The sequence below is a fragment of the Ambystoma mexicanum genome, chromosome 10, assembly GCF_040938575.1.
Source record: "Ambystoma mexicanum isolate Mex_15411 chromosome 10, UKY_AmexF1_1, whole genome shotgun sequence".
In the NCBI taxonomy this organism is placed as follows: Eukaryota; Metazoa; Chordata; class Amphibia; order Caudata; family Ambystomatidae; genus Ambystoma; species Ambystoma mexicanum.
Window position 1 is genome coordinate 1,156,414,160 of NC_090932.1, and position 72,089 is coordinate 1,156,486,248.

The following is a 72,089-nucleotide window of genomic DNA, read 5'->3' on the forward strand; positions in this document are numbered from 1 at the left end:
CTAGTGTGTCAGTATTAAAGACAGACAGGCGAGTATTATACACAAATCTTCCCTATCTACTGATCCAGCAGAACATGAAAACTTTACAATTATTTAAAAGAAGCATTATTTGATTAAAGACAAATCCTAAGTGAGTTGCAGTCATGACCTAGAGAGCACCCAAACAACACCATTACACATGTCAGATAAATGACCGTGCAATTAGTCTCTTGTTTTTTTTCTTTTGTGCTTCGAAAATGGAATCATTCTCCAACAAATGCCAGAGCAGTAAGACAATCTCTCCAGAACCTTCAGATCCTGAGTAAGTGGGTGTTAAGAAAACACCTCCACCATCTTGTCAGCCATTGTCAACTGAGAAAATAAAATGGTGGGTGGGTGGATAAATAATCACATAGTTGTCTTCATTGGAATCTAAACCTTCTTGGACACTATTCGTGGAGATTTGGTATTCTATTGCAAGACCGTAGGTTTCCTATTGTACACACTTAAAGTATTTTTAAAAACATAGCTAGCAATATGCTGGATAGGTTTTGAGCAGAATGTCCTAAAAGTGGATTCCTGATAGCACTCCACTGTCTTCATAATATCTTCAATTCTCCAACCTGAAGAAAATGCCTTAGATGGCACTGTTGCCAGGTTGGAATGTGCTCTGTGGGAGGTAATATCAATCCCAGATGTCTTCATCATCCCACACAACCAACATGCCAGGATAGATGGATAGGACTAGGATATTAGGCTTGTTGTAAGAAGCTGGGAGGCAGAAGTTAGTCTAAGGGATGCACATTTTTGCTCATAACTTAGAATTCCTTCAACAACATATCATTTGCTTTCCCCTGGATCAGAGGGCTACAGAAAATAGAGGTTTACATACATTTGGTACATTTGGGGCACGCTTTTTCAGCGAAGAGCTTTTTCTAACAAGAGCTGTTGTGGCTGCACAGCTCCCCGACTTACGCTTCGTGTGTGGATTTACTGAAGGACTTGTGAAAGAAGCGCTGGTAGAGAGGAAGAAACACTGGACTTGTATACGTTTCTTTAAGCCCCTCCTTCATTACCCACAACCCAATATTATTACGGAACATGTGCTTTTGCGCGCGCGCTTTTTCAGCGAAGAGCTTTTTCTGACAAGAGCTGTTGTGGCTGCACAGCTCTCCGACCTATGCTTCGTGTGTGGATTTACTGAAGGACTTGGTACGTTGGCTGACTCTCCAAGTGGATTGAGGACATTTGTTTCCAAGTACTTATCTCTGCTTTTCTTTGTCAATAGGTGAAAGAAACGCTGGACTTGTATACGTTTCTTTAAGCCTCTCCTTCATTACCCACAACCCAATATTATTACGGAACCTGCGCTTTTACGCGTGCGCTTTTTCAGCAAAGAGCTGTTGTGGCTGTTTGGGCTGTACAGGGCCCTACCCGCCGCACTACGTACACTGTCTCCTTAGCCCTAGGATTCATTTTCTCCACTACTTCCAGGTAATCACCTAATTTTGAAAGCACGGTATTCATTACCATTGAGTATTGCATTTAAGCATTTAATACTATGGAACCATACAGGCTAACTAGTGATATGCCGCCTAAGCGCCAAATTCTGAAATGAGTGCAACGTCTTAAGAACATGCCGGCGAAAACAAATCACTCATTACCTTATCACAAAATTGTGTCAGTATCTGAACACCCCTCTGTTCACCCTCGTCCTGCTGACATTAGAACATCCTATGCTCCCGTAGCAGTTGCAATACCAATCAATGAAGCCAGTGCTACGACTACGGCATCTTGCCAAGCTGATCTGGCTGTATCTCTTACTCCCTTTGTCAGCAATACTACTATGGCAACTGTCCCTACTATCAGGCTTTCTTTGACAGCAATTCACAGTGCTGCACAATTAAACAAATTAGAAGATATTCATTGCCCTAAAAACACTGTACCTCAAGTTCCCGTTTGCATTGACATTGATTTGCAAAGTAATTCTATTTCTGCACAAATAAACATTGACCCTCCGACGGAAGTAAAATGTTTTGACGCCCTAGCTGAGGATGTACACTTTGCTAACATCTCTATGCAGGCGGGACACTCTTTCCAAGCCTCTACACAGAGCAATCCCCAGAGAAGAAGCTTTAAAAATCAAGAACCCCCTCATTTCAACCTATCCCAATCCCCTGTGATATTTTCGAGCCTAACTCAACCTCTCTCGCCATCCTGCCCCGGCTCTCCCAGTTCTTTGAATTTACAGAAGTCTTGTACACAGAATTCAACCTTATCACCTTTAACTGTGCCAGTAGCTCCAACACTGGTAATACCTCCCTTACTACAAACCACGTTGGACGCTTTAAATTTGGTCCCCACAATGCTACTGAAGCTATATGAATCATTGGATGCGTGCTTAAAATGTCAAAATGACTTGATAAGTAATCTACTGCATCAACAATCATTGACTTCTGACTTGTTAGCTTTACTCGTATTAAATAAACATCAGCTTCCTCCGAAACAAATAGCGATGATGCCTAAAAACTCTTCGCACTCATCTTTAGTTCAAACCTGTGTGTCTGAGATCATAACTGAACTAAAATTACATTTGCAGGCCCTACCAGCCCCAGCCTTACCATGCCCCTTGATATGCTAAAAAATGCTACCTTGCATCAAATTCCTGTGACTGATGGTCCTTTGACCGAAAAAGTTGTTATCGATCTCACTGTGCCCGAAAAAGGGGAAAAAAAACCTCAGCAAACCCAAAGTAAAAGGAAGAAAAAAAACCACTGATAAGACAATTTTGGTGCAGGATATTGCTAAATTCTGTAAGCCTGTGGTCAAAAAAACAGTATCTTTTGCTCTGCCTATACAACAAAAAATACGACAAAAAAAGTCTAAGAACTTGAAAAATAACAAACCAATTGAGCAGGCTGCCACGAAAATATTTCTGAAAAAATTAACTAAACCAAACAAAGGCCTACAAGAAATATCGGCTGCTATCTCTAAAAAATATGCCAAACTAACCAAATGACCTGTTTATATGAGAGGTTTAACCCAGAAAGCCCAAAGTGTATTTAATCATCAACCATTAGATGATCTTGTGAATGAAATCGATGCACAAACTATACCATCTAAATCTCCTGTATTTGCCTCTCAGGCTCTACCTCAAATACTAACAAATGGAACATCAAATAACGTACCGTCTGACATAGAAAGACGTCTCATACAGTTAGAAAAATCGACGAACTTGCAAATCTCAAAACCAATTCCACCCTCATCTTTTGTACCTCAAGATTCTGATCGGTTAGCCTGTATATCAGGCCTTCATCAGACCGATTCAAGGGCTGCATATATAAGACCTCCTGAGCCACTACCCAAATAATGCCCGATGGCCTGAATGCACATGCATTGCCACTTCTGTCTTTAGTTTTGCCAGAGGTTCAGTCTTTACACATTAGACTATTGCAGATAGAGAATCGATTAAAATCTCAAACTATCTCGACCCACCAGCCCCAAATAAAACCACCTCCTCAGAATGAAATACCTGCTCAATCTGTTTCAAATGCACATGGTAAGTTTATAAACTCTACAAAGGGCAAGGTCGTAGCCAGTGGACCCAGCTACCACACCCTGATTATAAATTGTAGACCTGGCCCTTATGGCATATTTGATTTAAACCGCTCATCTGTTTTGAATATCTTTGCGGATATTCCCTCACTTGAGGACCTGACCTCACCTGATGTTGATAGGGTGGCATTCTTAGATGATTCAACCCTCACTTGCGCAAGGCTGTGGATTAAATCAGGGGTCATTTTAAACCTGATTTGGCAAGCTAGACAGGACATTATTCAGCTGGGCTTTACAATCTCGTATGAAACATTTCAGAAAGAATCGGTAAATCAGAAAATACAATCAAATCTGTATCAAAGAAACCCCAAACTTTTGGGTTCCAATCTCACGATTTCTGGAAAATTTCATAATGAGTCATGATTATGATTACCATACCCTGAAATAACACCTCAACTAACACTACTTAGTTGGAATTCACGAGGTTATGCCTCCCTTCTAAATAACGAGCAATCCTGTCTGCAGCTCTACGATATCATAGCCATTCAAGAGACTTGGCTAACAGATAACCCCACTTGGGATAATTTTTTACTTGTAACTCTGAAGGCAACAAAACAAGCCAAAGGTAAACCTAAGGCAGGATTGCTCACAGCAGTAAGGAAGTCGTCAGGCCTCCTAACGATTGCATGCATTTAGTAAAAATACATACCAACTTACATATCATTGCACTTATAAATGTATACTGGAACCGGGCTGCACTGCCGACTCTTGACTTCCTGGCTGACATTGAGCTCCTTATTAATTTAATCGCCTTAGATAATACATCATCTTCGACCTTTGTTGTGGGAGTTTTAAACTTACACTGCTTTCAGGAAAACTCCCAACAAGAAACAAATGTCATTCAGAGATGGTCGGCCATTATGGCTAATAATGATCTGCTTATGACGAATGGCTCAATAGAAGGGGACATTCCGCATCGACCAACATGGCATCGTCAAAATGAAAAATCCACTATCGATTACATATATATTGATTCTAGGACGTTTTTGCTAGCAAAAAAGCTTCAAGTACAAGCACAAACCCTAAGTGACCATGACCAACTGATTTTTACATGGTCTCATGATATTCCTACCATCCAATCTGAACACTTAAAAACGTCATATGCGATAAATAGTGGATGGAATAGGCTACTTCTAAAAGAAGACTCCTTACACAGTCTCTTTTATTGCTTGAAATTCAAGGTTGGCCAATCCCGCCCCATAATGGCAGTGGAGAGGTCTTATGTTGATGCCCTCCAACTATTCTCAGAAATTGACAACGGGCAAAAAAAACATTCTTTATACGCAAACATGTCTTTGACCCTGAACTGAAACTCCGAAAGTCCATTCTGCGGAAGGAAATAAGAATTCATCAAAAGTCTAAACAACCTGGTTACCAGAATAGGATCACACACCTAAAAACAACTTATAGAAATTGGATAACAGAGAGGAAATCTCTCCTATTCCAAAACAACAGTGAAGATATGCTGAGAGCACTCTCTGTCAAAAATTCACGGGGAATATGGTTGCTACTAAACAAATCTACTCATCCTACGCAGCTCGCTTTACAAATTAACCCTGTAAGCGAGAAAAAACGGATAACTCACTTTCTGAAACTATACGCGCCTCCTAATATTACCTTAGCATCAATAAAGGAGAAGTGGATTCCTACACCTAGTTTAGATTTAAAATTTGACTTAGAAGATATTGAATTCTATATCTCCAAGCTAAATCATCAAGCGCCCCGGGCCGCGATTGCTTGTCAAATGTAATAATTAAATCAAACCCCAAGCTGTGGGCTCCCGATCATGACGATTATCTTTAATGATGTTCTTAATTCCGGGAAAATTCCCCCCTCTTGGCGAAAATCTGTGATAGTCCCCATTTTCAAGAAAGGGGACCGCAAACAGCCTCAGAGTTACCGCCCAATTACGCTGTTGGACGTCCCAGGGAAGTTATTCTCTAGACTTAACTTGCATGACTTCACTCAGTGGTTAGTGCAAAAAGACCTAAATGATCCACATCAAACAGGGTTTATTCCCGGTGTTGGGACTGCTATAAATCTGACAACAATAATTGCAATAAAACAGCATGCTCAGTCCTCGAAAAAGAGCATATATCTTGCTTTTGTGGACTTCAAGTCTGCGTTTGATTCAGTCAGTCGCAAACTTTTGTTACATAAGTTAATAGCTGCTCGATGCCCGGCAACCTTGGTGGATTTGATTTCTCAACTCCACTTTGATACGTCAATCTGCGTAAGATTAAACATGCAAGGACCCTTGTCTGCCCCAATTTGGACGTTTCGCGGTCTCAAACAAGGCTGCGTCCTAGCGGCAATTTTATTTCATTTTTTCATTCATGATTTACGAATGAATTTCCTACATTTAACACCTGATACTCTGCATTTAGGTAATGATGGAGTTTCCTGGCTCCTTTACGCAGACAATTTTGTCTTGTTATCCAAGACACCTGCTGGCCTTCAAAAACTACTGTCTGCTGTAGAGAAATATGCCCATACAAATGGCTTGGAAATAAACACAAATAAAACTAAGGTACTGCGCTCGCAAAATAAAAAGAACATCCACATCTAATACTTATAAATGGCACCTAGACTAGTGCACTAGAAACTGTAAATGAGTATAGATACCTAGGTGTCAGTATCAACAACGATTTGACTGATGACCCATATGTCACTGAGTTAAAAAGAAGAACATCTTCCTGTGCTTTGCAAGCGATTCATATACAAGGAAAATACGGCAAGTTCTCTTACCAACCGGCTATCACTTTTTACATACAGAAGGTGTCAGCTATAATCCTGTATGGAAGTGAAACCAAACCAATAAGGAACCTCACTTTCTGGACCAAACTTGAAGGACTATATTGGAAGAGAGTATTAAATCTCCCGACGAGTCAATCAATGTGTCTCTTAAAACACGAATGAGGCCTCCCGTCACTACACCTTATGGCTAATTGGAAAGTACTTGCATTATATCGCAAGTTTATTCTCATACCTGATTCTAACCCTGTTTCTATAAAATCGAAGCTGGCTAAGTACATGCTGGAGTCTTCTCATGTATATCCACGATCATGGCGTAATCTTATAAAATCACTGATGGGTTCAGCAAGTATCTCAGAAATTCTCTTAAAACAAAACCCTACTCGTGCAAAACTAAAGCTATGGTGGTTAGATTGGAGTACCACCATGGCGCATTGTAAAAATTACAAACATTTTAGGGAAAATCCGTTTGAAGGAAAGGAATTCAAAACAACTGAAACATATGTATTAGAATTTCCTCAGCAAAAGTTACAAAATGTATTTCTACAATTTCGTTTAAATTTGTGTCTAACTAGAGATCTACGCGCCTATAGAAAACAGTTAGACAGGCAAGAGAATTTCTGTAGATTCTGTGGTAACCGATTGATTAATGAAACGTTGCAACATCTTGTGAGAGAGTGCCCTGCTTTGTTAAACCAACAAATTCTCCTATTTCAACCGCATTTCCAAGGATAATCCTTACTTCTGAGGAATTATGGAAGAGACTTTTTCATGCAAACTCTGTCCGCTTGCAAATAGCAATTGTAAAATATATACTTTTACTTGACCTAGAGGCATGATTACCCTTATAAAAATGCAAGGAGTGCTAAACCGTACCTATCGATAGTGGTGTTTAACATATGACCTCTAATGGTCACTATAACTTCTGAGTTAACTTCCAATAAGCACAGCATTTTTCGTTGAGTAATTTGTAATACTGTTTGTAATACTTTTGAGGGATCTATAATACCGCAATTTTTACTTGTCTCAAAATTGGTTTGTTATATTTAGGGAACAGTTGTAATATGAGTTTCTTTGAATCAAAATGATATCTTTTTTTATTTATCTTAACTAAATTTCATATAATGATTTGTTTAACAATAACTATATTGAAAAGTTGTGCAACAACTATATAAAAAAAAATGAAAATCTAACACCCTGTGGTAAAAAAAGCACTTTATCAACAAAGTCGAAGCCTTGACATCTGAATCTCTACAGATGGAAATTCACCAAAGTAACATAGAGAGTTTGGCAAACAGTTGTTGGAAAGAGAGCAAATGGTTGTGTGGCCAGGGCCTGAAAAAGGGTAGAACCTGGTTGACATCCCATAATGTAGAACATTTGGGTTAAGGAGGAACTTGTAATTTGATGAAATGTAGAGTTCTGTGAACTAAGAAATGCTTAGCAACTGGTTCACCCTTTACTAAAATGTGACAGGCAGAACTGGTTTTACTGAAGCTGTGAATGGTCTTTTAAGTCCCTTGAATAAGGAAGAAGTTAACTATATGCCAAAATGGTATACATTTGCCCATCCACGCACCAGCCAATGCAAGAAGACCAAGCTTCCCCATAACAAGTTAGGGTAGACTTTGCCTATGAATCCTTTATGGCTCTGAAAGCATTTGCCAAAAGGCCTGGCGGTGAACATAGTGCACTGAAGCCATCTGTGCCATCAGCTTGAAGCACCAGTTCATGTGGATTGCAGAGAGGTCAGGTGGGATACAAAATCATCAAGAGCGTAATCTGGGGCAATCCAGTTGAATATCCAGGAGGGGTGGCTACAATTTTATACCATATTCGAGAGGGCCAAAACAGGATCACCAGAAGTGAGGTTGTTTGTAGTTTGTGGTCTTGAAAGAAAACCCTGAAAATCATAGAGAACAGAGGAAAGGTATTCTGGGAACGTGCTACCAGCCCTGAAGAAATGCATCTAGTGCTAGAGCTTCCAGATACAGACACCAGCCAGAACACTGCGGAAGTTTATAATTTGCCCATCATGTAAATAGATCTATGTGGAGGGAGCCCAAAATGTTCTTCTAGACTCTTTGATTTTGCGACTCCTGGTTGATTACTGCTTAGATGTTATCTATGTGAAGGAGGACACAGCAATTCAGTTGCTCCTTCACTAGACTTTTAAGTGCAACATACCCTGTAAATAACCCTAGGGATAGGATGTGAAAAACCCTTTCCTACTCTGTTCATTCCCCGCCTATGGACGCCTCCCTCCCTGCTTGCTCACCCGCCCAGAGATTGCCGTCATTTGACTCAATGACAATGTCTGGAGAGGTAACACACATTGTCCTGCGTTTCCATGCTCCCATGTGTTTTCGCCACCAGAGCAGATCCTCTATTGCACCTGTAGATGGTCTGGCATAGGAAGCATCTTTGCAAAGAGGACAAGTGTTTAGTCTTTGTACAGCTATGTAATGCAGGAGGGTGGGAATATTGCTTGAATACCAGATTTACGGCACCCTTACTACTCTGGCCAGAAGCTTTTTGGGAGAAAAGATTTGCTTTTTAATAGCAGCCTTATTCCTTTTCGAATCCTCTTTAGCCTGTCTTGATGAAGAATAGCACCCTGAATAGATAGAATCCATATCGAAGCACAGAAATGTCATGAACTGTATATGAGATCATATCTGATTTTGCTTTGAGTATTACAGATCCTAGATTGTTAAGAAGGGAAACTGTACAGTGATTTATGGTTGGTGGTTGACATTTAAATGATGCAATAGCATGTGTGTAAGAGGCTGCTATTCCTGACCAAGTGAAAGAGGATTATGGTGGAACTAATTTTTAAGCAGAGCAGTAAAACTCTACTTTATAGCTGGAATTTTTTCAAGTGTCCCTGGATCTGATATATATTCTTTCCATCTGGGAAATATTATCCGGGCAGAATCAGGTCGACCTCCCTCAGGCAACCTCGGGGGCAAATACCTGTTTAATATTTGCCTAGACTTTATCCAAGACAGTGGAGGTGTGCACATTCCATGCAAGGTCTTTGATGAACTCCTCTCAAACCTGGGCTTTGGGACCAGGCTCTTTGTGAGCTATATCAATGAGCAGCGGATCAATTCACATCAGGTGGGTTTTATGTCACTTGCTAGAGAAGTCAGTGTTAGCATTACCAAGTAGGGAAAGGATTCTTTCAATCCTGCCTCTGAGGGAGGATATGACCAGTGGCTTGTTACTATGCTACGATTCCTTCGTCAGCTCAAAAAGTTGTGTTAAGTGGTCAATAATTTGTAATAGTTTGTCTTAGCAGGGTTGAAGTGTCCTATCTATGCCCTCTTCTGGGTCCTGTAGGGAAGGCATGGTATCACAAGTATTGACACTGACACAATGGATACAATTTGTAAAACCTTTATTGAAAATGTTGGTGTTGGAGAAACTCCTATTTTGCCCTATAACTAAGATTGTATCAACCATCAAACGATAAATAAAACAGTCCTAGTGGAGTCTGTCAAATCAAAATGGCCTATACTAACAAAAACCTAATGCTTGCCCTATCTCTTGTACAAAAAGTGTAAAAAGGGGAAAATGTATGCAAAAGGAAAAGTCAGTGTTCAAACGATAATGTGGCTGAACCAGCTCTCCTCCCCACGTTAGGCCTCACGGGCTAAGGCGATCCTTGTAGGCAGGATGACACACTCTGGCTCGGCTTCCAACACAGTACACAGTTCAAAACCGTGGATTGAGACCCGCCTGGTCTTCCACGTTTAAATTTCCTTTCTTTGACTTCCAAAATAATGTTTCAACCAAACCGTTCACAAAGGTCCCACTCTGCGGGGCTCAGACCTTTCACCACACAGTTTTCAAAGGTCCCCCTCTGCCGGGTTCAGACCTCTTGCGATACAGTTCACACAAAGTTGCAAGGTGGCTCCCATCCCCAAGCCTAATACACTTCGTGTCTCCCTCAATCAGGCTCGGACCAATTTCGGATGTCGAAGTCTTTCGAAAGTGCGTGAGTTTTGTAACTGACCACCTCAGGACCACTTCAACTCAACGTTCACTATTTACTTTCACTCTTGCTGTTCATTCACCCGTTAGCTTCAAACAACGCACTTTTCACACAAACTTTCGAATGGGCTACTTCCTTTCACTGGACCACTCCGTTAATTAGTATTGCTGATCTTGTAGATGTATTTTACTTTAAAGTTAATTCATGGTTCTGCCTTTCTTCGCATCTCATCCACACGCGTGCAGTCTTCACTTGTCATATGATATTGCTACCTCATTCACTTTGACAGACACCCGTCCCTCAGATCACTTGCCAATTCAACAGCTTTGTGCGCTTCTTTCTTGTTTTGCAGTTTTTAAATTCATTTTTGAGTCAAGGTTATTTACCACAGGCTTGGCCTTGCCTCCGCAACTCTGCCGTTCACATGGGAGGGTCGCAGGCGTCTTTGAAACACAATGCAATCTTCACTTATGGGATCTGGCCTTCCCCACGTGTCTTTCGCAGTCTGTCGGAGGCAACGACCTCCAGTAGGGAAGTCTTGAAGTTCTCGGCCTGCTGCTCTCGTCCCTTGGTCTGTCGCTCTGCTTCAGCAGGTATGCCTTCATCCCGGAAGTTCTGCTCGTTCTTGTGTTCCGCCTTGCTCAGAGTGTGCCTTTAGGTGTTGCCTTTTATTCATGTGAGGAGAGCTAATTGGTATCAGGTGTATGCACTTAGGGTAAAGTGCCTGACCCGATTAATGGGACATGTTGTTACGCTCACCTGACTCCCACGGAGGCGCTGGCCTGGTTCGCGCTGCTGTGACCTCTTCTAAGGTGATGCGCAGGGTTCGGAAGACGGACTGGACCGGGCCCCCAAATCTGGCTTGTCTGTCTCGCAGAAGTATCCTTCTGTAGGCGAAAATAGGGGATTAACTGTCTGCGGGGTAATGCAATCGGCCTCCCACTTTCCCTCTCACCCTCCTTGAAACCCTTCTGTGATTTCTCATAGCGTCTCACCTTAGGGTCTGGAAGGACGAGCTCTCCATCCTGCTTCTGATGCAGGGGCGCGTTGGTATCCAGTTACTTCACTGGATTTTCAGATTGGTGAGAACCAAACTTGCTTGGCTTCCAGGTAAGTTTTTTTGATAAGAGGTTCCCCTTGTGTCCATGCATTAATGTACTAATGCTAGTGTCTTTTTCCCCATAGGGGCCGGGGTACGGAATGCCGGGGAACAGGCACTGACCCGAGATGAGAGGTGAAATCCTTGTAGAAATCAGGTAAGTCTTTAATGAGCGTTTTTTGGTAATGTCTTTTCATTCGCTCATTAACGCTGATGTCTTTTTTTCCCCATAGGGGCCGGGGTCCGGAAATGCCAGGATGCGGCGCGGACCCGAAATGAAGAGGGAATGAATCAACAGGTAAGGCTTAACATGGAGATTTAGCTTTCCTTATTCCCCTCTCTCTCTCACCTTTTGTTCTGGTCTTTTTCTCCCTAGGCACTGGGGCGTGACTGCGAATCCGGATGATCGCTGCTGAACATGGAGGCGCCCTGTAAAGGTGAGTGGAATGCGGCGCTGCAGCGATCGACGCGATGAGCTTTTAAATTAAAGTCTTCCTTTTCAGGATTGTCGGCGAGATGTCTCCGGGATACGGATTTAGCAGGTAAGGACTTTTCCTTCTTCTGTTCACTTCTTCTCTTCCTTTGCAGGTGATCCAGGATGCTGGCAGGCGAGGCAGAAGTCAGGATTCAGGAGCAGACACGGTGAGCGTCCAGCTGCTAGATGCAGAACAACGCAAAGCAGGTGTGGCTGTTCGGGTGGGGTTTAAATAGCCTTGGAAGAAGTTCCAGGTATGTATCCTTCCTCCAATCAGGTATGTATCCTTCCCCGACCACGCCCGGATGGTAAATTAGTCCCACAGGTAAAGTAGTTCCTTTCAGGCCTCAAGGAGGCCGGGATCCTGCAGCATGGTCTGCATCAGGTAAGTGCACCCAAGTATTCCCATAATGAGCCTGGCGCCTACGGCGCCAGGACTGATGTCTTTTATGAGCCTGGCGCCATAGGCGCCAGGACACTGTCCAAAGGGCCCCTATATGGGGTTGCTGGGTCCTTCCTTGGGGACTGGATGTTCGCTTTCGGGGACGCCGGGCTTGAACCGGCTCCCCGGGAGCGGGCATCATGACACATGTCCAGTACGATGTGAGAGAGTTAGTCTGGATACTCTACGTCACCCTCTTCCTCGGCCCAGTGTTTGTGCAAAAAGGGGGGGTTGGGACTTCTGTAAATCCTAAAAAATAGGATGGGGTAGATGAACAAAAGAGGGGAGGAATGCCGCATCTCACCATCGGCTATCTCAACCCCACCCCCCGAAGACCTCTCACTCTGGTGATCCTCCCGCACTGGTCCACCCCCAGGTACTGGATCCAAAAGCAATGGCCGTGTCCTGGACACCCGGATGACAAGTCCCTGAGGACTAGCAGGTAGGATACCCTTTGGCCGTCTCTTATAAGGAAGATACAATGTGTTGCTCAAGTCCTGAAATCTCAGTCTCTTTATTTGGGAGAATTGGCCTCTGGCATTCCACCCTTAACTTATTCCTTACTTCTTTATCCAAAGAATTGCAAGTCCAGTAACACAGGTGTTAGGCCACACATCAGAAGGATGGTAATCTGAGAATCGAGATGCTGAGTCATTGCACGACTAAAGAGAGTGTCTCCCAAGGCACCCAAGATTATCATGTCTGCGTATATCGGGAATTGATGAAGAACGGTGTGTCTTCCTCGGCTTCGGAGGGCATACGAATCAGTGGACTGGTGATCTGAAACTGATGTATGGTAAGGGGAATGAAAGGACAAGAAACACTTTCGTGTGAGGAGAAAGAAGATGTATTTTGTGGTCTCCAATGGTGGAAAAGGAAAATCTTCTAAAAAAAAAAAAAACTCTTGTCACCACCCACTTTGTAAGTGAATGCTTCTTATTACAAGAATGCATAGACGGTCTTTGTACCATAGCGGAACACCCTGTGGAATAAACATTATGGGGCTACAAGGAGGGAGAGAAAAGTCTGCAATTGTATTAATTAACCAATCATGAACTGAAGAAAGAGGGTTGTTCAATTACCCCATGGCTAAATCCATCTGCTAATGGACCAGCATGGGCACTGAGTTACTGAACTTCGAAACTGTTTTTGCTGTTCTCTGACAAACTATCAGAATGACGTATGCGAGCAGAAAGCTGTTCGTGGCCTCGATCTGGAGAGGGAATTGCCTCTTCTGACTCTGAAAATGCTGCCATCCCATTAAAACGTGTCACCTACAAGCAGCAAGTAAGAGAAGCAACAGAATATCCACGACTATGCCGCTTTTCCTTAAATAGGTGCCAAGGGCGAGTATGCTCGTCCTTTTTGCACAGCAGACCATCGGGGCAGACTATCCAGTTTATAGGGATTTTGCAGTTCCAACAAAAGAAGGCAAAATTAGACATTTTAAAATGTGGTGCTATTTTCTGAAATGCAAAAACCACAATATATCGCATATACTGATCTGCTGCTGGAAGACATATCAATGATTTCTGATATTCGATGCCCAGAGCATCAGTGTTCTGAAGCAGCAAACAACATTTAAGTGGAGCAACTTCCTCTGTAAAAGCCTATTTTCATTCGGGCAGCACACTAAGGACAGCAGCAATGGATTCTCTATTTACACTAGTTACCTATCACTGCTTAATGAAGAATAAATGCTGAAAATGTAAAGATATGAGTCACAATATACAATATTACCTCCTTTCTTTATTTAAGCAATATGCCCCGAGCGGCGGTGGCATTACTGACTTAGGTAATGCCCCGGGCCCGTAGTTATAGGCCTGAGCAAAGCGACCAGAGTCGGTAATGCCACCGCCACAAGGGGCATATAGCTATTAGTACCCCGGCCTGCAAGATCTGCGTGATCGGGGCACTAAAAGCATTTTTTTCTGTCCCGAAACGCTGCAGCATTTCGGGACAGAAAAAAAATAATAAAACCCAAGAAAATGGCCACCAGGAAAGGGAAAACAGAGTCTGTTTTCCCTTTCCATGGCAGCCATAGGGAGTGGATGCGCTGGGAACAGTTTCCAGCGCGTCCGTTCCCGAAAGAGGACAGAGAAAAAGGTAAGTGGGGTTGGGATGGCGGAAGGGAGGGAGGAAAAAAAATAAAAATAAAAAAAACGTACCTGAGTTCCCTGTGGGGGACGATGGAAGCCTCCAGCCGTATGGAGGCTTGGAGCGGGGATGTGCCGGCTTTGAGTCTCCACGCGGCTGGAGGCTACCATCGTCCCCCACAGGGACAAATCAGGCGAAGGTAAGAGGGGGTGGGAGGGCGTAGAGGGGGGAAGACAAAAAAAACACATACCTGAATCCCCGGCGGGGGACAAAGGCGGCCTCCGGCCGTGAGGAGGCTCGGAGCAGGGATGGCCCCACTTCGAGCCTCCACATTGGCTGAGGGGCTGCCACGCCCCCCACCGGGGACAAAGGCATGGAATCCAGGGATTCCCGGCCGGGTAATGCCCCAGCGAGGGCCAATCAGAGTGGTCCTTTCATTCTGGTTAGAAATACACACAATGTACATCTAAAAAAAAGAAAAGTTCATTAAGCTCAGACTTGGTTCAGTTGCCTGGTCAGATAATTCCTACATGACCAAGCTCGATAGACAAATCTTGCCACAAAATCTATATCATTAGTGATTTCAGTAGATTGATATAAGATTGAAGCTCCCAGAGTACGAATAACATGGGCTTTCCTGAACAGTGGTAATAAATACAATCTTCTCAGGTCATCATAGCTCTCACAAAGCAACAGGATATGCATAATTGTCTCTGGACATGAATCACACCGCGGATAGATTTCAGAATTGTGTTCTTTCCAGCCACTGGTGAATTTCACAGTCTTAAGGGTACCGGTTCTAAATTCCATAAATAGTGTGCGTGCATAAGCCGGTGTTATTAAATCTAGACATTTTTCAGTTCCTTGTTCAATTTTCAGATACAGATAATCCAATCGTATTTTTAAACTTAGACGGGAGCCTATAAGGTATTCATATTTGACCTGTTCTTGCAGCCAGTTTCACCTCGTCTTTAGTATGGCTGGGTACATTCTGAGGATTTTGCCAGATGTCACTTAGGGCCAGTTCACTCAGCTGCTGCCTTACATCGTTGACCTATGGGAGTGAATGCTCTCCTGGGTAGCTGAGTAAACTGGTTACGGCCTTTCTGAATTTCTAAAGCTCTGAGGTCACCCAAAGTCTAGTCCAGTAAAATACCTGTTCCCAGGCTATCTGAAAAACAATCGGCTCAAGACCACACTCCATAAACAGGGGGGCAACTTATTGCGAGCCTTAATAAGGTTTTTAAAAACGTGTTCTCCATGATCCCCAGTTTCTGGCAGTTAATGTATCCCCATAATTTGGCTCCATAGAGAGCGGTCTGTATCTTGTAAATATTAATAGCTGGGGATAAATCTGGTACTCCATGATTTACAAAGAATTGTCTAAGACAACCACTATTTCTTTCCAGAATGACCTGTGATTTTTCCAACTGTGCCGACCATAGCCCAGCATCAGTGAATCTTACTCCCAAGTAATCATAGTAGGTTAATTGCTCAAGGTCAGTCCCATCTACCTTCCTTGGGCATACAAAGGCCTTTGTTTTCTTTGGACTGAATACCAGTATTTTGGTTTTGTTCTTATTCAGAGTCAAGCCAATTGGGAGCACTTGGTGACAAAGTACTCCAGGCAACGCCTGATGACCATCAATAATGTTGCCAGCAACACAGCCTCAACGGCAAAAAAGAATGTGAGTAAGATGTCAGTGCCAAGCTTCGGGGAATCAAGCCTGCTGCCTGGGCATTCAGTCATCAGCTCCAAGATGACCTAATTAATGTAGACTGTTCTCTAAGGACACAATCAAAAGCAGTTTGGAGGTGTAAAAAAATCGCCTGAACCTGCATCCTCCTCGGTACTATTTATTTTTTTAAGACAAGGGACAAGCGAAAACATTGGTCAATAGTGCTTGACCCTTATTGAAAACCAGCCTGGAGATAAGAAAAGAGTTTGTTAAAAGTCACCTAATCCTAAAGCTGCTTTAATACCACCTTCGCAAATATTTTTCCTGTGGCATAGATTAATGAAATAGGCCTATAGTTGCAGGGCTTTTCCCTGCCACCTTTTTTATAGATCAGTACTATTTCAGCAGTTCGCCAGGAATCAGGGACTTGATTAGGTTTAACAACTACTAAAAACAATTTCAATAAAATTGGTGCCCAGACCTCTAGTCATCCTTCAAAAAGTCGGTTTGAATTCTATCTGGACGTGGAGCTTTCTGGCTCTTGGAATTCAGGATTGCACTCTTTACCTCTACCAATGTAATAGCTATCACTTGTGTTCACTTATTCATTAACCACACCAACTTTATATAACCCACAAAAATAATTAAGAGAATCCTCAGGAAAAATATGGCAAAGAATCTCATGGTCATTTGTTCCCTTTTTGTCCGAAACCAGGGTCCATAATGTCTTGGTATGCCGCCTGGTGACTGCCTCTAACAGATCATCGAACTTGGCTTTGTGGTATCCCTCTTTTTTCTCCCAGATTATATGCTTGTAGTTAGTTCTGCAGGAGCATAACTCCTCTTTGTTCAATTTGCCTTATTTTGCGGAGCAATGTGTCAGATCTTTCTTGGCCGTTCTGCACTCGTCATCAGACCAATCAGACTTGCCATGCCTTTCTGTTTTATCTCATTTACTGATCTAGTAAAGAGGGGCACGACCCGTAACCAGATGATCAAACTCAGCCAGGACCTCTATCGCTGAGATCACTGCCAGAGGTACTCTCAATATTTGCTAATAGGGTTTGGTAAATGGCATGTTTTATCCCAGCCGTCTCTATCTGATCCCATTTTATAACATGTCTAGCATTCCCAAAGATCCTAATCGGTACGGTTGACACCGGTATATCAACTTGTTTACCTTTTAGTCTTACAACCAACAAAAGGGGTTTGTGGTCACTTTCTCTGTGATCAATAATAGTGAACAAGTTCCCAGTCTCTCATTAGCACAAGAATATAATCAATCTGTGAGGAACAATCAACCCCAAAAAACATATTCCTTCCGGGATGATCACCACTGCACCTGCCATTGCATGCCCTTAGATTAAGCCCTTGCAATAGCCAGGCCAAATCTAACGCCTGTTTGTGGGCCCGCGGGCCATAGCTTGCCTCTATAGCTGGTCTGTTGTATAAATTGAATATGAGTAGGGTATGCCCCTCTCTATTTTTCCCAATTACTAATTGCAGATCTCCTGAGCGCTGATCACATATTTCTGTTTCCCACCGAGTCTATCGCTACTAGGGTCAAACCCCTCACATCGCCCGCACCCCCATGGTCTCCCTCTAGCACCTTTAGTTGCAGGGGTATTGAATGCCTTCAAACCCTGTATCTCAACAGGGGTTAAAGCACAGGTTTCCTGGATGCATAAGATCTCAGTATTTTGTATTAAGGCAATCCAGTCTGGGTCCGTCAAGTGCCTTTCAATCCCAGCAACATTCCAAGAGAGCACCCTTATTCCCTTGGGCTTCATCAGGGCTTCAAGCATCAGATGTGGGGGGGAGACATATCCATCAACGTCTTCCAATTCTGCACCCATTGGGGATGGAGTGCATTTACTTTCAGTTAGAAATTGCCTAGGGGTTCTCTGTTGCCACCCACTAGAGGGATAGAGCCTTAACGATATTGATGTTCCAGGTGGAGGATAGGATCTTGCCTCAATTGCCAATAACCCCTCAGCTAGCTCTTTGTTCTCATAGGATCGTAGTCTTAGTTTGGCGACATTACACATGTAGACAGTTGCTCCACCCTTTACCCCAGCATGATTACTGGTATAGGTAGTGGGGCAAGGAAGTCTTGCATTGGGCGTTGGATTGTACCTACCATTGGCAGTGCACCATGGTGGAGGAGTAGACATATGCTTATCGATAGTCTCTGTAGTGGATTTCACCCAGTCAGGATCTTTCCCAGCCCTCATAGCCTTGCTCACCCACAGTACTATTACTCTCATGCTGGTACTGTGGCAAGGACAGCCCCTTGGCTGGTGCTCATTCTGTTTGTTTTGCATCCATCCCAGGCCCGGTATCAAAGGGTGGATGGGCATTCTCCTTTTGTAGCCTGGATAGCTGGTTCCCCTGCTCAGCAACAGTGTTGGTCAATTTAATCACCATGTCTTTCAGTTTCCCAACCTCACCTAGTATCTCCTTTCGGTTATTACTTAGATTGTCAAGTCAATAATCCATGTTGATGTTCTAGTTGGGGGTTTGTTTTCTATCTTTTCAGGCCATTTTCTATTTGCGCTCTATTTTTAGATGGTACTTTCCTGGGGCTTCTTCTCCCCTCTGTGATGTGGTTAATAACATTTTCGTTGTGCCTTAATGTACATTAAATGCATAAAAGTCATTCTTCATGAGTTTGCCTTGCCCTCCTTCCTCTCTGCCTTGCAATACTCCAGCATTTACGCCACCGCGTATTTTCATGCTGGCAAAGGCAGTGGATTCCTATGGAATAAATTGTAAACTCTGCCTGCCATGCTTAAATTGCAGGCAGCATGAAATTATTTTGCATGGTGGAGTGCAAAATGGTACTGTAAAAGCAAGTATGCTACCTTATCACACTCCACTTTTGCACTTTGCCGTGCACAAATGGAAAACTATGTGGAGGAGACATACCTGTGGTGTTAATAGACATCCCGAGTAACGTGAACGAGGGTAACCCCACCTCATGTGACAGGGGAACAGGTTGTGGAAATAAAGAGAAGAATGACTGGAAGGGGATTACCGAATGAAACAGACTCCTGGATGGTTGCGTATTCCTTGAGCTCTGCATGAACGTGAGAATGAGTGTGTGTTCTGCTATCCCGACCTCCCTGTATGCAACCGGAGGTAGGGGCACACAGCATCACACTGGTGACGATGTTCGATGAGGATCCACGTGCGTTTCGCCCCGCTTTTTGGCACTCCCGCTGCCGGCTCTTGACAGGCCGAACGGCGGAAGTGTGCTGCCAAAGCCCTGAGACCGCTTCGAGTAGTGCATGTGGTAGTGTGATGCGCAGGACAACGGAACGGTCCTTGACACGCAGCCCCTAATGAGGTGAGAGCGTGGGAGAGGGTCACACATTTTCCCAACAAGGGCGTTGGAGCAAGAAAAAAAAAGAAAAGACAAGACACGCACTTTGGCCCCATGGCAAGCCCCCAAAGCAGCCCAACAAGGGAAGGCAGCAGCAGGGCTACTCAATGAGAGTAGAGGGCCTAGGCCCAAACGCCACACATGCAACGTTTATGAGGCCTTTTCACCCGAATGCCACTAGAGTGCACCTAAGGTGGGAAATATGGCTACAGCAAATCGAGCTCAACATGCAAGCCAGAGAAATAGCAGAGGGAAAGAAACAGCACACCCTACTAGTGTTAAACATCAGCGCTCTTGCACTAAGGCTATTCAACACCTTGCCGAATAGAGGGGCGACGGACAACTACGATGCAGCGAAAGCAGCACTGAATAACAAATTCAAACCCGAGTTAAACCCTGAATATGAACAGTTTCAATTCTGCATGTCCAGGCAAAGAGCAAAGGTAAACATTGCTGACTTCCACGCCCGACTCAGGGAAATGGCACTAGGTTCCGAATTCCCAGGCAAAGAATTTGCCGTCCGCCAGTAGATTATCAATGGAATATCATCAGACAAACTATGCAGAGCTGTGCTATCAGAGAAGAACATCCCTTTAGACCGTATCCTAGCCATGGGCAGACTGCAGGAATGTACAGACGACCAAGTAGCCATCATGGAAGCTTCTATGCAATGACTTCCACTTGATACCATCCAGAAAGATGAGATTCCAGCAGTCAGAGGAAGACCAGAAGGGAGACGACCCACCAACATCACATCTAGGCGAGCACCAAAGTGGCGGGATACCTGCAAGTGGTGGGGACCTTGGCACTGAGGAGAGCCATGCCCAGCTTTAGGGGTTACCTGTCGGAAGTGCAAGGGGCTGAACCACTTTGCAGCAGTTTGCCTCAAGCCACCCCCTATGAAAAGAACAGAACAGCTGGAGACATCAAACCCCAGGTGGAAAGGAAAGGGCAAGGCCAGGGCTGCCGCCGCCGCACAAAGATCACCTAGCAGCAGTGACACAGAGGACATGTCGGACAAAGAGGTATCCCCGGAAAGACACTGCAGTCAACAAAAAATTAACAGTAAACAGGTCCACATGATATCCGCCATCAAGCCAAGGAAGAACAATCACAAATGAAAGAAGTCCAGACGACCCTCCTGCATCATCGTAGCCGATGGGACAGCCACCAAAGGTGTCATAGACACCAGAGCAACAGTGAATGTCATGCCCCTGCTAAAATTCAAGAAAATCAAACCGAGGCCCCCAACTCAAGAGTGCAACTGTTTCCATACGGGTACAAAAAGCCGCTACCAGTAGCTGGATCCTTCCGGTCTAACTTATCGCACCACGGAACAACATGTCAGGCCAGGATATATGTGGTAGACGCAGGCTTGGTGACGCTGTGGAGCTGCCGCACAGCAGAAAAACTTCAGCTAGCACACAAAGGACACCAAGGCATCATAAAACCCCAGGCATATCTCAAGTCCAGAGTGTGGATGCCAAAGATACAGAACAGGGTGAAGAATTGGTGAAGACCTGCATAGCATGCCAGTCCTCAAGGAGACAAGTGGTGCCCGAACCAATGGCAAGTGCACCCAGAAGCAACACGAGATGGGAATCAGTTAGTATAGACTTCTGTACTATTGCCAGAGAAGGATACTTGTTTGTCCTAATTGACGGGTTCAGCAGATACCCAGAAGTTGAGCACATCAGGTCCACGGAACGCAGTATCAGTTTTAACTACCCTGGAAAAAGTATTTGCCATACATGGCATACCACAGAAGATGAAGAGTGACAATGGGCCCCCATTTACCAGCCACAAACTACAGCAGTTCCTGACCAGCCTCAACATTAAACAAAAAAACAACGAAAGATCACCCTGTGCTGGCCACAAGCGAGCAGGGACACAGAAAGATTCATGGGTTCACTTAACAACATTATAAGGATTGCGAAAGTCCAACAACACTGTGGCTACCTGCCGTGTACCGGTTTCTCCGGTCACACAGGCAGACCCTGCACACCACCACACGAGGCAGCCCAGCCGCATTAATGTTTGGGGTATCTTTCCAGGCTGAACTACTGCTACACCCGAACTGGAAAGCCTGACAAACCGCTCATTGAAAAAAGGCGAGAAAAATGTAACGATAATGAGAGCCGGGCCCATCGAGCACAGCACATAGAACTCCGAATTGGGTACACAGTGCTAGTCAGAAACAGGACACCCTCAAAGAAGATGACGCTGTCCTATGAATCCTGCCCCTGCCACAGCATGGTGACCACCACCAGAGGGCATGAAGTGGTAACGCAGAACATATCCCACTTCTGCAAGGTACCCTCAACAATCTGGAAAGAACAGCCTATACACGAGGTGGAAAGGACTGACCCACCGGACTCACCTGGAGGACACCCTGGAACTAGCAACACCACATCCATGCAAGGGGAGGCCCCAACGGCGCCAAGCCTCTACGACGAATGCAATGAAAGCGAGAGCAAAGCAGAAACTCAGCGAAGAGCGAACGCCAAGTATGGACTCAGAGAAAAGCCTCAACTATCGACCCCACTACGAGGATACGTCCTACACAAGATATATCACAGAAGAGTCCAAGGAAGTGAGACCCCGTCCAGGCTGTGAAAAGGCATACAGACACTCCCATGAGAGGAAAGACATTTGCTTTCTAAAGATACAGGTTTGGGAGGAATGTGGTGTCAATAGACATCCCGAGTCACGTGAGCTAGGGGAAGCCTACCTCACATGACAGGGGAACAGGATATGGAAATAAAGAGAGGAATGCCCGGAAGGGGATTACTGAGTGAAACAGACTCCTGGCTGGTCGCGTATTCCTTGAGCTCTGCATGAACGTGAGAACGAGTGTGTATTCCCGCTATCCCGACCTCCCTATATGTAACCGCAGGTCGGGGCAGCAATCCTCACAATATCTATGCAAAAGTGTAAACATAACAGATCCACTCAGCGTAATTCATGAGGAATACAAAAATGAGCACAATGTTTTCGTCAGTGCCACTATCTCCTGTGGGTTGACTCCACCAAGCAAGTGCATAGACTGGAAGCTGTGGATGCAGCAGGTAAGGTTGCACTCGTTGGTAACATGATCGCGAGGGAGCTCAAGGGGGACACTCCAGGCTCCATGATACTTAGCCTCCCAAAAGAATGTTCGCCGTAGCATGGCAGCAACACAGCAGCAGGCAGTCATGTTTGCACAGAAAGCAGTTTAAATTGTGGAGCACCTGCCCTGAAGCAGGTGCCCCACAATTCTACACAGGCATGCTCAGTGCGCATGACAAGAAAATTCAATAAACAAGGTAACCATTCAATAAGTATATAAGCTGAAATGCACCCAACACATATTGTGCAAGGTAAGTAATTAGTTAATGCGAAGGAGCAGCAATGTAGAGGATGAGAGGTGGATTACAGGGACATCTATTTGCAATGAGCAATATGATTGGTCATTCTGGGTGTCTTGTTCCTAGGCCATTAAGAAGCTGTTTCTTATTCTGTTTTTCAAAACTGTTTAATGCTACTCGTAAAGTTTGTCTAAAGTTGTTTGTTGCTGCTGAATGAATAAATAAAAAAAGACTAGTACATAATTAAGAGCCTTCGGTCTTGCAATACATTACCTCCACGCCCCTGATCCTCGTCCCAATACTTAATTGTGCGTTCCTAGCCACCCCTAGCCACCCCACCAGGAATCCATCTTTTTCATATGAAATACATGCCCCATCCCTCTCTATCCGAGAGCCAAGTGCTCCCTACTAGCACCCACAATTTATCATGGATGGAGAATGGGGGATCCGTGTTGCGGCATGGCTGGAAATGCTGTGAGTATGGATGGTGGGGATTGTGGTCCCCTTTAAGAATATGTGTCATGACTCAGTCCTGACTTAACTCTCAACAAAAGGAGCCTCAGCCAGCACGTGCGTTTAGAATGGTAGAAGACTCCATGACATTTCTGTCTTGTATCTCATTTACTGGGCTTGCAGGCTGGCACTGTGTGATCACAATACTGCAACACTGGCCAGAAGGTTGATGCTGTGTGAGCACGGTACTGCAGAGCCTGCCGATCTGAGTTATCCCATATCTGCGTGTGTAACCTGGGGGCCCGAGGCCACTGTCCAGCCATGTGATAATGGCGACCGTGGAAGCCCATGGGCTCCCTGCAAATGTCCCTCGCCATGTGAACACTGCAACGGAAGTATCTGCTGGATGCCCTCAGCGCTGGATCAGGGCCGTTTGCCCACAGGGCCGCCCTATAACAGGGCGAACCACAGGGCTGGCTTCCCCTCGTCTTCCATGTTCCAGTTGGCATTGTGCGCCAACTGGGGCTTGTTCCTTTGGCTGACAGTTTTTTTGTAAATAAATAACAAAACAGAAATGAAACGAATACCGATACGACAAGATATTTTCTATAAAATAGATGAAGCTATTAAGGGCTTGGAGGTGGTGCCCGTGCGAGGTTTCTGCTCGAGCCTTAAGGGGTGGCTCTCTCATTAGCTGGCAGTTGGAGCATGAGTTTCACCGGCTCAGCGCTGCGTTGTCTCTAATTGCTGGCAGTTGTTTCTTGGTTTCTGAGGTTTGGGTGAGCTGCTGTCTCTGAATTCATGCTCTGTTCTGCTGGCATCTTGCTGGTATCTTGCTGGTGTGCTGCTGATGTCCTGCTAGTGGTGTGCCGGTGTCCTGCTGGTGCTGTGGGGGTGCTCTGCTGCAGCCTTCTATTGGTGTTTTTTGGGTTGCATTAACATAGCTACAAATAAGCTTGATTCCAAACGGAGCACGTGTCCCGGGAAGCAGACACAGCAAGTTCCCTGTATTCCTCACCTGGCACTGCCTTCGTTTATCCCCATTCTGGCATCTCCAGAGGATGAACAATGGTACAAATTAGATGTCAGGGCTTCTGTCTTGACTTTTCAGCTGAACAGTTTGTTACATATGGTGGTGGTCAGAAGCTTGGATTCGGGCATCGTGCTGATGGAATCGGCAAGTTATTGCTTTGGCCAATTTTGTGGTGCAGGTTCTCTTGTTGGCCTCTGTTCAAGGTCGCTGGACTAGCGGGATGGAGGCGCCTTAGGAGGAGGCACAGGGAGCGCCCATTAATTACATCTGCAGGACGGTGACCTGAACCGACCCGAATACTTTTCACCAGACTCTATCTCCTCAGCTTGCATTATCAAGGTCCACACTCCTTCAGGGTAAGGGTGTTGAGCTTTTGAGCCCATGTTCAAGGTTGATTTGTTGCTGTGGCTGGTAAACTGGTAACAAGGTGTTGAAGCAGCCTGGTTCGTCTGTATTTTTATTCATGGATCATTTTTTACCCCTATATGTGGTATGCCTCACAAGTACTGGTAAGAAGAAGAGGGACGTGGAGGTAATGAACAGGTTACTTACCAGTAATCTTCATGTTTCTTAGTCCTACTCTTCCTCATCACAGTACTTGCGACCTAACTCTCCTGCACTAATATGAAGTGAAATAGGCCATGATGTGTTAGGGTATGTTGAACTGATACATTGTGAGGGGAGTGTTATACTCTAGTAGTGAGGGGTGAGGAATACATTTCACATGGAACAGGTAGAATGGATTCATGGCGGGGAAGTTGGGACCTCATAAGTAAGTACAGTGACGAGGAAGAGTAGGGCTAGGAGTAATGAAGATTACCGCAAGTAACTGGCTCAATTGCTTCTTTGAAGCTCAATTTTCTAGTTACAGTGTGTGCACACGGTGCAACAAAACCATGCATGAAACGTTTTATACATGGTTTTAATGCATCGAGAGATTTTCAATAATTTGCATGGGAGTGACAGATCAAAAAGACAGATTACACCACCCCCATTCATTTGTGACACAAGAGGACAGGTCTACCCACATCTGATTTTGATGTGGGTACAAGATTCCAATTGAATCTGCATAGTTTTGCAACTTCAAATAGCAAGCAGATTGTATAGGAATCCATGTGGATACATCCTGCCATGAACCATATGGGGAAGGTATTTGTGACTGTTTTCACTTTCATGTGTAAACAGGCACAGCATCCCAGATCCACCTGGAGTTCCAAACATGATTTGCACTGCAACATGTCAACAATCATTATCTCCATGTCCCGCGTCCTCCTCCCAGTACATAACATGAGGTGTCCCACCTCTGCAGGAACCTTTCTTCTATTTCTTTTTTTCTTTTCCGCTGTCCTGTCCCTCCCTTGACGATATAAGAACTCGCCAGTCTGACCAGTCCCAGTTAAACATTTTACTGCCTAAGGCAGGGCCATACCTTCACTGAATCCTTCTTCCCCTCTCTGGCAAAGCTGAAAGGGCACCACCGAGCAACTGTTGGCAGACCGATCACACCTTGCTCCATGGGTCTTTTACAGGTCATGGCTCCCAGGACCCGTGCAGAGCGAGGGGTTGTGATTAAGCACTTCTGGATGCTATGCTTCTGGACGCAGAGCTCCAGCCGAGCTCCGCACATGGCACCTCAGTACATGCTGATGACATCAGTGAGGGGCGGGGAGCAGCGTCCTACAGAACCTAGGGCCTCTGGCTACCAGGACGGAAGGGGAAACCCTGCACAGCTGTGCACATCTTGACAGAATGCTGCTCTGGTCACTTCCGGACACAGGTAAGGAGTGAGGGAGAACATGACTCGTTGTTGGGACTATGGCCCTATTCATGGCCGGGCCGGTTATCCTGGTTACGGGAACCACCTGCATCTGGGCTGTTGGTACGCTCCCTGCTCCCTATTTGAACCCCATCCTTTTTTGGCTCTGCTGTGGTGCTTTGTGTTTCTGGCTCTGGTTTCACCGCCAGGATGGGGAATGTGATGAATCTGATGATGTCATCACTCCTTTCCCAGAGGGAGCCTCTCCTCATGTGGCCAAGGGACGGCAGCCGCTACCTGATCCTGACCCTGGGGGTGGCTATCCGAGAGAGGATCACACGAGGGGAGGTGACCCTCAGGGGGAGGACAGGCGTCAGCAGATGAGACATGGTTTCCCCCTTTCCCTTTAAGGGATATCACCTCCATTCCTCATGCCTTGATGCCATACTGTGGTAATCCCCTTATGCAACCCACAAAGCCTTCTGACAATAGCCTCCATTAATTTGTAGCAAACAGAATGACAAAGACTGAGACGAGAAAGAGGACTGCCCAAATGAAGATTACTAGAATGAACCAAAAGGAGCAGTCTAGTGTTTGGGGGAAGCTGATTGGCTCTGAGCAGCTCCCTTCCTCGAAGCGGGAGTTTAAAAATGGAACAGCTGAAAGCAAAAGGAGATCTCCTCCAGGTACCAACTCGAAATCCGGAGGCAGGCGGAAGAAGCAGTGCGGCAGTGGCGAACCGGAAGAAGATGGTGTACCAACCCGAGACGTTATCCCGACAGCTCTGGAGTCGTGGTGGCGAGAGAGGAAGCCAGGGCTGAAATATGGACACTGAAAAGGGTGAACTAATTGACCAGAGTGGGGAGCAAGTGGCTCCTAGCCAAATTAGTTGCCATCTTCACAGTCACAGTACTTGAGGAGAGTTGAAAGCAAGTAAGATTGCAAACTCTGAGAAAAAAGAAACTTGGGGAAAGCACATGCCCACTTGTCCTTAACATTGATGAACATTGAAATACAAAACCTGGCAGGAGAGTAAACCAGGTGTTTTGCATGTCTGGGACCGGCAACCATGTTGTGCGATAGAACTGTGACAAGAACCCGGCAGGGGGGTATGCAAGGTGTTTTTGCGAGTCTGCGACCTGCACTCAAGTTATGTTGTTTTGAAAGAAGAATCCCAAGGAAGAATCATGCCCTTCAGATTTTGAATTTCATTTGTGCTGTTTTGAAAGAAGAATCCCAAGGAAGAATCATGCCCTTAGGATTTTAAATTGCACTAAATGTGGAAAAGACCTTGGGAAAGGGGTCATTTTCACTGGAGTGCATTGGAATACTAAGAGGAGGGGGTTATCCTCTTGAGCTATATGGATATACGTTTGAACTTGTGTTATGGTGGAGAGAAACCCGGGGAAGCGGGTCATTCCATGGTACTGTGAACAATATCCATTTGGAACTTTTTTGGATTGTACCTTTTTGTTGAACTTGAACATTTGTGCACCTTCAGAGCCAAAGACCCATGGCACCTTAGAGTTAATTTTACAATGTGAGGGCTAGGATAGGATTTCGGACACAGGACATTTTTGCTTTGGAGATCTCGACACAGAACAGACCCTTAGTTTTGATTGAGGTAGGGAAATATCTCCTAGGTTAGGGACAGTGAGGCATTTTCCAACCCCTTTATTATTTAATAAAGGTTTATACCAATCACAATGAGTCCTCTGTGTCCATCCTCACAGGAAGCATGCAGAGAAGCATAAACAAGTGGAGCCCAACTCCAAGATCGCCTCTTCTTCAGAAAAGCCCATGAAGAAGGTTGCAGGTTTCTCACAGAAAAGATTGCTGCAGGTCTTCAAAAAGGCAACTCAGCAGAAGGGTAGATCTAAGAAGAAGCATGGAGACTCTCCTCTCTCTCCAGACTCCCATTCATTTTCCATATCCTCTTCTTCAGAATCCCTGGAGTCTAGAGAGGATCAAAAAGGGAAATACCTGTATATAGACAGTGGCCTCTGTGTTGATTCGAGTCACTCACTATATGGGGTTTGCTCAACCTGAGCCCTTAACTGCAGACACCACACACATAATTCCTCTGCCTCAGTTTGAAAAGATGCTGAAGACTGGCCTTCACCTGTTGACAGATGTCAAGGATGATGTATTATATGAGTGGAGAGTACAGTCCCCAGATTTTTGGTGAAATTGTACCCTCTCCAGGTGGAAGAGAAGCTTTTGCCCCCAGACGATTCAGGTGGATACCATCCTCCCTAGTTTGGTGGACTGTTTTTCCATGGCCAACCTGAGCCCTTACCTGCAGACACCACGGGTAGAATGCCTCTGCCTCAGGTTAAAAAGATGTTGAAGACTGGCCTTCCTCTGTTGACCGAAGTCAAGGATGAGATATTTGAGTGGAGTCACGGTCCCCAGATTTCTGGTGAAATGGTATCCTCTCAGGATGGTGGGGCATAATACAAGCTTATACCCTTGACGATTCAGATGGATACCAACCTCCCTAGTTTGGTGGGCCATTTGTCCATGGCTCTGGATGAAGCTATCAAACATGCCACAGATAGGAAGATGGATGTGTCTCTGAGAAAGGCGTACGGAAGGGCATGTCTCTCCTTGCGGGCGGCGACGTAGTCTTTGTATGCAAATCTTTAATATGGAGATGCCCATGGCCAGCAATAATGGAACCCATACTGGAAGCCTTACGTCCTGTTTCCAGGGAATTGCAAGAGGAGTTAGACCGTGCACCTTTGATGCAGTCAGTAGGATCTCAGGTTGAATTCCTCTCTGATTTGGTGTATGATGGGGTGAAGGCCTCCGCCATGGCCATAGGTTCCATTATTGCTGGCTGTCGTCATCGCCATATTTAAGATTGGCACACAGACACACACCAAAAGACTGTGGCTATGAAGATAGCATTTGAGGGGCATACCTTGTTGGGTGACTCCCTGTAGGACAAGGTACACAAGGTCTTTCAGGCCTACAAGCATGTTGGCAAGCTAGGAGAAAGTCAGATACAAATGCAAAGTCGCAGTCCTCTTCTCGGTTTGAGGGGCATACCTTGTTGGGTGACTCCCTGTAGGACAAGGTACACAAGGTCTTTCAGGCCTACAAGCATGTTGGCAAGCTAGGAGAAAGTCAGATACAAATGCAAAGTCGCAGTCCTCTTCTCGGTCTCGGCCTCAGCCGTTTGGTTTTTCCGACCAGATACTTGCCAAGGATTGGCCTCTATGGGTGCCAAGGGACAGGCATCCGTCCTCCCCTCGAAATCAACAGATGTCCTGATGCCAGGCCAGTGGGGGGGCACCTGCAGTGGTTTTGGTGAACTTGGACCCATTGGTCCAAAGATCCTTGGGCTAACTGGAAGGTATGTTGGGGCTATTGGATTGAATTTGTGAAGACCGCAAGCGCCGTGAGGTTTGTCTGGATGCCTCTACCCAGACAGAGGATCAAGAGATCTGCAATGCTCCTGGCGATGAAGGACCTCTTCGTAAAGAGCACAATCCGGCATGTGCCCCAGAATGAGAGAAGCCAAGGGGTAAATTCGGTTGTCTTCTTAGTCCCCAAAACAGAAAGAAATTTCAGGCTCATCATCGAGCTGAAGATCTTCGACCGCTATGTAGTGACCTGCCATTTCAAGATGGCGGGTTTACAGAGGTATATATTATAAAAGAAGGATAAGATGGTAAACTTTCTCTACTTCCACCCCTCCTTCTCCCCAACGATTAGACACCTCTGACAGATTCTCCGGCACTACAGGTCTTGACAACATAGACTGCGTGCAACATTCCAAATTTCAAAAAACATTTTTGTTTAATACAGAATATTTAAATTAAAACATAAGATACTACCCACACCTAACACAGTGTACAAAACTACCACTAAAACCTACAAAATCTAAAAAGCTAAATTTCAAATAAACCACTTACAAATGGACACAGACGAAATCACATATCACAGTACATAGAAAAAACCTAAATGTGTCACTAAAACAACATATAATCCCAACATGTTTCTGTTCTTTAAAGCCCCTTTCAGGCGAACATTCTTCAGGGGAACCTTTAAAACATCCACTATTCTTCTCAACACCGTGTTGAATGGGTAGTTTCAGGCAACCAGCCTTAATATAAACACCATGTTTACTAGGAAGTGGTGAGCGTTTTGCTGCACTTGGTGAAAACACATGCTGGTGCTGCACGGTCTTCTTTCAAACCCCGCAAGTCATTAGCGAGGAGTTTGTTTCTCCTAATCTAGAGATTGGTTCTGCGTCCTCTTTTGTAATCATCTGCAGACTTGGTTGTCATTACAAGGGATTTCCTCCCCTTGCCCCACGTTGTGGATGGCTTCACTTGCGTGAAGGTGTGACGATATTTTCGGCGGATTGAGACGCCTTTTGAAGTATCTTAGTTTTTCAATGAAGAAAAATTATCCTATCTGTCATTTACAGACGTGCGTTGAAGATTCACCACATTAAGGCTGGTTGCCTGAAACTACCCATTCACACGGTGTTGAGAAGAATAGTGGATGTTTTAAAGGTTCCCCTGAAGAATGTTCGCCCGAAAGGGGCTTTAAAGAACAGAAACATGTTGGGATTATATGTTGTTTTCGTGACACATTTAGGTTTTTTCTATGTACTGTGATATGTGATTTCGTCTGTGTCCATTTGTAAGTGGTTTATTTGAAATTTAGCTTTTTAGATTTTGTAGGTTTTAGTGGTAGTTTTGTACACTGTGTTAGGTGTGGGTAGTATCTTGTGTTTTAATTTAAATATTCTGTATTAAACAAAAATGTTTTTTGAAATTTGCAATGTTGCACGCAGTCTATGTTGTCAAGACCTGTAGTGCCGGAGAATCTGTCAGAGGTGTCTAATCGTTGGGGGAGAAGGAGGGGTGGAAGTAGAGAAAGTTTACCATCTTATCCTTCTTTTATAATATAATCTATGTTCCTATTGGTGGAGTAAGATGTGGTACATATAAATAGGATCCTGTGTACCTATTTGATTACAGGGTTTACAGAGGTTACATTCCTCTGATGCAGGAGAAGGATTTTCTGGCATCTTAGGATCGACAGGATACATATTTCCACAAACCAATTTGGAAAAGCCAGCAACAATTTCTGAGCTTCTCAGCAGGTGGGGAACATTATCAGTTCCAGGTACTGTGTTCAGGCTGACATTGGTTCCCAGGATTTTTACAAAGATCTTGGGTCCTGTTGTGGACATTTGTCACCTCCAGGGCGTCCCGGTCTTTCCCTGACTGGACAATTGGTTGATCAGGGTTGCATCCTGGGAGGTGTTGTGTTGTCATATCCAACTGACATGCAGGATCCTGAATGATATTGGGTTGCTAGTCAATTGGGGCAAACCCTGTCTAGCTCCTTCCCAGGAACATCAATTCATGGGAGCCAGATTCTGGACCCTGCATCAGAAGGTACTTCCTCTGCAGGCAAGAGCTTCCAATCTGCAGATTCTGCTTCAGACCCAGTTGTTATCCTCCAGGGTGTCGGTGAGGGAATGCCTCAGATCCCTAGGCTTTATTGCCTAATGCATCTTTTTGGTACTATGGACTCACCTCCATCTGCGACCGCTGCTGTTCCACCTCCATTGCTTCTGGAAGGAAGAAGCTCTGGACCTTGACCAAAGGATCTCTAAAACATCATCGTTGGCGTTGAAACTAGTGGTGGTTTCCGATGGACCAACTGTTGCCAAGTTTTTTGTGGTCCCAGCCCTGGCCGATCACTGTTACCACTGATGCCAGTGTCATTCAGAGAGGCGCAATTCTGGGGAACCAGTCCTCCAACTGGTGGGAGTTAGCGACTGCTTATCAGGCACTTCAGGCATTTGCCCAGGCCGTCAGCGGGAAAGCGGTTCTGTTGCAGTCAGGCACACCACAACAGTGTCCTACATCAACAGGATGTGGGGGGGATCCAATTCCAGAACCCTCAGCCTGTTGGCAGAAAAACTGGGCTCTTGGGCGGAATGAAATCTCTTGTCCCTCAGAGCACTCCACATCAGAGGTGTGGACAACACAATTGCGGACAGACTCAGCAGGGTCTTCTAGTCTAGAGAATGGGAAACTCAGGAGGACATTTTTTTATCCATTTGCAACAAGTTTGGGAAAACCTGGTTGGATCCTTCAAGACATCCCTCTGTTTCTGCTGCAGGTTCTGTGTCCAGGGGCATGGAGGTCAGATGCAATGAATATGTCTTGGTAGAAGGGCCTCCTGTATGCATTCCTACCTCTGCCCCTGTTCCTCAGGGTTCTCTTGACTATCAAAGGGGCCGAGTTATTGGTGATTCTGGTGTCTCTGTTTAGGCCGCACAGAAGCTGGTTTCCCCTTTTCTTGGATTTACCTGTCTGCCCAGTTTTCCTCCTGCCAAATAATCTGATCCCTATGCCTCTAGCTCAAGTGTTGGTCCAGTCCTGGGGGGTTTGGAAGTTGAAAGGAACAAGCCTAAGAGCAGGGGCCTGTCCCAGCAGTTGGTAGATTCTATCCAAGGGGACAAACAGCCTTCCACATTGAAGTCGTATTCCAGGCACTGGGGTGAGTTTCATGCCTGATGCTTACGAACATGGAGTCTCTGCACTCACTTGTTCTTCAATTCCTGCAGGAGTGGTTTTGACCTGGGATTAGCTGTATCCAACCTGAGGACCAATGGGCAGCCATCAAAGCCTTTCGAGGCTCTTCAGAGTTTAGTCCAGGAGATTGCTCCTTGGCCTCCAGGATGCAGAAATGTTTTACTCTAGGGAGGTCCATATCGGCTTCTGTGTTGTCCCTGTGGGACCTTTGCCTTGTTTTAAAAGCCTTTCATGCTTTTAAAACAAAAAAGCCCTTCAGGCTCTTTGAACTTTTGGAGGGGGTTCCCCTTAAAATCCTCTCCATTAAGGCAGCCTTCTTGATGGCCATCGCGCCAGTCAGGCAGTTGTGTGAAATATGTACCTTGACCTGTAGACCTCCGCATTTACTTATTCAAGAGGAGGGGTTATTTGCTGCTACCCTGCCTTTCTCCCCAAGGTTGTATCCAAGCGCCATGTGTCTCAAGAGGGGGTTCTTCCTGTATTCTTCACTACTCCTACGTCACAGAAGGTGGTGGGCTGGAGCAACCTCGATGTCCACATTTATTTGGAATGTTTGGGTCTCTTCCGGGAATGCGAATAGTCTCTTTGTCACCTTTGAGGATACTAGGCCAAGGTCCAGAGCTTCGGTCCCTACCATTAGCAGGTGGGTAACAGAAGCTATCTCCTTGGCCTATCAGTCCTCTGGTGTCCCTTCCCACCTTGGAGTCCAGGGCAGATCCAGGCAGGCGACGGCGGCATCCTGGGCGGAGGCTCAAGGGATGTCCATTGGTGAATTTATAGGGCGGCCACGCGGGCTGACCCTAATACCTTTGTAAGGCTCTACCGATTCAGTCTTCACAGGGTCGCGGTTGGTGCTGGGGTTCTGTGAATTGGTACCAGATCAATCTGAGAATCCTTTCTATATCGGATAATAAAATGGTGCTTGGGGGTGTGCACCCCTTGGTGTCTTGTGTGTTTATTGTTCCAATTCAGCACATTCTTTGGTATACCTCATGTTATGTACTGGGAAGAGGGGCGTAGAGGTAATGTGGCAATTACTTAATGGTAATCTTCATTACTCCTAGTCCAACTCTTCCTCATCCCAGTATTTCTGTCCCGCCTCTCGCTCGCGACTGGCTGAATGGGGCTGTAACTTGGTTGATGTAACTGAGGCCGGTTGCGGTGGTGGGGTCTTATATTGGCAAGGGAGCAGCAGGACGGGGGGAAAAGAAAGAAACAGAAGAAGGTTTCCTTTGCAGGTGGGCCATCTCTTGTTATGTACTGGGACAAGAAAGAGTTGGACTAGGCGCAGTGAAACTTACCCATTAGTAATCTCCAAAATACTGCACAGACTGTGCAGCTAAAACGTGAGTTAACAGTCCTTCTTTCTTAAAAACCCAGGGTTGGATTAAAATGCCACCCGTGTGTTGTTTTTCTGTTTGTTGTCAGATTTGGAAAACAGATAGAAAGGTGATTACAAGTATGGCGGTATTGCAAACAATTGGCGGTAATGGATTTACCGCCACTTTCCCAGTAGCTCCATACTACAGGTATGGCCCCGGACAGGGGGATTTACACCAGAATCATGCTCAAGGTAAATCCTCCCACTTTCTGCCAAAAATCAGCAAAATCGGTGGAATTACATGCAGCAGTAATTCCACTAGTGGTAATTCCACCAAAAATATCCTATAGAGTACAAAAGACTATAATAAATGGGTATTAACTCCGCCACTTGTAATCCAGTGGTAATTCCGCTGGACAATGTTGTGGCAACGGTAATTCTGTTTGGCGGTATTTCAGCAGTTTTACTGCTGGAATACCGCCCAACTCATAATGAGGCCCTCTGTCACCTATCAGAACATTTGCACTTTCCGCAATGTAAAACTGACTCCTCAATCCACCATACCTTCCTCAAATCTCCAATCAATGTGTGCCCCCCTTGCTTCCCCATCTACGCCCGTCCCTCTCATACCTTCCAGAAAACCTTCCAGAAAACTCTTCAAATCTCCACCGGGTATAACTCCCCCCAAAGAGTCCCTGAAATGGGCTGTTGAGTTCCGAATGCGTGTGGAACCTGGAATCATAAGCAAATGCAGCATAGACAATAAGACTAATCAATGAGACGCAGGAGCCAAGTCAGTGCTTCTGAACTCCTTTATTACCAATCGAAAACTGGCACCCGAGGCGGTAACCCCGCCTCTTCCCCTCGGAGTGGGGCACAGCCCACTACAAGTATGCAACAAAAGAAATGGGACTTAATTCCCAAACAAACAATATCATTGACATAGAAATGGGGACGCAACATCTCCCCCCAACTTAAAGAAGAAATGGATTCTAGTTCATTTCTTCAATCCATCGAGTGGGCCGGCGTATGGTCCGTCTCGAAGGGCTTCGCCTTTATGTCACTGTCCGGTTTGCTGACGTGTCACTGTCACTGTCGTCAGCGTCTCTTTCTTCCGCTTGGTATTCCGACTCTACGTCTGACGATTCGTAGGTGTTCTGGGCCAACTCTCCAGGAGGTTCAGTGTTCCCTTCAAAAGTCTTACAGAATGATGAATTTCTCATGATTGTTCCCCGCGGGTTGGCTGCAGTTATCATGGACCCGTTGGTGTGAGTCACGGTCAGGGGTTCTGGTCTGAACGCGGGTGTGTCCTTGGTGTTTTGGTCTTGTTGTACTAACACCACGTCACCCACTTGAATGCGGCAGGGTTTGGCTTGTCTCCTTTGATCCGTGTATGTTTTTATCTTCTCCTTGCTCACCCTGTCTCTTGTTCTGGCATCCTCAATGATGGTTGAGGGTGGACGGATGCGGGGGTTGTGGGGAAGTCGTGTCTGTATAATGCGACCAAACATTAGAGTGGAAGGACACTCACCTGTGCTACTGTGTGGGGTGTTACGATACTCTCTTAGTAACATGCAGATGGCCTGCATGAATGACCCATTGGTGATGGAACACACTTGCAGTGTCCTCTTGAGGCTGCTCATGAATTTCTCAGCCATTCCATTGGCTTGCGGCCATAATGGTGTTATTGTCCTGTGTTGAAACCCGAGATGTTCTGCAAACATTGCGAAATCATGGCTACTTAATGGAGGGCCATTGTCTGATTTTACAGTTGAGGGTATTCCATAGTCGGCAAATGAATGTCTTGTCCAGTGCAGGTATTACGGCCTGTGCGCTGGTTGAGTGTATGAGATGTACCTCCGGGAAGCGTGACATCTCGTCCATGATTACTAACGCATACTTTCCATTAGCTAAAGGTCCGTACATGTCGACTGCTACCTCGTCCCACACTTGCAGTGGCTTTTCTGATGGCTGGAGGTGTGCCGGGAATGTTCTCGGGCCTACTGCTTGACATGTGAGGCATTTGCCAAGGAGTCTTTCCACCTGCTCATCCATTTTCGGAAACCAAACCTTGGTCCTCAGTTGTCTTTTTGTGGATACTATTCCACGATGACCTGCGTGAGCTATGTCGAGTATTTGTTTTTGTAGACTGGAAGGGATTACGAGCCATTTTTCTTTGAGCAGCAAACCTTCCGGGGACACTGACAGTGTGTGTCGCACTAGCTTAAATGTTCGAAATAGTGCTTCCTCTTGAACAGATAGGCCCGAGGTGTGCCGACCATTCACATGCCACTGCTCCGATTGCCCACACTCTTTAATGGTTCGCAATAGTTTGTCATTGTCGGTGGCTTCAATGAGTTGAGACGTGCTTCGGGAGCGCACTGTTGACCAGGAAATTAACATATTGATTTGCTTTTGCGGACTGTCTTTCCTCTTGTGCTAGCAGGGGGTACCTCGATAAGAAGTCTGCAGGGTTGTTGTCTTTCCCTGGTCGATGAATGATGGTAAATGTGTATTCTTGTAACCTCAGACCCCATCGGGCAATGCGAGGTGGCATTTTGGCGGTGGGTTTTCCATAGATCGTGGTTAGGGCCTGGTGATCCGTGACAACAGTGAACGGGCGCCCGTATAGAAAGAGATGATAGTGCTCGCACGGCCATTCAACTGCAAGACTTTCTTTTTCAGGTTGGGAGTAGGCACACTCTGCAGAGGACAAGCTTCGGCTTGCATAGGCTACTATGCGTTTTGGTGCGTTTGGTGGTGCTCCAGGTCTGGATTGAGCTAGTATAGCTCCGAGACCTACTGGACTGGTGTCCACTGTGAGTTCAGTGTCATATGCGGGGTCGTCGTATGCCATGCACGAGGCTGATGATATCCGCCGTTTGATTTCTTGAAAGGCCTCCTCGCATTCTGACGTCCATTCGAAGTCTCGATCTTTTCCTGTGAGGAGTCTTAGTGGTGTGCTCACTGACGCAAAATATTGAATGTATCTAGTACAATAGCTAGCCTTTCCTAGGAACGAGCGTATGGCTGATGGGGAGGTGGGAGTGGGGGCATCCACAAGTGCTTGCACCTTCTCCGGATCTGGACGCATGCCTTTGTTCGAAAATATGTGTCTGAAGAATTTTAGCGTGGTTTTGCTGATCTCGCACTTCTCCGGATTGAGTGTAAGATGGGCATTTTCTAATGCCATGCAGACTCTTCGTAGGGTGTCATCATGACTTTCTTGTGAGGTACCAAAGATGAGAATATCGTCGCTATAGTTCAGGCAGTGAGGGATGTGTTTGATTATTTGATGTATTTCGTTCTGGAAAATTTCGGCAGCTGACGACACCACAAAACTTAACCTCTTGTATCTGAAGAGTCCCAGATGAGTTGAAAATGTGGTGATGTATCTTGATGAAGGATGGAGCTCAAGTTGATGATAACCTTTGTACGTGTAGAAGTTGCATCATGTCTGTCATGCGTGGTGCTAAGTGTCGTTCCCTTTCAATGGCCACATTTGGGGCACGCATGTCTACACAAATGCGTATGCTCGACGTTCTCTCTTTCTTTGGTACGGGTACTATTGGTGAGACCCACGGCGTTCGGCCAGACGCTGGCTCGATGATGTCCTGTGGTAGAAGCGAATGTATTTCATCTTCCACTTGTCGTTGTATATTGAGGGGAATGCCCCGGTAGTGTTGAGCCATGGGGGGTGTGTGTGGGTTGATGTGTAGCTTGATTTGTCTGTCTTTTAGACGTCCTAGCCCTTTGAATAAAGATGGGAACGTCTTTTGAATCATGTCTTTCGCGCTGGAGGTGTAGGCAGGCATGATTTGGTACATGATGCTGATTAGTCCCATTTGTATGGCCGTACGGAAACTTAGAATGCTTCCTCCGGGTACTTCTCCTTTGATTACATATATTTGCACTTTCTGGCTTTGTTCTTTGTATTGGCACTTAGCGATAAACATCCCTTTGCAGTTTAGCGGTTTATTGGATCCGTACGGGTATATCAATGTGTCAGCCTTCTGTAATTCTTTCTTTGTTTCGAGAGCTTTGTATACTATGTCACTTATAACATTGACTATGGCACCTGTATCAATCAGGAATTCCAGACTTTGCCTATTCAGTTGAAGTAACAGCATCGGACTGTATTCTGCCTCTGTGTCGTTGCCGATGGTGTGCACATATGCTTGTTTTATCTCCCCGCTGGACGATGATGATCAGGCCATTCTTCTTTCTTGCGGTGAATCATCCAGGTATCTGATTCTTTGTCTCGATTTTCGGTGTGGGGAGTTGTGTCGGCGCTGGCGATGGCTGGAGTTGTCCCTCCTTTCTTCCTGCCGCCAGGCAGATGACAGGTGTTCCCTGGACGAGCTGGGTGAGCGCCCCCTGCTGGGCGCAGTGAAATGACTTGAGTGTTTGCACAGGCTTTCCCGCCTTGAGTGTCGGCCATCTTGTTTCAAGGACTCTCTGTTGGTTTCTGCACTTTGGAAGAATTTTATGTTTTTGCACACAGACTGGAAGTGATTTTCTCCCCCACATCTGTCACAATGATGGCCTATCACAGGGCATGGTCCTACGTGAGGAAATCGAAATCCACACCGGTAGCATTTTTTTTGATCTGAAGAGTCGGCAGGAGTGCGGATGGGGCATACTGTTGCTGTTTTGGCGTTCTGTGTGATGGTGATATTTCCGAGCGACTCAGTTTGTAGCGTTAGTGCTGCGTCAGCCCTCGCTAATTGAAGGATTTCTTCCAGTGTCCTGCTTTTCTGTAACAGCTTTTCGCGAAATTCAGGAGACCCACATCCTGCAATAGCTTGTGATTTAAGGGCTTTGTCAGTGGAATATTTGTCGAAATCACAGTATTTGGCTCTTTTTCTTAGGCTCATGACAAAATTGTCCATGCTTTCTTCTTTGTCCTGCGTAGTTGTGTGAAAAACATGCCTCTCGTAATCAACATTCCGCAGTGGTGCAAAGTATGTGTTCAATGAGTCAATTATACCTTGAAATGAGTCAATGTTGGAATCAGGCATTTCAAAAAAGATATCACGTACCGTGGGGCCCAGAGAATGAAGCAGGATGCCTCTCAGGCGACGTTCCTCTCTGACTCCAGAGGCGTCAATGTTGATATGTAGTTCTTTTAGCCATCGAGCCCACCTAGGTGCCAAACTATTTGTGTCTGTCATGTCAAAATGAGGCAACGCTTGCAGTTGTAGCAACTCTGAGGAGCCTTCCTCTCTGCTACTTGCCAATCTGGGGGTGGAACTCGCTTGGGGGCTTTGGAGGCCGCTGTCCATGTTGTCTTCTGACATGATGGCAGGCCCGGGTGATGTGCTTTGGTGCGACGTGCTGTAGTCAATTTTACCTTGTAATTTCACGTGGCCAGAGCTGTTTAAAGAGACTTTATGAGTTCAAGGGCCCACGCGACTTGTGTGCGCATTCGTGCTGTGTGCTGTGGTTGCCTCCGTGGCCGCGTCGTGAGTGAAGGGTGCGCAGGCGAGTGGGAACAGTCTCTCCACCGCCGCCTGAGCGCGGAATGATGCAGTAAGTAGGAAGTGGCAATGAAGTCTTGGGCCTGCGGCCACGGTCTGCGCGCCATGCCGCAGCTTTGGTCGGGTGGGTTCAACCGGGCTGGGCGACCCAGTCAGAATGTCCTTGTCGCCATTGTTGAGTTCCGACTGCGTGCGGAACCTGGAATCATAAGCAAATGCAGCATAGACGATAAGACTAATCAATGAGACGCAGGAGCCAAGTCGGTGCTTCTGAACTCCTTTATTACCAATCGAAAACTGGCACCCGAGGCGGTAACCCCGCCTCTCCCCCTCGGCGTGGGGCGCAGCCCACTACAAGTATGCAACAATAGAAATGGGACTTAATTCCCAAACAAACAATGTCATTGACATAGAAATGGGGACGCAACATGGGCGATCACTTTGAAATCCCCTTCTGTGATCACTCCCTCAAATTCCACTCTTGTGTTTTTTTGAGGTGAGAAACTTGTCTCTGTCAGCTGCATTTACTGTAGGGTTTCCTCGAGCAAGCATGTGGAGCACATGACCACGTGGCATGTGATGCAGTCCCAGATACGCTCGCTCATATCATACACACACAGATTTACATTTCCAAATACACACCAAAGACTAGATCAGAAACATAAACATACGTCACCACCTGAGCTAGAAACAAACACACACCAACTAACTGTTAGGGTCAATAGATGACAGCGCCTCACTGATTCACCTTTGCAAGGTTGGGCTTCTTTTAATGATCTGTTGCATTCCGGGAGTTGTAGTCTTGGTATCCTTCGAACACACTTGGACCCATTTTCGAATGCACCAATAATTATGTGAAGGTGACCTATTATCTTTGCTGGAAACAGTTCACCTCTGCATAATTTTCATCATTTGCATTGTCGAGGTGCAAAAGGAGGGGTAAAATACAGGCGAAATCGCCCTAATGCCTCCCTTTTGCACTCCACAGTACAAATTGAGTCGCCAGTGGCTGACATTGTCGCCTGGCAGACAATGCTTTAAATGGTTTCCTATGGACTCCGCCTCCTTTTTGCTGGTGTGAACAGCAGGCAGATTCCACAGAAATCCACTGCATTTAAGCCAACATGAAAACCTCATGCTGATGTAGATCAAGTCGCATTTGTATGCCTGAGAGGAAGGGAGAGGCGGAATCATAAATTACCATAAGTACCCCCTCTCTGCCATACATAAATGAAAATGAGGTGTAACCTAAAATGAATGCCTAAAAGTTTTACGCATTCATTTTATGCTACGCCTAATAGAAAATCAGCCCCTTGGATTTAAGCATGCATTACCTCCATGTCCCCTTCCTTGTCCCGGTACTTACTTTATGAAGGTCACCTGCCTTCCAAGAAAACCCATTCCCATAACTCCCTCTTTTTCTGAATTCCTCCCACTTTCATCGAGGGTCCTCCCACTTTCATCTAGGGTGTATACCCCCTATCCAGTATGCTCTATCGTGGAACAGGTTAAACCTCAAGTGAACCATGTGATTTTAGGGTTGCCGCTTTGCTTTTGAACCACTTTGTACTGTGGAAGCCAAGCGATCTGCCTGAGTGTCTGGGCCGCGCTTTAGTAGTGTCAGATGAAGGGAGGCTCTCACTATGGATCTCATTCCAAGTTTGACTGTATTTTGGCAGTAAATCTGCAGAATTACTGTGATAAAATCAGTTGCCTTTACATCCACTCGGTCCTGTGGGTTTACCATGGGATTACAAGTGGTGGCCAGTGTCATTTTAGCCACTTTTAGGGCCCTGGGCACGGACATCTTTCGGGCCCCCTTCCCCCAAACCAAAGGAATTCAGTGATCAAGAATATCTGGTCACACCCACAACACCCTTGTCGCGATCACAACCTTTAGGTTGATATGCTGCCTTGCAGCATTCAAAAAAAGCATGTTTACTCCCTTTAAGTCCCCTTAACCGCTTCATTCTTGCTCTAATACGAATGATAAACAAGTAGCATTTGAAGGTCAACATTAGCAGTCTACAAAGAGGTTACTTCTGTTCTAGTATAGATACAGGATACTTTTTATCAATAGCATCCGGGAAAGTGTGCAGCCTCTAGTATTAATGCTGGACTGTATGTAAAAGGTACACGTAACCCAGAATAGAGAGAGAACTCACATTAGCTGCCTCACAGAATGCAAAACGGTTCAAGCATGGATAGAGGAGACCAATTGGAAGGATGGAGAAAGCTACACATACCATGGATAGTGGATGCAGATTAGAAGCTACCAGACAGACTGAGATAAGAAGTGGAATATGGTTTTCAAACAGTGTTGCCATTAGAGATCAAAGGAACACGTGCCTGTGGTGGGCAATTTATCAATGCTCACTATTCTAGTGGAAGAAACACCACAGTGAAACCATGCATGAGGCTTTTATAAAGATCATAGCCTGAGAAGGAAATCACTCTGAAGGGCTGACAATTTTGAAAGGTTTAGGGACTGGCAATTTTGAGAGGTTAGGCAACACAAGATTAAATGAGATGGCAGGGATCCCACATTGGTTAAGGGGTGGATGTGTGCCAACTCTGCAATTTCTGCATTTGAACACTTTCTTTTTCAGTTCTTATAATGAACTAAAACAATCTCATTTTATAAAACTGACTTGGAAAGTACACACATCACATTACCAAACATGACCATTTAAAAAAATATAATATTATAGAAGGGTGTTACGCAAAATGAGAATAATTCTAGATTGATTCACTCCATCATTAAGGGAAGTATATAATTATCAGCATACCAACTGATGTTATTTAACACAATTAATCTGGGTTTTTCTTTTGTATTTTAAAGCTTTAAATACTTCCAGAACAATGGCTTGTGACATTGTCATTTATAAATGCTAAATTATTATTATTATTATAAACATGCATAAAAACCTTTGACTTTTTTTTAAAAAGTGAACCGTTTTTAGTGTCAAACGAGCAGACCTTAAAATATGCTTGCCCGAGGCCTGCAACATCTCGTACGCTCTCTTCTATCTACCACCCCTTCCAGTCAAATGGCCTACATAAGAAGAAATATCAAGTAATGGGCTAAACAATACCACTCATGCACGAAGGTAAACCTCACAGAAGACATCACAGTATGATATGATATGATATATTATATTTGTATTGCGCTCATACACAAGTGTTTCAGAGTGCGACCAGGCAAAAGGGAGGAGAACAACGATCGTACTAGGCCCAGTGACATTGAGAACGCGCAAGTGCATGGGAAAGGGATAGGGGAAAAGTGCATGGAAGGATGAGAGTGGAGAGTGCAGACCAGAGGAGACACAGATAAATAACAATAAATAAAAACTAATAGATAATAGAGGCAATAAACAGTGGTAGTGCAGCCAGGAAGTGGCAAGTGCTGTGTTTACGGCAGCAGACTGGGTAAGTCTGATAAGTGCAGAAAAAGAAGAAAATGGTGGAGTGGGAGACTGTATGGGTGCAGATACAGTCCTCAGTGCAAGGGGTGGCCAGGAGGCAGTGCAGGAGGGTTGCAGGGTGAGCAGGTACCTGGGCCCAGGGGACAGAGGGTGGCCAGGTGCACAGTGCCAAGAGAGAGCATATCAGCAGGGGAGAGGGGAACAAAGGCAGAGGAAAAGAGGAAGGTCTCGAGGTGCTTCCGAAACCAGAGATGGTTCTCCTCAAGTTTTAGAGTGGCAGGGAGGATATTCCAGAGGGAGGCCCCAACCGAAGACAGAGATCTACCCCCAGCTCGTTTCTTTGAAAAATGACTGCTCATGAGGGAGTTAGAGGTAGAGGAGCGAAGAGCTCGGGAGGGGAGGTATTTGCGGAAGGATAGCTGATGGTATTTAGGACCCAGGCCCCAGAATGCCTTGTGGACAATGCAGAGGGTTTTGAATTTAATCCTTGCATCCACTGGGAGCCAATGGAGAGATTTCAGAGCTGGAGAGATATGATCCCAGGGCTTGAGGCCAAGGACAAGTCTCGCAGTCCTGTTCTGGATTAGTTGCCGAGGGCGGAGAGTAGAGGCAGGTAGATTTAGAAAGAGGCTGTTGCAATAGTCCAACCTAGAGAGAACCAGGGCTTGGGAGACAGTGAGCTTCAGGGAGAAGGAGAGGAAAGGCAGAGTACCTCTGAGGAGGTGCAGTAGGAAGTTTGACTTTTTAGAGACCTCAGAGATGTGGGCGGAGAAGGAAAGTGTGGAGCCAAAAATGACCCCGAGGTTCTTAGCCTCGCAGGTGGGGGTATGAGGAGGGCCAGGGGAGGCCGGCCAGAGAGTGAGGGGCAAGGATGGTGAAGGTGTGCCGATGAGGAGGATCTCTGTCTTGCTGGCATCCAGACAAAGATCATTGGTGGCACACAAATCTTGAATGGCAGTTAGGAAATCAGAGATGAGAGAGGGAGAGGAGGTGGCCGAGGGAAGCCTGAAAATGAGTTGAGTGTTGTCAGCGTAGCACTGGAAATTTGAGCAGAAAATGGCAATGCAGTGGGCGAGAGTTGCCACGTATTGGTTGAAAAGCCAGGGCGAGAGGTTAGACCCCTGGGGAATATCACAGTAATGTAAGAGATGTTAGATGATTTGACCAGGATACAAGCATGAACGCTTTTGTTCCACAGTCTTGAATTTGGATACCTATTCACCTTTTGGACTAATGCTCATCATTGGAAGTGATTGCCTAGGTTTTACAACACCCCATCTGAACAAACCAATGTCTAGACCTTCACCATACAGATAATATGTTAGTTTTTATAGCAACCCCTGTCTAGTGCAGGTACATTGCTGATAATAGCACCTGTTGTGCATGTTTATAAACTTCAAACATAGAAAAGGCTCAGCCAGCTTTGCTGGAATGTCCTATTCTATTCGTGCATATGAACACATATCTCTGCAATGAGTGCTTAACACACTGAGCTAACTTCTAAATGATTGTGGCATTCAATTTATCAATACGCATTTCAACTTTAGCTATTGCACATGATCAACATAATTCCCACAGAAAGGAAATAATGCTACAGAGTTGTGCCCTTAGGAACACACAAAGTATGAATACCACAGTGAACACAGAAGACACATGATGAATTGATCAAGGCAGAATGTACTTGTCAAAACAGACAGGAAATGGGTTTAGAGCCTCAGCAGCACCCCAAAAAATATCCTGACGTGCTATTTAAGTTTGGTGAACAACAGAATCTTACTTGTTTAGATCAGGCAGCCTTGTGGGGGCCACCCTACAAGGTGGGTGCCCTGGGCAAGTGCCCCTTTTGCCCTACCATAAAAACGTCTCTTGTGGTGGCAGGGTGTTGTTTGTCGTCATTTATGGACTCCATTGGTGATTTTTGGCCGAATTACCAGCTGCGAATTACAAAGTGGTCATTCTGACGATTTCGGGAGGACAAGTGGATTTCAAGCTGGAGGTAAATCCTCCACTTTTACTCCAAAAATCGGCAGAATTATCACTCGGAACTTAGCGGTGTAGGAAAAATGGCAGAAACAGAATTACTGTCACTTGTTTCCAGCACAACCATACTCTGAATTAGTTCTTTTGGCCCTGATCTTGGGTTCTCTTTTTCGAGGCTCAAGCTCTGTTGGAGCAGTCCTTCCCGGGGGGTTCCTTAGACATCTATGCTTTTTCTTCAGAATACATTTAGCGTCTGTAGCACAGTTTCTGCATAAGTGCGATCTTCTGTATTTTTAATGCGTCATATTGGAAGTACTAAGATGCGGAAGAGAGAAATGAAGGTATAGCTGGGATTACTTTGGCCCGATCTTTCTGGAGTATTGGGTATCACAGGAGAATTCTGGGAGGTAAGGGTTTATATGCACAACAGATGAAATTGGGACAAATTTAAAAAGTGCACATGTTGGGAATGGCTTCTGTCAGAAGGGGCATGGTATTCATAGAGTAAGCATTGTGACAAGGAAACATAGGACTTGGAGTAATGAGGATTCCCAGTAAGTAATCCGAACAATACTCATTTGTGAAAGGGAAGTGCATGACTGGGGAAATATTGGTTTGGTTAAAGGCAGAGAGACACACACACACAAACAAGCAGGGAGACTCAATACCTGACTTTGGGACATGCATGCTTGAACCACTTGATTTTTCACAATGTGCACTTATTTGTCACATCAAAGTGTGGGTTTGCTTTTTGTCGAACTTTAAAGGTTCTTCACATCATACAGACTTGTAAGCAGCATGTCTGTGTCAAACAATCACTACAAGAAGGTGACTTTATCATACACTATCTTTTGTTGTGTGCTTTTAGACTTAAAAATACATTTGCAAAACCCTGTGGCAATTTTTAAGCAGCACTATGCATTCTGGTCCTTCCATTCATCCATTTAAGATGCATAAGATAAAGCTAGACTTTAATTATTTAGCATATTTCTATTATGTGTGTGCATTTCAAGTCATCTCGACAAAACAAAGTATTCTTGAAAGCTGAACATGACACATAATTCTCTCACTTAGAATATCTGGCCAGGCGGATAGATTGCAGATTAGACTAAAATCCCTGTTTCACTGCGTTATACTGGGCAAATCATTTAATATGAACTACTTATCTCTTGTTTTTGCACTAAATGGAGGATGATCTTATATTGAACAGAACAAACGTGTATTTGCAATTGGTTATTGAAAAGCAGCAATATTTATGTTTATCCAGATAGAAATAAATTAAAGGTGCCCATACCAAGTTGCAATCGTTTCATGATTCCTTCTTACTTGTTAATTTAGTGGTAGCAGGGTTATATTAATACCCTTTTTGACTGTCTCCCATTACGAGATTAAATTCCTTGTTTGTTTTACACTTCACACATCACCTTACTCTGGGTGCAGAAAGGGTACTTTGTATCCTTTCCTTTCGGTTTTAATTAACATTTCCATTATTTGCATGATGTGGTCATTTTGACTTTTGACCTTTTCCCTGCACTCACAGGGCCAGATATTCCATATAAGGCAAGTCCTTTACTGGCCAAACCCCTGGTTTTCCCAGGCAAAGTGGCGGTACGTGTTAATCCCAAATCTTCCGGCTAGCACCTCTTTTTTTGCATGCAGTTGTGTTTTTGGCCAGATGTGAGAGCCAGAACTGTCTAGTCCCCGTCTACATCCTGGTCAGAGTGTTTGTTGCTGGCCAGATGTGGTGCAGATCCTTACTATTGGTGGGCGTTGAGGCAATTACAGCTACATTTTAGATTACAAGTAGGACTCCTGCAGTCATTCTCCAGATTGTCATTGGAGCAAAGACCCATTTGAAAAGGAGCACCCTGCTGAAGACCCTTGGATCGTAGTTGCAGCCAACCAGCATTGATTCCAGCAACCGTCCCGACGAAGCCCTGCTCTTTTGTCTGATGTCCTGAAAGCCTTCATTGGTGCTTCAACACATTGGGCCTCATTACGACCCAGGCGGTAAGGGGTTTACGGCGCCGTAAACAGCGCCGACCCTTACCGCCTGAGTACGAGGTCCCTTAGCGCCATGGCGAATTTAACACCTGCTTTTAGCAGGTGTTAAAATCCATGGCGCTAAGGGACCATGGAGTTAATTACGCCACCGTAATTTACGGTGGCGTAATTAACGCCTTCCCCACTCCCATTATGCCCTATGGGGCAAAAATGGGAATGGGGAAGGGTAAATGGGGATTGGGGACTTACCGCCCCGCCAAGGTCGGAATGGGGCGGTAAGTCCGCCAACCACCATGGCGTAAACGTAGTTTACGCCATGGTGGTAAAGTCACGGCCCAGGCGGTAACTTACCGCCTGGGTCGTGATGAGGCCCATTGACTTATGGTAAACACCAGTTCCGACCCCTGCTCAAGGATCTTGCCCTTGGGAGCCTTTGGAGGTGTCCGCTGACCATCCTGTGGACTGACCAGCTCAGGCTTGGGGTTACTTTGATACATCGGTCACCATCCGGGTTTAGACTTATGCTCCGGAGACTCTCAACTTGTGTGACAAAGAGGCATGAAGAGTTGCCTTACAGGACCTGCTTCTTTTTCTTTGCCACTAGGTTTGTCTTCCATCACCTGATTGCTATGTTCATTGCTGTCTCTCACCTGCATCGTGTCCTGCAGGTTGCCTGAGGTTGTTAGCATCATGTTTGACTCTTCCTCTTTGTGCCCGGATCGCCCAGCTGTCCAGTCTCTGGAATCAGAGTGTGGAACTGAAGACTAGCTGGAACCAGTGGTCGAAGTGTACGAAAAGAAGTAGTGGAGCTATGTTCCCTACTGGTCTGCACCGCTCCCAGCAAACCCCATCGCCATACCCCCTCCCATGCACAGTATAAACCCCCAAATGCATGCGTCTGCAGTTTAAGGGAATGTTCAGTGCACTGCACTGAAAGTGCAAGTTTCAACTGCTTCCTACACATTTATTTTAAAACAAAACCGTTCCGGAACGGTTTCTTTTTAAAATAATAGTGTAGGAGCTGTAAAAGGTAATTTAAAAAAGTATAGGAGCACCGCTCCCGACCGCTCCCGCTCACTTCGACCACTGGCTGGAACTGTATCCCACAGCCGAAAGTGACTTCTGCAGCAGTAATCCTTACACACCCCTCCAACAGAACCAAGGCATGAAGTAAGTGGGCCCTGCAGATTCAGAAGTTTCAGAAGTGGTTTCTGATGGTATTGTAGTACAGGGTGTGAGTATACATCGCTGATTCGACAACCTCCATCTCCAATAGAGTTTAAGAGGTGCAAAGACCTAATCCTAGCTTGCCTGTTCGTGATAGGTAGAGTTCTAGCCAATGATCCCCAGAGCACTTCTCCTAGAGTCGTGGGATTGGGAGGTGATCTCCCAACAACTTTGCTTGCTTTATTCTTCACTACTTATGACACTTACACATACATGTTGGCTTTGCTATCACTTCTTCAGCCTTCTTAAAAGACTCCAAGCTCCCTGCAAAGAGTTAACCTGAAGGCATGCGACTTTTAGCAAAGAAAGGATTAGTATAGGGCCTTATTTTTATATTGCAGTGTATTGTTTCTCTACTCGTATGATATGATATGATGTGGCATTTATAACGCGCCTATACACAAGTGTTTCAAGTCGTGACGAGGCAAGGGAGGGGAAACAGAGGGAAGACAGAGACAATCATTCTACTAGGCCAGGTGACATTGAGAGTGCGCCAGTGAATGGAGTGGGGCAAAGGGAGAACTGCAGGGGTAAGGGGAGGGAGCAGTGTAGTACATAGGTTAGCAGTAAAATAAATAAAGACAATAGATAAAAGTGCAGCCAGCTGGTGGTAAGTGCAAGGGTAAGTGCAGACATCAGGTGTCAAGGGCTCATAAGGGCTGTAGGGATACATAAACAGTCCCTGAATGCAGAGTTACAAGGGAGGCAGTGCAGGTGTGCAAATGGTGGGGGGGCCTAGGCCCGAGATCTAAGGGTAGCCAGGAGCCAGTGCAGTATCAGATTCAGCCAGGGGATCAGCAAGGGAGAGGAGGAGAGAAAGCAGAAGTAAAGAGGTAGGTCTTGAGGTGCTTCCGGAACCTGAGATGGTTCTCCTCAAGTTTCAGAGAAGCAGAGAGGCTGTTGCAGAGGGAGGCCCCAGCAGAAGAAAGAGTTCTACCACCAACTCGCTGTTTGGAGAAGCGACTGACCCGAAGGGAGTTGGGGGCGGATGAGCAAAGAGCTCGAGAAGGAAGATATTTGGGAAGAGAGAGTTGAAGGTAATGAGGTCTCAGGCCCCAGAAGGCCTTGTGGACAATGCAGAGGGTTTTGAACGTAATCCTCGCCGCCACTGGGAGCTAGTGCAGAGATTTCAGTCCTGGAGAGATACGTTCCCTGGGCTTGAGGCAAAGGACAAGTCCTGCAGTCCTGTTTTGGATGAGTTGCAGAGGGCAGAGAGTACAGGCAGGAAGATTCAGAAAGAGGCTGTTGCAGTAGTCCAGCATAGAGAGAACCAGGGCTCTGGAGACAGTGAGCTTCTGGGGGAAGGAGAGGAAAGGAAGAATACCTCTGAGGAGGTGCAGCTGGTAGTGTGACTTCTTAGAGACGTCAGAGATGTGAGGAGTTAAGGAGAGTGTGGAGTCGAAGATGACCCCAAGGTTTTTAGCCTCACAGGTGAGAGAAGGAAGAGGTCCAAGAAAGGCCGGCCAGAGAGCGACAGGAAAGGAGGGAGCAGATGTGCCGATGAGGAGACTCTCAGTCTTACTGGCATTAAGGCAGAAGTCATTGGCGGCACACCGCTCCTGGTTGCCGGACAATTACCTACCTGATCTGTGAATGGTTTATTACTTTTTTTCTTCACTTGCTTTACTACATTACAGTCTTCTATCAACTAGCCTAACTGTTCGAAAAGAAAAGTGTTGGTGCTCTTTAGTAAGAGCACCCCAGGGTAGATGTATCTATGGTAGTAGTGTATGTTTAGTAGTTTGCTTACATTCCATTTTCATTGATAAGAGTTTGTTCAAGGCCTACTAAATGTTCCTGTATTTGTATAGATTCTACCTTACTTGAATTATTAAGAGTGCTCTGTGTGTACTTAACTGAATGTTTCACCACTCACACACTCTTAAATCTAATCCTTACTGAGGTGGCCCCTCAGAATATATTCACAGGGCTGATTCTGAAAATCCATTTTAATAACTGGTGAAGTCACTATCCTAGACCTAGTCACAGTCCTGGTCCTATTCACAGCCTTGGTCACTGTTCTAGTAGTCGTCAGTCCTAGTCCTAGTCCATCACAGTGCTAGTCGCCCTGCTAGTCCATCAGTCCTAGTTACAGTCCTAGCCCTAGTCACAGTCCTAGCCCTTTTCACAGTCCTAGTCACAGTCTTTGGGAGGGTTCTAATCACAATCCTAATTGTTGTCACAGTTCTAGTCCTCATCCTTATCACTGTCCTAGTCCTATACACATCATCCTTGTTCCCATCAGTCCTAGTTATAGTCCTTGTTCCATTCCTAGTCTTCGGCACAGCCATGGTCCACATTATAGTACAAGCCATCTTCATGTTCCTAGTCCTTGTCACATTTTTAGACCTTGGGGGTCATTACGGGTATGGTGGTCAGGAAATAAGGTGCCAGTAACAACGAGTACCGGCACCTTTTACAGATGGGCATACTCTGAGTCTGCTGGTAGGGGCAGTGAACTACCGACAGGCCTTACCTACCAGTAGTTCAATACCCTACCGGCAGATAATTCACTGAAGCACTGGCACTGTTAACAATGGTGCCAGTGCTTTAGTGGTTCCTGTCGAATGCAAACGTACTGTTTCTCCACCACCCGTAATATCCCGGTAATACATTTTGGGCCAGTGGAAGCAGTAAACCGAGATTACTGGTAAACCGCTGGTACTAGCAGCGGCTTACTGGCAATCTCTTAATGACCCCCCTTGTCGCATTCCTAGTCCTAGTCACAGACCTAGTGCTCATCAGAATCCTAGTCTTTGTCACTGCCATAGTCATAGTGCCTTATTACGAGCATGGAGGTAAGCAAAAAATGAAGGCGGAATGGTAATAGTGGCATTGAGTACCGGTCCGGGCCATTATGAGCAGCAAACCCGGCAATACCGCCACCGCCTGTACCGTGCCCCTTCTTACAGGCATGCGCATGTACACATGCCCTTCGTGGCGGCAATACCGGGATGCCGCTAACAGGAGGACATCACAAGTCACACGGCCATGCACCTACCGGCATCATGAAGGTGGTAAATAGGGTCTGGACGATGGCGTTATTACAGGCATCGCGGATCAACCGTAAATAGCAACCTGCTGTGTACCCAACTGCCACAGGTGCACACAATCACCACAGGTGGAGGCAGTGGTGCCTGTCCCAGCACAAAAGGAGCACACCCACACACCACACCCCTTCCTACACCAAAATGATCCCACTTGCTGTTGCAATCCTGGGGCTGGAGGACATACCTGTACTGCTACACCAACAACAACAGGCAGCACAGAGGAGACGCAGGAGGAGAAGGAGGGTGAGACATGCCCAGCAAGTCCCACCAGTGCAGGCAGTGGTACCACGTAGGCAGACACCAATCCCTCGCATCAGAGACAATCCATTCAACTTAACCCCTGTGCAGATTCACACCCTGTACCGGTTGGACCGGGACACCATCACCACCATAGTGGACATGATACACGACGACATTGTCATCCTGATAGAAATCCGCAATGCCATCCCCCTCTACTGAAGGTAGTGTCTGTGCTCCACTTCCTGGCCACATGCACCTACCAGCACCAGTGGGCAAGCTGAATGGCATATCACAACCTCTCTTCTCACGCATGCTGACCCAAGTGCTGGATGCCCTCCTAAAGCACACAAGCAACCACATATCCCTACCACGGACTGGCCAGGAGCTCACTGAAACTAAAGTTGGCTTCCATGCAGTGGCAGGTATGCCCAATTGCATCGGTGCCCTCAACTGCACCCATGTAGAATTGGTGGTCCCTCATCCCATGGAGGTGGTGTACCGCAATCGAAAGCAATACACTCCATCAATGTGCAGATGGTATGTGACTCCAGCAAGATCATCACACATTGTTGTGTCCGATTTCCCGGATCCACACATGATGCCATGGTGCTGCGGAACTCCTTGCTACATGGAGTGACATGCTGGATGACCTACCTGGCTGCTCGGTAAGTTGCCTGACAGGCCCATGGCAGTGCAGTGGGGGGATGCATACTCCAGCTGGATGAGAATGGTGGGGATGCATACTCCAGCTGGGTGAGAATGGGGGGGATGCATACTCCAGCTGGGTGAGAATGGGGGTGGGATGCATACTCAAGCTGGGTGAGATTGGGGGGTGAGTGGACAATGCACATACAGCAAAACACTGTGGCCCTAAACATCCCAACCTGAACATGACACATCAATGCCATACATAAGACCAATGCTGCACACCAATGACAATATGTCAGACGTACAAGCAGGCCACTTCCCTCAACGCGTCGACTGCACATCAACTGAGCATACCCTCTGCGACACAATCCAGCAACATGCAGTGACTATGCGTAATGGACATGACTGCAGCAAAGCACAACACAGGACATGCACCCATGAGTGGTAACAAAGAATTTCCACTGAGGGAAAACACTGATTGTCACTGGCCCATCACCACAGTCGTACTGCATGCCACCATGGGAATGTTAACCAATGGATGACAAATCATGATTACACCTGTGCCAATGCTGCTAGTGGGAATGCATACAGAGTACTATACATCACCAATATGTGTGCAAATACATTGTTCCGCATCCAGAGTACATCTGCAACAGCATGCAAGTGAACACCCTGCATCTTCTGGACAACGCAATCCACACCTGCAGACCATAGTACAGCACAAATTGTGTGCATACATCCAGGGACATGTGCATGTCAACACCAAATAGCTGCAGCCATGACAGTGATTTCTACAGGTGTCATGTCAGATACTGACTCACTCATACCTCATTGTGCTCCCATGCAGGTGATGGTGGCTAACCCTTGAAGCCGTGGCTACTTATCCCTGTACAGAACCCGCAGAACAGGCAGGAAGAGGAGTACAACTGGGTTCACACGTGTACCCGTGTTCTGATCGAGCAGACCTTTGGCCTGTTGAAGGCACGGTTCTGCTGCCTCAGCAGGTCTGGTGGAGCACTCCTTTACGGGCCTGAGAATGTGGGAAAGATCACCATGGTCTGTGCCATGCTGCACAACATGTGCATCGGGACAAACGTACCACTTGCACCTGACATTGACCTGCATGCACCGGGTGAGGATGAAGATGATGAGGGAGGAGAAGCAGCACCCCTGCCAGTTCGCGATGCACAAGATGGCAGTGCTGTGCGCCAATCAGTGATTGACGATTTCTTCGGAACCACTGGGATGCTAATGGGTCTGTGTCAGTACTACACTGGGCACTGGGATTGTGTGCATATGGACATAGGGTGTGTGATGAGTTGGGCACTGTGCGCTGTCATGAATTGAATAAACACACACAAAATGAACAATTTCCAGTCAAGATATGATTTTGAACACAACAGGTGTATTGGAAATTAAACATTATTGTGGTTGAACCCTCCGCCTCACACACACCCTGCCCCCTCTCCCCTCCCCCCAAAACCCCCAACATCCCATACCCCCTCCCTCGAACACCCCCAAAACCCCAACACCACCTTCCCCCTCCCACCTCCCCTCTCCCCCCAACACCCCATACCCCTACCCCAATGACATCCCACACATGATGTGCCAATCATGGTTTTCCTGAGGATGTAGTTAGCACATGCAGGGCGGCCCTGCTAGTGGCGGCCTCTCTTTGGTTCTGGAGGCTGCATGTCTGTGTGGCATGCGCTGCACCTGGTCTGGCGCACAGGGCTTGTTGGAGCCGAGCTGGCAGGTGTGCTTGATGGGGTAGAGGTGGCTGACTGTGCAACCATTGGTGCCGGTCGTTGATGCTGCAGTTGCTCAACAATCCTGCCCAGGACCTGGGTCACTGCTGCCAGACTGCCGCGGATCACCACAGTGTTATTGTTAATGGCTGGGATGTTTGCTGCATTGGCCTCACGTATTTCCCGGCGGGTCAGTTCCCCCTCCGCCACGTACTGCCGGGTGTAACGCTCACCTGGTTCCCACGGGGGCGCTGGTCTAGTCTGGATTGCTGTGGCCTCTTCTAGCGTGATGCGCAGGACCCGGAACACCGATTGGACAGGACCTCCAAATCGTGCTTGCCTGGCCCGTAGGAATATCCTTCTGCAGATGACAAAGGGGATTAACAGTCTGCAGAATAGTGTGCTAGCTCCCCCCTTCCCCCTTCGTTCCTCTCTAACTTCCTCCAAACCCCGGTTTAAGCTCACCTTATGGTTTGGAAGGATGAACTCTCCATCCTGCTTCTGGTGCAGGGGCGTGCGTTCGTCCAGTTACTTCACTGGTTTTCAGAATGGCGCTGGCAAAATCCACTTGACTTTCCTGAGCGATGCGCCGTAAGTATGAAAGTTCAAAGTTCAAGTGAGGCCCCCTTTATGTTGTCTTTCTAACCTGTGATCTGTCCTTTATTTCAGGTGCAGAATGAAGGCGATGCATCGAGGGGTTAAACTGCCGAGGTGAGTAGTGATGAGGGCGATCCCTCTAAATGTCCTTATCATTCCCCAGAAATGTCTCTTGTCCTTTCCCCATAGGGGCCGGGGTACGGTACCTGCCAACGGGGCGGCGCCGACCCGAAATGTGGAAGAAAAGCCAGTAAGTATTATGGCTGTTAATCAGGCTTTCCTTCTGTGTTCCTTCTGCTCACCTTTTGTTTCTTCCTCTCTCCCCTAGGTGCAGAGATGTGGCGTCCGATGCTGACAGCCGCGATGGAGCCGGGTGATGTCTCGAGGACAGGTGAATGAAGCGTGGCGCTGCAGCGAGCAACGCAATGCTTTTAAATGGAAGTCATTCTTCAGGGATGCTGGCGAGAAGATTCCGGATGCAGGTAAGAAGTTTGAAATAGTCCTTGGTTTTCACCTTTCTCTTCTCTTCCTTCCTTGCAGGTCTTCCAGGTTCGAGGCGGGCGTGGCTGGAGTCCAGGAGCAGGAGCAGACACGGTGAGCGTTAAGCTGCAGGAAGCAGAACAACGCGAAGCATGAGCTGCTGTCTGGGCGTGGCTTAAATGGCCTCCAAAGAAGTCCCAGGTATGTATCCTTCCCCAACTAGGTATGTATCCTTCCCTGGCCACGCCCGAGTGAAAAAATAGTCCCTATGAAAAAATAGTCCCTTTCAGGTCTCAGGGAGGCCTGAAGCGTGCAGCATGGTCTGCATCAGGTAAGTGCACAAAACACCTCCCTTTATGAGCCTGGCGCCTATGGCGCCAGGACTGATGTCCAACATGAGCCTGGCGCCAAAGGCGCCAGGACTGAGTCCAAAGAGCCCCTATAAGGGGCCGCTGGGCTTTTACCCGAGGGCATGATGCCTTCTTCCGGGGGTGCTGGGCCTGGCCTGGTGCTCCGGGGGTAGGCATCATGACAGCGGGCCAGCTTTATCATACGATCCTGGTGGGCCTCAATCCTCGTCATGCGGGCCTCCAGTTTAGTGGTGGCTGTGGAGGTGGACCGGGCAGTGCCAGGGCGGGCCAATGCTGGACCGCACTCTGATGGGGATGACAGATGTGGACTGAGTCCAAAGAGCCCCTATAAGGGGCCGCTGGGCTTTTACCCGAGGGCATGATGCCTGCTTCCGGGGGTGCTGGGCCTGGCCTGGTGCTCCGGGGGTAGGCATCATGACAGCGGGCCAGCTTTATCATACGATCCTGGTGGGCCTCAATCCTCGTCATGCGGGCCTCCAGTTTAGTGGTGGCTGTGGAGGTGGACCGGGCAGTGCCAGGGCGGGCCAATGCTGGACCGCACTCTGATGGGGATGACAGATGTGGACTTCCCAGTACTCCGGCCTGTTCTTGCATGGGGCTGACTGGTGTGCCCTGTGTGGAGTGCATGGGGGTGGGCTGGGGGCTCGGGGTATGTGGACATTCCACATGGAGGTTGCCGTCCATGTCGAATTGTTCTACGACGTGGCCCTCTACATCGCTGAGAGGGGCTGAGGCAGCTACCTCCCCAATTGCACTGGCGGCAGCAGACTGTGTGCCATCAACTTCAGCCTCTACAACAGTGGACAACTCCGGTGTGGCTGTATCGTCGGGTGGTGTCTCACTTGTTTTTTCCTTCTCCGGTGGCCTGCCCTGTAATGCTGGTGCTGGCCTGTGTTGGAGTCTGGGCGTTGGTGTTGCCCTGGAGGTAGAAGGTCCTGGGCATTCTTGGCTGGCCCTGGATCCCTTGGAGGATGTCGTGGCCTGTGCAGCAGGCTCCTGGCCTTTACTGTCAGCATCTGTGCCTGTGGGGTACCAAGAGATGCAGGGCATCAGTGTGGTGGTACGTGCAAGATGCATACATTGGTGTTGTTCAGTAGTTCACATTTCATGCATTGCATACTTGTAGGTGTGGCGCACAGGGTGCTTGCAATGGGGGGGACATATTGGCATACGTCGTGGACTCTCCTTTTTGAACTGATGTGTGCTATGTGGCATACCGTTGTGTTGCGGTTTGTGTGATGTGTGACATGTGATGTTTTGCTGTGTGTTGGGTGTCTGTTGGTAATGGGAATGGCACGCAGCATGCATATCAATGTGCCAGGGTTTGGGCCACCATCTGGACATGGATCTGTTTATGTGTGTATGATGGCCATGCATTGACTTGGTTCACTTTCATGTCAGTTGTGCTATGTCATGCTTTGGTTCTCTGTGGTTTGTGGGGACACTCACCTCCATCTGCCGATGACGGCACACCCGCCTCCATGTCTCCGAGGCCCTCTATCGACTCCATGCTGATGGTGGTGCTACAGATCTCCTCCCACCTTGTCAGTTTGGTGGGGGAGTGGTCCCCGCCGCCTGTTGCCATGGCCTCCCTGTGGTTGGCAGACAGGATGTTGCGGACGCGGAGACGTAGATCGTCCCACCTTTTTTTAACATCCTTCACTGTGCGGGTGGTGGTGCCAACCGCAGTGACTTTCATCGCCACCTCTTCCCAGATCTCTTTTTTTTGCAGTTGTGCTTGGCGTTTAAGATCTGTGGCAAAGACGTCCTCTGCATGTGCAACCAGTGTGTCGGCTAACATATTTAGTTCTTCGTCCGAGAACCTCTTCTTGCGCAGGCGGGGGGTGGATTTTCTTGTTGCATTGGACATTTTCTGTTGATTTGCCCTACTCCCAACTCAGTATCAGTGCTGTGTTCGGAGGATTGCGATGGATTGTGTTTTTTAAGATGGCCACCGCCGCATTTCCCGTTCCAGCGCGATGACGTTGCTTCCGGGTCTGGTATTACGAGCCCGGTAGTTGCATGATGGTATTGCCGGGTCCGTTATTAAGGGGTTGCTCCTGGGCGGAGGCAGTATCAGTGGGTTCAGTGATGCCGCTATCAGGGGTTTGGGGGGTTTTTAGCAGCATGGCGGTGCAGCCATTACCGGCATGGGGGTTCGCGCGTGCTCACGCTCTCGTAATCAGCCACTATTTGCGTCGTCGAGGGTACACGGACGCGCTACTACCACCATGCCGGTAATGACTGTGTTTTTACAGCGATTCTCGTAATGAGGCCCATAGTCCTCGTCACAGTCCTTATCTTAGTCTTAATCCTTGTCATAGTTTTAGTAATTGTTCCAATCCTAGTCCCCATTACAGACCTAGTCCTCCTTTCAGCCCTAGTCCATATCCTCATCATAGTCTTCTTACAGTCCTAGTCAGAGTCCTTGGTCTGATCACAGCTCTAATCTTTGTCACATAGCTAGTCTTCAACACAGTCTTAGTCCTTTTCACAATTCAAGTAATCTTCACAGGCACAAGGCCTCATTACGAGTCCGGCGTAACCCTGCCGGAGCATCCGGCGGGTTGCCACCAGACTCGTAACATTTAACTGGCACCTAGCTTCCCGGTGCCACAGGGACTTTACAAATCCCGGCAGACCGGGCAGCTGGGTGCTGGAAAATGTTAGTCCCCATTCCCGTGGACTCCCATAGGACTCCATGGGAATGGGTTCACAGAAGCACCGGCACCATTACTAATGGTAACAGTGCTTCCGTGATGAGTCTGCCTACCTGGGCCGCTGCGCCCGGCAGGGTCAGACCTGTTGGGCGCAGCGGCCCCGGCAGGCAAACTCAGAGTGTGGAGGTCCAGAAACAATCCTAGTATTTATCACTGTCCTAATCCTAATTAAAATCCTCATCACAGACTTATTCTTCATCACAGTCCTAGTCCTTGCCTTTGTCCCAGTACTTGCCCATGTCACATTCTTAGTGCTAATCACTGTGTTAGTCATCACCACAGTCCTAGCCATCATCACAGCTGCAGTCCTCGTTAGCGTCCTTATCACAAACGGAGCCATAGGCCTATTTCTCATCAATGTCCTCATCCTCATCACATTCATAGCCACAGGCCATGTCACAGTTTTATGGCCTCATTACACGTTATGCGGTAAACCACCGGTACCATACCGGTACCACCATGGAGAAAAGGGGAATTACCACCCCATTCCAAGGTTGGCAGGCGGTAATTCCCCCTTTCTCCATGGCCCTTCCCCATTCCCATTTTTGACCCATAGGGCTCAATGGGAATGGGGAAGGAGCTAATTACGGTACAGCAAATTGCGATACCGTAATTAGCACCAAGGTCCCAACTTTAACAGCTAGTCTACACCAGCCGTTAAGGTCGGGTCCCGCAAAGGGACCTCGTAGTAAGGCGGTAAGGGTTTACCGGTACTGGTGCCCTTACCGGTACTGGTAAACCCTTGCCCCCTACCATGTAATGAGGCCCTAAGTCTTCATCACAGTTCTAATCTTTGTCACAGCCCAAGACCTAGACCACAGTACTAGCCCTCATCACCATCGCAGAAACAGATATTTCCTCACCATGGTCCTAGACCTCCTCACAGCCCTTCTCACAGTCCTATTCCCCATCACAGGCAAAGTCACAGTCCTAGACCTGCCCAAAATCTCAATACTCATCACAGTTCCTGTCCTTGTCACAGTCATCATCACAGTCCTAGCCCTCTCAAAGTCTGAGTCCTCGTCACGGTTCTTGGCCTTATCAAAGTCCTTATCCTTGTCACAGTATTAGTCCTCATCACAGTCCTTGTCTTTGTCACAGCCGTAGTATTCATTACAGTCCTCATCATAAACACATTCCTATACCTTACCTCTTTATAGTTCAAGTCCTCATTACAGTCCTTTTTCCTAATTGTGGTCTCTAGATCGCACCCCCTATAGGCCAACGTGTGGAAAGCCATGAACAGAAGGCTGTGTTCTGTATGTCCAGGGGCGCCACCAAGTGGTGGCCAAGTGGGGCCACGGCCACCCTTAGAAAAACGCTGGGCCCCCCACCAGCCCATTTAGTTATGTGTGTTTGTTTTGTTTTGTTGTGTCTTTGTTTTGGTGTGCCACCCCAAGATTCCCAGTGTGGCCATACCTATGAAAAATATCTGGGGGCACCATTGTATATGTCTGTCAGTAGGGGGTGTGACCTGGAGGGAAGCCAGAAGACTTTGCAGCTGCATAGTGGGATGGAGTTGTGGGGGGGTGGGTTCCCCCCAAATATCACAAGGTGAGGAAAGACCTTGTTGGGTGGTTTTTGCATCTGTCTTCCGCAAATGTCTGCCTTGTGGTTACAAGGTTTAGGCCCGAACTCCTATTCCACAGACATGGTCCTCGTCACATCTATGTTCTCCTGGCAGCCATAGCCCTAGTCCTCGTTACAATCCAAGTCCTCATTGCAGTTCTAGTTCTCGTCACAGTCCTAGTCCTCATTACAGTCCTTTCCACCACCGTTGTTCTCTTCAACATCCTAGTCACAGTCTGTGTCCTCTTCACGGGGTCTCTTTACAGTCCTAGTCCTCATCACATTCCGAGTTCTTGTCACACTTTTCACCACAGTCCTAGTCTTAGGCCACAGCCTAGTCAGTGTCACAGTCTAGACCTAGCCCATGCCACAGTCCTTGTCCTCATCACGTTCTATGTTCTCCTGGCAGCCACATCCCTAGTCCTTGTCACTATTCCAGTCCTCATTGTAGTTCTCGTCACCATCCTTGTCCTCTTGAATATCCTAGTTACTGGGTGAGGCTTCCTCACAGGCCTTTTTACAGTCCTAGTCCTCATCACATTCCTAGTTCTTGTCACAGTCCTCACTACAATCCTAATCCTTCTCACAGTCCTAGTTTTAGGCCACAGCCTAGACTTGCCACAGTTCTTGACCTAGGCCTTGACACAGCCCTAGTTCTCATCACAGTCCTAGTCCTCATCATATTCATAGTCCTCTTCACAGTCCTAATCACAGTCTCGGTCCTCTCCCGAGGTGTAATCAGTACTAATCCTTGTTGCAGTTCTAGTCCTTGTCACAGTTCTAGAATTAAGCAACATCCTATACCTCAACCTCAACACGTACCTAGTTATAATTACATTCCTTATCCTCATCAAAGTCTAAATCCTCTTCACAGATTTCATCACAGTGCTAGTACATGCCACAGTCCTTGTCCTCACAATAGGCCATGTCGCCATCACAGTGCTAGTCACACTCCAGTCCCCCCACCAGCCTTGCCAACGTCGCTCACAAACATCTGTCCAATGAAACAAGTGTCAGTTGCTGCCTTCGCATCTACCTTCATCCCCCTCTGCCTCCCCACTCCAGACTCTACGTCTGACTCTGCTCTCAGGAACCTCTATCTTGCGATCACTAATACCCTTCACATTCTGACATTCTTGCCCCAGTCATGAGGACCCACCTGAAACATGCCTCTAAGCATAACACCTGGTACGACTCCGAACTTGCAGCCTGAAACACAAGTGCAGAGATGCAGAACAGATGTGGCAGACCTCAGGCTCACCCTCTGACAAACTGGCTTGTCACCTGCTGTTAGGCAGAAACCTGTGCAGTTCCCTTAGGGACCACTGCAAAAGATTTAAGACTACAGGTGTTGGCAGTAAACCCACTTGGTGGCAGTCTGTTCCACCCAGATTTACCTGGTAGCTGTGGCTGAGCAGTCAGACTTCCCTCAAGAAGAGTTAGGCAGTATGCAAAGTATACACAATAGGCACTCAGATACAACAATACAAGCAAACACTGACCAGAGCTTTGGTATCAAAGTATATAATTATTTATTTAAAAACACACGGTTTGAAACACTCCAGCACTCTTATTGTAAAATATTCTAAACACAGTTACTATTGTAATATATACACCCCTTTTTTCATTATCAGATAAGTCACAGTAAAACAACACTTATTTTCATGCAGAGCCGAGCGCTTAACTAGATTGCACTCCAATAAGTTTGTGAGAAAGGGAGGGGAAAAGACAGAATATGGAAAGGTACACCACTCTAAGATTCAGGAACACTGTTAGCAAGGCAGAAGAGCAAAAGTCACTGGTGAGCCAAAGTCCAAAGGCTGGGCCCACTCTTAGAGAGAGCAGAGCACAAATGCGCCCAAGATCACACAGTTACACTAGGCTTAGAAAGTCTTGCAGAGGGTTCAAAAAGAGTTTAGAGAGGCTTAGAAAAGTTTAGCCAGGGTGTCCCAGGCTAACCCAGGTTCGAAAGCCGGGGGCTAAATCTACCCCGTACAGTCGGTAGCAAGGGAAGCCAGGCGGGACACAGTACCTTAAGGGGGAAGGATCCTCCAGCGGTGGCAGTTGTTCCTGGTAGTGGGTGCAAGTTGCGTCGTCGTCCAGGGAAGGAGAAGATCTCGACTTGGAGGAAAGATGAAGGTCGTTGCACTACCAGGCAGAAACCAGCCGCGGAGTTTTCCGGTTAAAGGTGGTACCTTTGTTTCGCGGTCGTGGTAAAATGTGGTATCCCGGTTGCCGGGGTGCTTGGCACGGGAAAGGCGGCCACGAGGTACGTCGGGAAGGCGAAAAGACGGTGAAACTGGTTATCCCCACCAGTCAAAGGAAGAAGACTCTCCGGCGGGAGATCTCCTCTGTCATTGGGAAAAGTGGTGAGGCAGTCCAGCAGGGCTCCACCGGTGGTGGTGTCCTTGCAGGTCAGCTCAGCTTCTCCTCGTCGGATTCTTAGGTCCTCCTGAAGTTCCAGTCCCCAAAGCCCTGCTTTTATGCAGCAAACCCCCATTCACTCAGCCTAGCTGTCACTCAAACATGCTAAGTGGTGAGCCGGCCGGCTCACCACTTGGGCCAATCAGGATAGAGTATTGTATTGTATTGTATTGTTTATTTGATAATGCGCACAAAACCCAGGGGTAGCCGGGCGCAGCAGGTACAAGGTTACTTAAGCTTGGGTTACATACAGAGTATAGGCGAGAAACAACATAACAGTACAGTAAGACATATCAATACACGCCGTGTGGAAGAAAAAAAACTAGCATATTGTAGATTTGAGGGAGTGTACAGGTATAGGTATGAGAACAGAATCATTTTGGACAACGGTATCATGGTCATTGAGTGCCTCAAGAGTTAGTTGTCGTTTGTCCAGAGCCAGTTTTTTACCTTGCATCTAAAATTGGAGTAGGGTAAGTTGGCTCTTAGTGCAGTGGGCAGTGCGTTCCAGGCGACTTGAGTTGCCTAGGCAACTCAGTCCAGGGTGCCTAAATTTCCCTCCACCCCTCCTAAGTACCCCAGACCACTTTGGAGGGCTTCTGTGGAGAAGCCCGCCAAAAAGTGGAACAAAGGGCTCGACTTGGGTTGGAGTCACAGAAGAGAACACAAACGCCATTTTAGAATCAAGTTTTGGCAAAAAATACCAACCGGAGAATTAATATTAATTAAATAAACCGGCGGTATGTTCGAGGCTACCGTAAATAATTAAATAAAGATAGTAGCCTAAAACAATGGGAAATCCCATAGGAAAATATTCGCGGTTGAATATAAAAAGTAGTATCCTCTGCCACCAGCCAAAACTCGATCAGGGGGGACGGAGACGTGCCCCCTCGACTAACAGACCCCGGGGCAATTGAATTGCCCCAGCCAGTACGTCCACAATATGATGGTTTGTACTGGCTCTGTTCAGAATTTAAGACTAGTAAAGTCAATGGTGACTTTACATGCCCTAGGAGACAGTAGTCAGTGCCAGGGTATGGAGCCTATACTGGGGGGTCACTATGACACCCCTGTGTTACTGCACGGAGGGTGCTGTGTAACACACATCACAAAAACACATGAAGCCCTATGGAGTAAAAGACCCCATAGCCCATTAAACACATCTAGATTCAAAGAAACACACTCAAATCATGACCAAGAGTGAGGGTAAAAGAGTCTCACTCTTGGCAGGAGAAAAAAATAAACCCCAAAAATCCAGCAAAGCTGCTGGGGGACTCACTAGGTTAGGAAATTCAGTCTAAACAGAGAATTCTCCCTAACACCTGCCCCCAAAGGCAATACAGACTCTCCATCCGCACCAAGAAAAGGGCCCACATCCAGGCTTGCGTCTCTGGTGCATCCAACAACACGGCTGAACTCTTTAAAATCTGCAGGGAACTAGCCAACCCTGCCGCAGTCTCCTCTTCATATCTTCCCTCCCAGGCCCTTTGCAATGCTCTGGCCACACACTTCACTGCAACAACACAGGACATCCTGAGCACCCTTGCGTCCCTCTTCCCCTCTCCTTGGCCCACCCCGTTGCCTCCTATGGTCTCCCATCCTCACCTTCTCTCCTATTACACTTGATGAGATCACCAGAGGTGTCCGCTCCATGAAGGAGTCCTCCAAACAGGTTTCCCCCTGCTTCTGCAGAACCCTGAAGTACAACATCGGCTCCCTTGCACCTGCACTCGCTGATTTCTGCAACCACTCTTTTGCTACTGGATCTTTCCCTTCCTCCCTCAAGCACTCCCTTGTGCACTCCTGTAAAAACCTTCTGCAGACCCGGCTTGTCCAGCCAACTACCGCCCCATATCTATCACCCTCTGTTAGGGAGAATTCTCATTTCTGTGCTTATTCCCTTCAACCTTAGAGACCCCCAGATCTTTTGCTGGACTTTAGGATTTTTTAATTTTAACCCTGGCGTGAGTGAGCCGTTTTTCTCTCTCCCTCATGTGTTTTGACCTGATTTGGATTATGTGTTTCCTTTGTTTTTGGAGTCTGACAAACTCCATAGGCATCTATTTTTTGTATGGTGCCGCATAGCACCTTCAGTGCAGTGTCACAGAGAAATCCTTTCGATTTCTCATAAGGTTTAAATACCTTTTCTTGTGTGAACTACTGTTACCAAGAATAGTCAAGTGAAATTGACTTTACTTACCTTTTCTATTTGTAGGTCCAGCACACACCATCTTATGTGGAGTGCTGGGAGGGGGGTTACCTAGTAGCCAGTTATCCTACGTACTCATGTAACCTTTTTTTATGTTACCCTCACTACATTAAATGGCTGGTGGCAGTGGTTTAATTTTCCTACCATTGTGCTTTCCTACCACAGACTGAATCCTCAGTGGCAGTTATAGCACCCATGGGTGACCATTTTGTCAAAGTTGGCCGGTCTTCTTTTTTCACCATTTTCTGTTTGTGATGTCTTTCTTGGGTTTTACTCTGCGTGCCAAGCTAGGTTTGAGCCCTTTGTTCATTTTGCCTTTGGGAGGCTTCAGTCCTGAAACCTGCCTCTGGCTCCAGTGTGTCTGGAAGGGCAAGAAGTGAGGGAGGTTCCTAAACTCCCCTGTCCTTTGTCTTTAGGAATGCCTGAATGTACCCGGTCCAAATTGACTGGTTTGCTGTCCTTTCAGCACAGCCACCCTGCTGTTTGAGTGACAGCCTAGGCTATGCATCAATGGGAGAAACCTGTTTAAAAGGTGAGGGTTTTGGGACAAGAGGCAGAGTAGACCACTGTGAAGAACACCCGACGAAGAAACCATGAACGAAGCTTGATGCATCCTCCTGGACCTTTGAATTGCCCGGTAAAGCTCTGCTGCTGTGCTGAAACTCCTTTTGCTGATCGACAAGAGAAGCTCCGGAAGAGACGACTTCTTCCTTTGGGTGAGTGGGACCAACTAACCCCGAGACGAACTCTACTGGCCCATCTTCCCTGACTGGCTGTACTTCTTTGCTGCTGCAGGAACCGAGTGCCAAGGGTCGACAAATCCGTAGTTGAGTGCAACGTCTGCAATTCGGCCAGAAGCTCCAGGAGTCTCCTAAGGACCCTCCAGAAGAAGGATGATCAGAGCTCGAGTCCCCTCACCAGAGTGCAGGACTCAAGGAGTGAAGGAAGCCCAACTGGTATCCATGATCCGCGGTAGTGCTGTTTACCGCACGCTGACACCGCAAAGTGCCGTTGATCTGAAAAGAGCCTGTAGCTGCCGCTGATCTCCAAATTGCTGCTGCAGGTGTCCTTCAGATGTCCTCCCTCTTGTCCCCAAGACTGAGGCTCAGGAACCCAGGTTCTGCATCAATGCAACAGGACAGAAGCCAGCTGGACCACTCTTCTTCAAACCAGAGGCTTTGTTCAGACTTGAGGTACTTACCTCAGTGTCTTGTGCTTTGCTCTTCTCAGTGGAGACTTTCAGTAGCTACTTTTTGTTAGAGTTGATTTCAGCTCTACCCTCTCCAAGTGTAACAGCTTGTGACCTTACAGTGATTTTTTACCAAACTCTCTAACTTTGTGCAAGAATTGTATTACCTACAAAGTGCCTCAGCTCTATTTACTGTGCTCCAATTGACTTTGGCTGCCCTGGCTCCCTGCAGACTCTTCTAGTCCTTTGACTTTGATATTTTCTGTCCCTCAGAGGTGATAACTTGGTTTTAAACTATTATTGCTGGGGAAAGTTTTTGTCTAGACTTCTTTGGAAGATTTAAGTATCCTCACATGCCGTGAGAACCTGTTTAACCTTTTTCCTTCTTTTAACGTTCCCTTTATGCAAACCTCAGAATCTGCAAAGTGTACTCGTGATATATAAATGCCATTACTGTCCTTGTGAATGAAGTCACACCCGAGTGTAGGAAGTGTGGAAAAGGTATCTCTAAAGAGTATCTACTAGCTTTGTTTTGATTCTGGAAAAGTATTTAGAAGTAAATTTGATTGTTACATATATTGCCCTTTTTAAGGAATGCTTATTTAAAAACTGATGTTAAATGAATAAATAACTATTTATAACTGAAACCTTGAGTGTAAGTGTTACTTGGCTACTTGTATTTGTGAATGTCATTGCTATAGCTCTACAGTTTGCATTTACCCCTCTTGAGATAAGCCTGGCTGCTCAGTCACACTACCAACTGGTGTAGTACAGGTCTATACTAAAAGGTGGGTTACCTAATACCATGAGGGCAAGTGTTGTGTAGTCTACCAGAGGGTTACTACATCAATTCTTGCCTAACATCCTCTTCCTTGGGAAACTCTTTGAGAAGCTTGTCTTCCCCCAACTGACCCAGCACATTGAACTTGTTGATTGTCTCCATGACCATCAATCTGGATTCCGAGCATCCAGAGGCATGGAAACTCCTCTTCTGAACACCTGTGAGGAACTGCTTGTCTCTCTTGACTCCAACTCTCCAGCTGTTCGCATTCTACTTGATCACGCCTCTGCATTTGATATGGTCAACCAATCCATCCTCATAAAACAACGCCACTATACCCTAGGTATCTCAGAGCAGGCACTGGACTGCCTGACCTCCTTTCTCAGTGGCCGTCCATCCCAGGTTATTCTGGGCTCTATCTCCTTCCCCACCTCTATCTCCACCTGTGTCATCGCTGAGGGCTCCAACCTTTCTCACTGGCTCTTTAACAACTACCTTGCTCCTCTTGCACACTTCATTTCCGCCTTCTCCCCAAACATCCAGTGTTATGCAGATGACACAAACTCTTCTTCAAACTGCCCTCTGATCCTCTTCTTACTTCCTCCTTTATTCCTGACTGGCTATCTGCCATCCAGTCTTGGTGTACTTCCAATGATCTCTGCCACAATGCCAGCAAGACTGAGATCCTTCCTATTGGGACTCCTGCTCCCTCTTTCTGTACCTCACTCTGGCCTTCTTCTATGGGCTCTCCCCCTTCTCCTTCATCTGAAACCAGGAACCTGGGAGTCATCTTCGACTCCTCTCTTTCCTTCATCCCTCACATTCAGGACCTTTCCAAGAAATCTACTTTCAGCTCCACCTCCTCAAAGGAATTCTTCCTTTCCTCACTTTCCCCCAGGAGCTCAATGGGCCTCATTACGAGGTTGGAGGTAGCCTTAAAGTCCGGCATCCTTGAATGGGCAATTACTGGGGTATTCCGACCCCGCTGGACCTGGTAATTGCCCTTTCGCGGGTGCCGGTAGATCCCCATTCCCATTTCAGCCCGATAGGGCTCAATGGGAATGGGGATGCCTGTGGCACCAGCACCGTTTCTAACGGTGCCGGTGCTACAGGCATGCTGTGCTCGCAGTTGCCTTTCATTCCGCCAGGGCAGACCTGGCGAAATGAAAGGCACCCGTGGCACAACTCAGAGTTTGCCGGTCCGGTAACAACAGTACCGGCAAGCATACCGGTACCATTGTTCCAGGAGGATAGCTTAACGGCAACGTGCGCGCCTTGGAAGCAAGACGACACGAAGCAACACAGGTTCAATTCCCTGGGTCCGCGCTTAGAAACCTATGGGTGTTTAAGCGCGTTATAAATATGTAACTAAGACAAAAAAAAACCCCACAATTACGCAACTAAAAAAACCCAAAAAAAACAATTCCTGTAACAGCGCCTCGATGCCCGCGGGCTGTGTGAATGCTTTAAAAATGCAAAATAAAATAAAAATAAAAATTGTTACCGGACCGGCAACCTCGTAATGAGGCCCAATGTCTCTAGAGCTCTGGTTCTCTCTAGGCTAGACTACTGCAATAGCCTTTTTCTTAATCTACCCTCTTCTTCTCTACGACCGGTCCAGCTAATCCAATATAGGGCTGCAAGACTTATCCTTGGCCTCAAGCCCAGGGACTGCATCTATCCATCCCTAAAAACTCTCCATTGGCTCCTCGTTGCTACAAGGATCACATTCAAATCCCTCTGCATCATCCACAAGTATGTCTGGGGCCAGGGACCCCGCTATCTACAATCTACAACTTGCTCTCACTAAATACTCTTGCTCCAGATCTTTACATTCCTCTGGCACCAACACTCTGGCCCTCATTACGACCCAGGCGGTAAGTTACCGCCTGGGTCGTACCCTTACCACCATGGCGTAAACTGCGTTTACGTCATGGTGGTTGGCGGATTTACCGCCCCATTCCAAGGTGAGTGGGGCGGTAAATCCCCATTTCCCATTTTACCCTTCCCCATTCCCATTTTCGCCCCATAGGGCATAATGGGAATGGGGAAAGGCGATAATTACGGCACCGTAAATTACGGTGCCGTAATTATCGCCAAGGTCCCTTTGCGGCATGGATTTTAACGGCTGCAAAAAGCAGCCGTTAAAAGCCATCCCGCAAAGGGAACCTTGTAATCAGGCGTTAAGGGTCGGTGCCGTTTACGGCGCCGTAAACCCCTTAACGCCTGAGTCAGAATGAGGGCCTCTGTGTGTTAAGCACTTCGCTAAACAGCGAGCTGGTGGCCCGTCTCTTTCCTCAGCAGGCTCCCTCCTATGGAACCGCCTCCCTCTTCCTCTTCGTCTTGAGCCGGATCTCCTAAAATTCCAGAAGCTCCTTGACACTTTCCTTTTCACCTCCTCCTTCTCTTCCTCCCTCCCCTGCTAAATCCCACAGTTGCTAAGATTGGTGACCAGGGCCCTCATGGTTCCACCCGGGTCCTGGCCTCCCACACCCAATCGCTTCAGCCTCCACCTCTCCCAGCACTTTGCCTTGGCACCCACTGGCCTATGTCACCATAGGCCTGCACTTACTTATTTACTGGCGGCCAACCACTCCGCCTATGCACTTACAGCTGCTCACTCAGTAGCACTTGCCGTTGGATACACCTAGCGCTTACCCCCACTCCCTCATTCCGCTGTCTCTCTGTGCTTGCACGTTCTGAATGCTCACAAGACCTTGTAGGTCTGCCTTTATCTTTCATTGTTATATTTGTTTAATTCCCATGTTCCCTCGCTGTTGCCTTGTGACAGCTTTGAAACACAATTTACTTGATGTATAAGCGCTTTACAAATGCACAATAAGTAAATAAATAAATAGTCCTTGTCACAATACCAGTCCTTATCATAGTTTTAGACCATGCCAAAGTCCTGATTCTTGTCATAGTCCTAATCCTTGTCACAGTACTGATCCTATTTATGTTTCTATTTAGTTTATTTGTAGAGCACTCTGGCATCACAAGTGGCTTGCTGGTGCTGACCAGCTGAGCACGGGAGGCAAACGTTAGAATTCAAAGGCAGAGGAGAACAAACAGGTATTGAGTTTGCGACAGAACAGGGAAAGGGTAGGGATGACTTTGAGGTCAGGGGGGAGAGAATTACAGAGAGAAGGACCAAGTACGAGCACTCTAAGAGAGAGAAAGGAAACAGGGAATAGAAAGAAGAGACTCGTGAGAAGAACAAAGAAAGCAAGAAGGTGAATAGTTCTCAGGCCTAGCAGAAGCAAATGAAGGACCGCTGTTAAGTATACTTAGTCCTGGCCCTAGGCCATTGCTTTGGTTATCTAGTCCTCACCAAAGTCCTTGTCATAACCCTTGTCTGTCCTAGTCATAACCCTAGTCCTTGTCAGAGTCCTACTCACAGCCCTAGTCCGTGTCAGTGTCCTAATCAATGTCAGTCATAGTCCTAATCTCGCTGTCATAATCAGTCACATTGAGTCTGACAATCTGAGTTACAGCCATTGACAGTCATTAATTCTCAGTCAATCCTAATCATAGTCAGTCTCTCAATAATTCTCTATCTTGCTGTCTTTCTCTCTGCGGCTTACTCTGCTTCTCTAGCTTTGATTCTAACTTTGTCTCTCTCTCCTTCCTCCCACTCTCTCCCTCTTTCTCTCTCCCCTCCACTCGGTATAGCTGCATCTATCTTTTCTTATTTTCCCCTCCATATGCCCCTTTGTCACCCTCTATCTCTCTCCCTCGGCTTCTTTCTCTCTTGCTCTATCTCTCTCACAATATTCCTCTGTCTCTTCGGTCTCCCTTGAAAGTCTGATTCTAGGTTGATGGGAGAGCAAAGAAAGGATTAAAGGCTGCATGAAGATTTTGTAAGGTGGTTAAGTGCTGAAAGTATATAATGCAATGTAATGCACAAGTATTTTGCCCTTTCATGCTTAAACACTCGCCCCTTAGACCTCATATGGATCTGGGTGTTAAATACAAGGAACCTCAGAAAGGAACCCACGCACAAGACAGTCCTAAATTCTGTCAATGATTTTATGGTTGAATCTCCATTTTATTTATAAGGCATATGCTTTCAAGGAAAGTCACAGGAACAACAGAGCCAAAGAAAAAAACCTAAGGAGTACATGAAAATAGATTTATTATACAAAAAAACATATTCTTTAACATATTTCAAAAATGTTTTTACAAGTTTTTAAAAAAAACAACATAACAAAAGATGAAAAGGAGACATACAACAAAGCATATGTACATTATGATTTCAACAAATAATTGGAATAGAAAATAATGCAATGAGATAATTAGTAAAAAGAACAGAGAAAACCACAAAAAGGCAGTTATGCCTGTTCTGTTTTAACCAGGGTGTGTAAAAAATTACCCTAGTTAGTAAAGAATTGAATTATTCATAATCAACTAATGACATGTAGTTATTTTGCCATATCATTGACTGCCAACGTGTATGAGAAATCATGGAGTAGTTCCCGGGGGTGCTTCGTGGAGGGAGCGGAACCCAGCAACGGGAAAAACACGTTTCGGCGGGCCTAAATAGGTTGGTGTGGTAGAAGCCTTCCTCAGGGCAGAGTTGATGTAGTCTAGAAGTGAATCCCTAGAGGGGGCAGACAAAATGAACACATTGTAGGTAGGGGTTATACTCAAAAGGAGAACGTTTTTTCAGAGGAGTGTCGGGTTCAAGGATACTGTTGACAGAAAAACACGGAGCACTCACCCTATGAATCTATAAAGGACAGGGGAATGTTGTGCGGCTGCTGTCCCGGGGTGCCGGGACTCTGGTACTGCTGATGTAGGTTGCTGGGCTTCTGCTTGCTCTGTCAGTCAAACACTACGGAAGTAAACACAATAAAGTGCTGTGTCACAGAAAGGTGGGAGTGGACCGTGAAGTCTGTTTAGTTGTGCACAGTTGCGAGTATCAAAGGTAAAAGAGAAAGAAAAGGATAATGATGTGTTAAATTAGACAGCTATGTGTACATCATGTGTCCATGACCATCCGGAGGAAAAGCAGTTGTGGGTGCACTGATGGCCATAGTCTGTAAAGAGAGCGAGGAGGGTGCTGAATAAAGGAAAGAAGAGAAAAGCAGGGAAAACTACAGGACGGCAGACACCAACGGTAGGTTCCAAGTGTGAGGTTGGTGTAGGTGAAAAACAGACACCAAACTGGCAGGTGCGTGACCCACCAGAAGTGGGTTCCAAGTGTGAAACTGGCGTAAGTATGTAACGAACCCCAGAAAGGCAGATAAGCGACCTACCTGGGAGCACGGTAACAGTCGGTGCTCAGTAGGAGACAGGAAACAGGTACGCCGCAGGTCAGTTCCAGAAGGACTGATGTCGCGTCAAAACGATGTGGCAGCACAATTGTAGCTGTGAGACAAAGAGAAAGAAAAAAGGGGGCCGTCCCAAAGGGCAGTTATAATGGTGGTCACGGTTGACCTGGTGATAAGAGCAACGCAAGACATCATGTGCATATCTAAAGGAGAATAAATCAATAATGCGTGACCACATGTATAAATCAAATGGGAAAATCGTGGCGAGGGAACTGGAGCATTGGAAAAACAAAATCAATTTCTAAAACCTAGCTAAGCCAACTCGCTGCTGAACCTAGCTGAAAAGGCTCACCTTACACGTTTTTGCAGGGGCGTAGAAAGCAGAGATGCAGATTGGAAAAGAAAGGCAGAGCGCGAGCAATGCCGTTTCATGAGGGAGACTCGCAGCAGGACGTCTGCGTCCGTGAAGCAGCTGCAAGTGAACGCCGTTAACTCGTGTGTTGGGACAGTGGTTGTTATAGCAACCTGGACGAAGGTGTGGCAGGCGCCAAACCCTGTCATTGGCTCCCGATTGGTTTAACACCGAAATGCAGATACGCAGATTTTTCCGTACAATACGACTAAAAGCCTTCTTTGTGGATTATGATCAGGAAGACACAGACCCAGA